The following is a 60948-nucleotide window of genomic DNA, read 5'->3' as shown; positions in this document are numbered from 1 at the left end:
ACATTCCCCGTCAAAAGAAGGGGAGGACTATGTTCTGGGTGGGTAATGGAATTCCACAAAGAACAAAGCATTTTGATTTTGCTTCAACCTCCTTTTTTTTCTGAGTGCAGTATGTTCTATAAAGTCAGTTTCAAAACAAGTCCCTATATCCAATCGCAGAACTGATTGATATAATTTTCACTCAATAATCTGGCAAAAACATATTGAACATTATATGCAAAATGTGAAGGTCAACCCTATTCAACCAGCAAAGAAGAAAGCAAGCAGCAGATAAGCAAACGACATTTACCAAATTGTGTTTTGACTAAACTAGAGAAAATTGATCAAACCAGAGAAAATTACAGTTCTCTTTTCTTTACCAGAGAAATTCTAAACCAGAAAAATTTAGAGAAAATTAAACATCACAGAGAAAATTAAACATGCCAGAGAAAATTATTTTTTGACTCATTCAGAGAAAATTGCAGTTCTCCTCTTCTAAAGAAATTCTAGAATTTCTCCCGAATCAGAGAGGCATGGGGTGGGCAGTGTAACATATTAATCAAAGCCTGGTTATACTGAAACATGCTGATAGATGGTAAACTTAACCCTTTATTGGGAAAAACCTTAATAATTTTGAACACATGTTCACAGACGTTGCCCATTTCTGCCTAATTGTAATCACAGATTGCAAACTCTGTACCTGGGTTAAATACAACATGAGCTCTTTTTCGATCTTCCTGGTCAACAACTTTTGCACATTTACCCTCCATAACAACATCAGAGAAATTTACCAATCTTCACCCCCTAGCTTCATCTTCAACGCTTCCACATTTACCAATCTCATCAGCTTCTTCGCCTCCGCAAACGACATACTATTATTATTATTATTATCCCTTCATCCTCTGACCACATCACTACCACTTTTGCCGCCACTCGACTCCGTTGAAAACGATGCACACACCGCTCTCAGCCCTAACGTCGCCTTCGCCTTCGGTTTGTACCCAACCACCGACGACAAACTCTATTTCAGGAAAATACACGACCATCTCCACATCATCTCTCTTTCTCTCATGCACGATCAAATTTATTTTCTCTCTTTATGTATATCTATCTATCATCTGCTGTTTCCATAACGTCAAGTAACTGATTTGAATGCCTTGGATCTCGAAGACTAGTGGGTGAGAGGAGAAGAGAGAGAGAGAGAGAGAGAGAGAGAGTTGGATCTTGGAGTGTTTGGTGGAGAGACAAAGAGTCAAATTTCTCTGATATATGTTTAGGGACCTTAGCTATCAAAAAATAATTTTGTAGATTTTTTCTATTACGAAAAGTGGGAGAGGGACCCTAGACTAATTTTTCCTAGTTTTTAATAATATTAAAAATATATTTTAATTAATAATTTAGATAATTTTATTATTATATAAGGTAGTAATTAGGAATTTAATTTTTTAGTTAATTCTATTAAATAAAAAATTTAGACAATATAATATTTGTAATTTTTCAAATTAAAAGAGATGATTAATATTTTAATATTTTAAGTAAATTTAAAAAAATATATTTGTATTTTACTAAAAAAAAAAGTAAAAATCACTGAAGTCTCATTTTTCAATATGTAATAATTAAAAAATACTCAAAATTATGACTCTCTCTATTTATACACCCTCTAATTGTTTTGTACTATTTATAACCCTCTAATTGTTCTGTACTATTTTTATAAAAAAAAATTAAAAACTACTAAACGCCTCGTGTATTCCATAAGCAAAGTCATCCGTGGCCCTCCGCTGGGCCTGCCTCTTGGCTGGTCTGTATCAGTAACTCCCCACCCAAATCTCCACCAATAGATTCTTAGATTCTTAATTAATTCTTATATTATATATATTAATTATAGAAAATATTATAGACCTAAATAATTTATCAAATTTTTTATTAAAACTTACCCACACAAATCTACATGTATATGTATATGGGTCTTATATAGTTTTGATAAAAAAATTAATAGATTACTTAGAATCCCAAACATAACTCATTAATTATTTCATTTAAGGCCTTTCCCTCTCTTCTTTGGTAGATTTTCTACAAAAAGAAGAAGAAGATGAAGTTATGTTAGGGAGCCTAAATAATCTCCTACAGCTTTTACATGGGTGTGGGATCCACACATATGTGGATTTATGTGATCGTACTGAAAGTTTTGATAAAAAATTTAGTAAATTATTTGAGATTTATAATATTTTTCTAAAAAAAAATCTTTTTGTATTTATTAATTACCAGACTTTATTTGGCATGTGTTAAAATAGCATATGTTATTTTAATATATTATTTTATTTAGGTCACAATCATTTTATTTAGATCCTATTACTTGTTTTTTAGATCATATCACTTTCCTACCATATTAATTCAATCTCAACTCACCCTTCATATTTTTTTTTATATAAATAGTCAAAAAATATATTAGTTTATCACTCCTCAAACAATCTTACGTATATATATAATCTAAATAATATATACATATAAGTAATTATTCAGTAATCTCAGAATATAGAAACGTAATACTTCATAATATTATAATTGATAAAAAAAAATAGATAGATATGATATTATGTTGAATATTTAAAAAATATAAAAGAATATAATAAATGTGATTGATTAAAAAATACGGACACGTTATAATTCCCTGTATATACATACACAATGCTCTTCTACGCTATCCTAATTTGATTATCCGTATTTACCATCTTCTGCCTCTACAAACTGACACAGGCCAGAGAGAGAGAGAGAGAGAGAGATACATACAGATAGATAGATAGAGAGAGAGAGAGAGAGATACAGATAGATAGGTATTCTGGTATTCTGGGTTTCCGCTTTGCATCATCGATGATATGAGATATATATTCTTCATTAAATTCGAAAATAAATAAATAAATAAAATGTTTCAATCTCGATCTTTTCGGTGTCGGCGGCAATGGCATCGACGACTAAGCGCAAGGAACGAACCCTCATCGACCTATTCACTCTGACTCACACAGTTGCGAAACCACCGGAGGCATGTAATTTTATTTTCCCCCAATTCATTTTCCAAATTTAGGATTTTTTTTTTTTGAATTTCAAATTGATTTACTGTTTGTTCTGATCGCATTTCTGATTTCAAGTAATGAGATTGATGTTATTCGAAATTATTGTTCGATTGATTATTAATTTGTGCAAAAGAGTATTAATTTTGGTTTGATACTTTGCGTTTAATTTGATTAGGGTTTTTGGGTTCGTCACTGGTTATCTCCGTTGAACTTAGATGTCTTTGTTTGTATTACTATGCGTAGATAGATAGATAGATATGTGGATGGATTGTCGGATCGAGAGATAATTAGATTTTTCTCTTTTTGGGGTTCTGTTGCACTTGGCGATGTTTGCATTGCTTTAGGTGACTTGGTGATGCTGCTGTCTTCTTTTTTTTTCCTTATTTTTTTTTTTGTTTTTTTGTTTTTGTTTTTAAAGTTGAATTTGGCTTTGGGGTAATTCTGCTGGACAGCGATGATTGATGTTGTTTGTGTGTGCTTTTTTGATCACCTCAGTGTTGAGAGGGAGGGTGCTGTCCCATGGATGGGCCAGTGGATGAGACAGATTATGACATTCAGACGAATTCGGTGAGATAACAGGGTAATTACGTGCAGTTGTTCTTATCTAGAGGTTTGTGGTGGCATCTTGTTTGCTATGTTTTGTGTACCTGTGTTATAGTACCAATGAAATATTCAGCTTTGTAGATTATGAAATATTAGACTTCTCATCTGCGTAGGTTTGGCTGGAGTAGTGGTTAAAACAATATACAGTCTATTTTTTGAGATGCAAATACTCGTAGATTGTTATTCAGTGGTCTCTGATCTTGGTCTGTGTTTTACCCATTAAGCTTGTCTTGTTCTGTTTTAGGCCAGTTGTGTGTGTGCGTGTGTGATAATTTGTGTCAAATTTGTTTCATCTTAGTTGTTTTTTCCCCCTGGATTTTACAACCCATGGATGGATTATGATATGCTTATTGGGTTTACAACCCATGGATGGATTATATTATGCTACCAGGTTTTGGGACATGTGATGATCTACATGAGATTTTAGAATGAGTGTACATTTTTTTTTCTTAATGGAGAGAATTATTGCATTTTTGAAGTTTCATATATGGAATAATGGAACTATTTGTGTTTCAGGCGTCAAATATTATCACTATCATTTGCTAGTGGGAAATCAATCTACTCTAGTATAGCCATTTGTACAACAGCCTTAGGATTGTTTGAATATGGTGCTTGATGTTCTGTATGAGTCTTGATAATGGATAGTCAGGTGACTCTAAAATTGGAAAACCCACTTAAATGGGTCTGAGTTTCAAGTTAGATATATTGAACAAACTTATGAATGGTGATTTTAAAATTTCAATCTTAATTGTCTAGCTTTTTAAATTTTGTCTGCAATGTTAATATAACAATGAATTTGGGAACATGCTAAATTAGCCAAAAAGTAAAAAAAGCCAATACAAAAAGTCAACCCATTCTCTCTACTTTTTTGTATGTCTTTTTGTAAAAAGCTAAAAAGCCACTAAAAAAGCGAATTCCCAAACACCCTAAATTTTCAGTAATATTGAACAGCCCATAATGTCTGCTTTTAACTTCAATTTGGTCCATTCATTATGTAGCATAATTGGGTCATTTATGGGCTAATGTGTATTTGAAGATTTGGAATTTGGTTGTATGGGTATTAATTTTGATTTTGAGCTAGCTTGCTTTAGATAGCTAAATATTTGTATTTTTCTTGTTTCATTTGTTACATGTTATTAATTTTGAAGGCTGCTCTTTTTTTTTTTTTTGGGGGGGGGGGGGGGGTGTGTAATTAATTAATCTCAAATTTCTAATTATAATTTATGCGGTTAAATATGTTGTTTTAGGTAGGTCTTAGAATTATTGGGTTTTTTTATACTTTGATGCCTAGGCAGGGTTTTTGTTTGTTTGTTTGTTTTGGTGTAATGAATTAATCTCGAATTTATAATTGCAATTTATAGGGTTAAACAAGTTGTTTTAGGTGGGTCTTAGAATTATTGGGTTTTTTTTTAATACTTTGATGCCTAGGCAGGCAGATTTGTAAAATTTTGTTGCATATATACATTCAAAAATAAAAATCTATAAAAGGTTATACATTGAAAAATTATAATTAAAATGATGATGAATTGAATCTATAACTCTAGATTCACACATCAGCTCAAAATCCAATCAATTATTTGTAAACTCAATCAGGATCACTAGATTAAGTATTTTAAATGGAAATAATATACTATTATTGTGAAATTTTTGCAAAGTTAAAGGAAACTATAAATTTGTGTATTTAAAAGCATTATTTTGAATGATTTATAAGATGGAGAAGGTGGATTTGGGGGTGTTTGAATTTTTGTAATTTATCCATTTTACTAGATGTAAATGCTGAAAACTCTTTTAAGGCTTCCAGAGGGTTATGATAAGGAGACCGATTATCTCCTTTCCTCTTTATATTGGTGGCAGATGTGTTAGGGAGGTTGATTGAAAGGGTGCGAGAGATGCTTTTATTATTGGAAGGGACAAGGTTTGTGTGTCCCATCTTTAGTATGCGGATGATGCTATTTTTCTCTTCTGGAGAGGAAAATAGGATTTCTTGTTTATTATTGTTGTTATGAATTTTTTAAATGGTTTCAAGTCTTAAAGTTAATTTGAGCAAGAGTAGTATAGTATTAATCTGCATCACGACAGACTGCATTGGGTGGCGGGAATGTTAGGATGCTCCATTGAGAGTCTTTCTTTTAAGTATTTGGGACTTCCATTAGGAGACAACCCTAGAATCGAGTCTTTCTAGGCTTTAGTGTTAGAAAAGATTGGCAAAAGATTGGAGGGGTGTGAAGGGTTGGTTTGGGATGTTCTAAAAAAGTGCACTTTTTGACTTATTGGCTTATATGGGTTGGGTTTGGGTTGGGTTGGGTTTGATGTGATGTGTTAGAAAGGTGATGTGATTTAAATAAGATGACGTGACTTAAATAGGATAGTGACTTTTTTGGTTATTTTAGGTTATGCCAAACCAAGCCTTTTAGTAGAATGAATAGCTTAAGTATATGATTAGGTGACCTGTTAGTTGTAGCTTAGTTGTAGACTATAAATAGGTGATGTAATACCATTGTACTTAGTTTTTATTAAAGAATATTGATATTGGTTAGAGGAAGAGCTCTCTAACCCTAGGGTTTTACCCCCTAATTGGGGATTTTGTTCTTCCTCTTGAGTTTAGATTGTTGATTGCATTTTATTTGCATCAGGGTGGAAGAGAGCTTTGTTATCCGTGGTGGGGGTGTGGGGTTGTAGGATATACCCTGTAGGGCTCACCACGTGGAGAGCATGGTACACATGCCCACAAGTCTACACAGGCCCTTTAAATTTTTGCATTTTAGAATAATGGAGTCCCACTTTGTCTTCTTATTCTACTATAGTTAGGATTTGTAGGTCCATATTCTGAATGTCAAGGGAGAATATATTATGATTTTTAAATAATTTAATGATTGGTGGGATTCGGACCCACATATGTCATCTCTTGGTATGAAGGTAATGTCTTTCCAGTTAGATTGTGTAATCATGTTCATATATAAGAACCATTGTATAACATGTACCAAAATCAATTTATTTTGTTTTTTCATATAAATATGATTGTTCAACATAATTTTTTTTAGTTTTTTTATGAATGTTACAATTCTCACTTCAATTTGATTCATGATTTTCAACAATAGGATTTCGATTCACAATACGACTCAATTTGACAACTCCGATGTTCAATTGTTTGATACTCATTTGCTTTTAAAAGCCTATAATATATCTGTGTTAGCACAGTATGGTTTCTCTAAGTTAATATAGATCATCTATGTGGTTTCTCTTTTTTGTTTTTTTTTTCTAAATATTTTACTTTTTCCTAATTGAAAAATGCCTTCAATGTCAGTTCTTTGGATGACACCAAAATGTTTTTGATCAAGGGGGGAAGAAAAATGGGAAAGAAGAAGATTACTCTGAGCAGCATGTTAATTGAGTCACCATTTGAGAATTAACACCATTTGAGAATTAAGTCCCTTAAACTTACACCTATGGATGTTATTAATAGCCAGTTGGCAACTCACCAATCAAGATACTTCTGAATCACAGTCACAGCTCCCGTGAGAACTAAGCTAGTTTTATGATTTAGTTAATTTTATTTTGATTAACACTGTTATATGGGTGCATATGCATTAAAGACGATAAAATGAGTTTTCCTTGTATGTTTGAGTCTAAGATTTCAATTATTCTAAGCTTGTAGCTTTTATAACCAAAAAAAAATAAAATACACACAGATTACAGCTGCTTCTAGACTGCGAAGCTTCGAGTACTAGACTGTCTCATGGATTTTTTTGGGAATGCTGTCATTTGTTAGATGAAGGTCGCGCGTCTTTCCTGTTTTGGAGATGATAAGTGGTGAGGAACTTATCTATGTCCAAATCTCACAGATCTGGGTGTCTTAAATTGGGAGGCGGAGCAAGAAAAGGAACTTTTGAAGATGGTAAGTGGTGAGGAACTTATCTATGTCCAAATCTCATCTCACAGATCTGGGTATTCATTAATTGGGGGGCAGAGCAAGAAAAGGAACTTTTGGAGATGATGAACAAAACAGAACTTCTCGCCTTAAATGCTATGCAAAATTTGGATTTGCACTTTCATGCTTGTCTTAGATTGCACTTTAATTATTGTATACTTCTTTACTGAAGAATGCATGAAGTGCCTATGACAATTAATTATTGGTTTTTACTCTTCAACTCTCCTTAATGTTTGCTTATTTTCTGTATTTAAAATTCTTATATATCTTTTTCCTTTTATGTCATTGAATTGTGACAATTCAGGGTTATCATACATGTGATATGGTAATTCCTTGTCCTTTTTATTGTTCATGGCTTCACTTGCTTGATTTCTGCCGTTATTATTAGGTATTGTCTCGAGATGAAAAAGGATTGGACTGGCATTCCAAGAGTCGAAAAGTACTCATGAGAGCAGAGTCTGGGATGTGTAATGTGTGTTCTGCTCCTTGCTCATCTTGCTTACATATAAACCGAGCTCTCATGGGGTTGAAGACTGATGAATTTTCTGATGAAACTTGTCAAGGAAATGCTGACAGTCAGTTTTCTGTTAATGATGTAGCACCTGTTAATAGCACTGCGTTTGACAGTGGACAGCATACTGCCAGTGAAACAAGCAACTTACTTAGTATCAATTCAAATCATGATTCTTTCTTTGAAAATGCTGAAAGTAAATCTAGCTTGAGGAATTGTGAGGTTTCTGGTGCATCTGGAGATGTCAAGATGCATCCAAATTTGTCATCCAGTGTTACTGCTGGGGATGATCAGCTCTCTTTAAAACCACAATACAATTCTGATCAGAGAGCCCTCACAAATAAGCTCGAGGACCAAAAAGTTATAGAATGCCATGAAGATCGCAATTCTTGTGTTAGTGGAAGTAATGATACAAACAAATTGGCCAGTTACAATAATGGAAATGTAGGCAAGAAAAATATACCACATGGTTCTGCTTCAGTTGAGTTATCTTCCCTCAAGGTGGACTTGATAGTGCCTCCTTCCTCAATAGATAGGAGTGAGGGTATTAGCTCACCAAAATTATGCCCTTCCAGTGGAAAATATCATTCATGTAACTCAAATGTGAGGAACTTGGAAGAGGATTTAGGTTCTCATCCCCCCATAGAACTGCCTGAATTCTCAAAGGAACATTTGAATTTATCATTGACCAAAGAGGCAACATCTGATATGGTTTGCAAACAGAGGTCTGCTTCATATACCTGTGGGGGAACAGACAATGGTAATGTTGGTGGAAGCAGTTCTGCGGCCTTAGACAAAGTTTGTCTCAACTTTGAAGCAGAAACAGAAACAGGCAAGGGTAGTTGTGAACTGCCTACTGAAGCTGTGAATTCTTCAGGGAAAATTGAAGAAGTTGAGAAGGTCGTGGAGTCATGTGGATTACCTGATGTGCAGGAAACTTCTTTGCAATCCCAGCCCGTAGATGATAGTGATGGATCTGATATTGTGGAGCATGATGTAAGCATTCATGCTTTTGTTGTTTTTCTGGGTTGAACATGCATTTTGTTTTTTAAGCTGTAGCTTCTTATCTTATTTTCATTTTTTCCTTTTGTCTTGGGAACACCTGTCTTAGTCATTGATGTTTTTGATCTAAATTTACCTGATTATACTAGCTTATTTCATTCTAGGGATGTTTCCTAATGGTTCTATGCACATGTCAGGCACCAAGTTGCTGTTGTGTGTCTGGAGTCGTTATTTTATGATATAACTGCTTGCTGATTTCTTTGTCCTATCTGGAAACAGGTAAAAGTTTGCGATATTTGCGGGGATGCTGGTCGGGAGGATTTACTTGCCATATGTAGTAGATGCAGTGATGGTGCAGAGCATACGTAAGTATAGAGATTTTTTTTTGTTAATTTTTTCTGTGGCAGGTTTTTTAGCTATCTATTTTTATATAAGTTTAATTTTCTATATTCTAGGTATTCTTAACATTTTTATTGCTGTCATGCAGGTATTGCATGCGGGAAATGATGGACAAAGTTCCAGAAAGTGATTGGCTGTGTGAAGAATGCAAGTCTGATGAAGAATTCAAAAACCTGAAGCAAGACAAAATTGTTACATCGAATGAGAATGACAAAAATCAATCTTCTGGACTAGCAAGTGCCCTGAATACCAATCTCTTTGTGAAGTTGGATAAAAAAGATTCATATGTTGAGGGAAATGAAACAAATAAAGATATTTTGAGTGCAAAAGCCTCCAGTAAAAGACATGCAGAGAACATTGAAGTTGCTTCAGCATTGAAAAGGCAGTCTCTTGAGCCAACTGTGGGTTCACCAAAGATATCTAGTCCCAGCAGAACAGCAGCACTTTCTCATGATTTGTCATTCAGGAAACTTGATAAAGGAAAAGTAAAGCCAGCACATCAATTGTCTTCTGGCACTTGCTCCATTGATGATACCTCCGAAGCTGCATTCTCTCGTATGGGTCCACGACTGCAGACACCTCGAGGTAATTGTTTTCATACTTGATGCTTCTGCTTACTAACTTTTTTTCTTTTTCCTATACCTGGGGCAGAGCTTTTGGTTGATTAGTGTCTTCTTGGTTTTTATCTTAAATGTAATCTGTGTTCTTTTGCAGGTGCTTTGTCAAAGTCTAATTCATTCAATTCCACAAATGCAAAGCCAAAAGTTAAACTTGCTGATGAAGTTGTTCCTCAAAAGCAGAAATCACCTAGAGAACCTGCTTCCCTTGATATGAAAGATGGCACTGTCAGATTGATAGGCAAATCAATGTCATCTAAATCTTTCAACCTAGGCCGTTTAAATCCTTTAGAATCAAAAGTTAAGATGTTATCCCCTAAATTCTCTCATGGCCAGGATCTAAAAGGATTAAAACAAGCAAAAGAGTGGAACTTACCTGAAAGGAAGAACTCATTCAAATCAGAACGGTCAATGGTGAGTTCTGCAATGGGCAACACTTCTGTCTCTACGTTGAAAGGTGACAAAAAGATAGCATCTTATGGTGAAAGTTACTCACTTCCTTCTGTAAGCAACCACCGTGAACTGAAGGGTGTGCAATCTGACACTAAATTATCAAAACCAACCAGTCATGTAGCTCATAAAGGTTCAGAAATTTCAGTTCCTTTAGGTATTATATTACATTTTGTGGGACGGCACTTTATATATATTTTTGTTTCTCTAGATCTCTTTCTACCCTTTTATGTTGTTGGCTAGTTAAGTTTCTGCTCCTGCCCGTTTGGATCAGGTGAAATTAAGAGGCAATCTTGCTCGTCCAGTGTAGTTGGAGATTCGACCAATGGAATCAATGGTTTTTCAGAACAAAAGCCAATTCAGACTAGCCTTCCATATGATCGCTCGTCAAGTACTTTTACAGCTGAGAGACCATTTCGTAATGCTAGTGAAGATCTTCCAAATGTGTTATCTCGTCCCAGAGAATCAACAAATCTTGGTGAGAGAATCAAGGAGAGTTCTGTTAATCACTCAAGGCCAAATATTGCAACTGGTGGAAGAAGTTTGCCCTGTCCAAAATGTAACGAAATTGGGCATTCTGTACAGTCCTGCTCTATTGACAATCCCCGGTCACTTCTTGGTGATGCAAGAAGTTCAAGAGAGGTGATGAACAAAGGTAATAAATTGAAAGCTGCAATTGAAGCTGCTATGCTTAAAAAGCCTGGAATATACAGAAAGACTAAGATGCCTTACCAATCTGATGAGTTGTCCTTGTCAAGCACAAACTTAACAAGTGAAATACGTCCTCAAGATCAATTACAAACTTCTGTTAACGCAAGGAACATTAGTGAGGTACATGAAGCTCAAGCAGTACAGCCAAACTCTACTACTGAACCTTGTAAACAGAAAACTATTAACAACATAAAGCAGTTATCTGCTGTTCCTGCTGAAGTTGCTACTCTGAAAACTGGAGATATTATTCCCATTCACCCTTCTGATGGAAAGCCTTGCATAAGAGATTCGCACTGTAATGGTTTGGCATCAGTTTCAGCTCTTTTGAAGATGTCTACCATACCAGAGCATGAATTTATTTGGCAGTATGATCCTTTTCCTTTTTATGACTTGGTTTCCTTTTTTTAGTTTTAGGCATTGCATTTTCCCTTAGTTTTTGCTTTCGTTGGACAATTTTGTGGAGATGGATCTTGAAAATGCCTTTTTGTAAGCATGTGTTATTTGCGTGCAGAGGGGGCTTTGAGGTTCAGAAAAGTGGGAAACTCTCAGAGTTTTGTGATGGGATGCAAGCACATTTATCAACTTGTGCATCACCTAAAGTTCTTGAAGTGGTGAACAAGTTCTCTTCAAAAATTCTTTTGAATGAAGTATCTCGTTTGAGTTCGTGGCCTACACAGTTTCAGGAAATTGGTGTTAAAGAAGATAACGTCGCTCTCTATTTTTTTGCTAAGGATCTCGAGAGGTAACATTGTTTATCTATTTTCATCAATTGAAAATTTTCACCCTAATTTGTATGATTCTCTTTCTCTCTCTCTGAAATATTAATTTCTTTATGTTGCTTATCACACAGCTATGAGAAAAGCTACAAGAGTTTACTAGAGACCATGATGAAAAGTGATCTTGCTCTCAAAGGACACTTTGATAGTGTTGAACTCTTTATATTCCCATCCAACCATCTTCCTGAGAAATCCCAGCGTAAGATATTAATCTCTCTCGTTTATGCACTAATGTAGTCATGTTTTACTGTTTTAGCAACAGATTTAAGGGTTATAGAATAGTGGCTCAGACCTGGAGGCTCATCTCAAGGTGAGTTTCCTGGAAGACACTACCTGTGAAGCTTGTTTTCTGAGCCTTGCAGGTGTTACAGCTAATGTGGACGTCTCCATGCATTGGGGGCTTGCTTTATTTTAGATGTGCATTAAACACAACTATATAGAAATGGGCTGCTATTCAACTCAATTAAACAATAATATTTCAGCAATCAGGGCTGGCTACCTGAATCCAGTTTCTCCAGGATCCTGTCTTAAGAGAGTCTTGTGTTTGCACAGTTTATTGTGTTTTAGATCTTCAATGAATAAAAAATCTTCTATGCATTTGTTACTATTTATTGCTTTTTAGGTTCAAAGTTGAGAAAAGCTGATGCCATAAAATTGTTCCTCTTACTTAAATTGGTATTGGAAGGTTGACTAAACATACATTTGTTGAGAAGTTTTGTCACAATATCTTTTAAAGATTGGGAAAAATCCAGTTTACTTCCATGTGGTTTGGCATTTTTACATTTCACCTCCTTGACATTTGAAAATAGACAATTTGCCTTTCTGTGATTTTGGACTAAATTGCAACATTAATTATGTTAACAGAAAATGCGGAGACTTTTATACCCTCCCATTGTAACAAAGTCTTCCTCACCACTCCGTGTCAACCACCAGTGCCATATTCAACCCGCTACCATCAGCAGATTCAACCACCTCAATAGCATCACCTATTGACTAAATAGTACAAGGAATATATTCAGTATACATACAAATTTTGCATACAGATTTTATTATATATTATATTAGAGGGCTGCTTATCAGTTTTTCTTTTTACTGTTCATCATCATTCTTTTCTTGATTTGTGCTTTACCAAACATCAATGAGCCCTGGGCCTTTTGATTGGTGCACACACGTATATGCTTATAACTATTCAAGTAATAGGTTTAAGAAAATGTAATTATAGGTTTTCCATCTCATTGTTTTCTAATTTGATTAAGTATGTTCACCTTGACCCCATGGTGGGTTTGTTTATGTAAATAAATAATTGGGTAAATTACAACGGTAGTCCCTATACTTTATCCCTTTGTGTTATTTTAATCCCTGAATTTTCAGTTGGCTCGATTTTGACCATGAATTTATGATTTTGTCTCAATTTAGTCCAATTGATTACAATTCGCAGCATATTTTTTTTATGGAAAATACGAACATAAGTGTCACATGCCATATTTTTAAGGGCAAAATCATAAATTTATTCATCTCAGTTAGTTAACCTTAACCAATTTGGTGGTAATTTTCTTTAAAGGATATTATTAATTGAACCAAAATCTAAAATGAAGGGTCAAAATTGGGCTAATTGAAAGTGTAGGGACCAAAATGACACAAGAGATAAAATATAGGGATCACCTTGTGTATCTCATATTTCTTTTTGGGCAAATTTCACTTTACCCCCTGTGGTTTGGATCGTGTGCAGTTTACCCCCTAACGTTTGGAAATGATCACATAACCCCTACGTGGTTTGTGGATTGAAGTGCACTCGTTAAACATTTCATCCAACTTAATAGCAAGGGTGAAACACGTGACAGACATAAGGAGGTTATATGCTCATTTTCAAATTTCAAGAGGGTAAATCGCACATGAAATAAAGCACAGGTGATTAAACTGCATGTTGCCTTCCAAACAAATGACCGTAGTTCACACACTTAAGTTAGTTATATAAGGGGTATTTTAGTCTTTTTCATTAAAACATTAATGGGCCTAATGGTGCACTTCAGTCCACAAACCACAAAGGGGCTATGTGGTCATTTCCAAAGGTCAGGGGATAAACCGCACATGGCTCAAACCACATAGGGGTAAAGTAAAGTTTGCCCCTTTTTTTTTTCTACATTTTCCATTTTGTCTTTGTATGTTAAATTGTGTAAATGATTTTTATATTTGTTTTGGAGGACAGTTGAGCTAAATTTATACCAATCATTCAGTGATGCTTCTGGCTGATCAAAACAGAACATTCGAGCGCAATATTGTCGTTGTTGGAGGTGGGTTGGGATGGTGGTGGTAGTGGCTGGATTAGGGTTAGGGTTTTCAAATGGGTTCGAGGAAGAAGATGCAAGCATTTGCAATATTGTTTATTGCATTGAAAATTTGACTGACTGAATTTTTTTCTTGTCTACTCAAAAATACGCGCGTATGGCACAGTTTCTGTCAATTTGGATGGAATTATTAACAGAGGGAAGTGAAGTGTAAAAATAGCCAAAACCACATGAACTTGGCTATTTTTAAATATTGTGGAGGTGAAGGATGAAGTGCTCTAGAGCCAAACCACAAGGGATAAAGTAGACTTTGTCAAGTCTTTTTGGGTCTTGTACTTTTGATTTTTTGATGGCAATAAATTTGAATCTTCATGTGAATTGTGCCTCGTGTTCTAAGAGTTGCAGGTTTGCAGCTTGCCCTAAGAAAAGAGGGCAAGACTTTGCCCCCACCTTTGTTTGTAGCTATGATTTTAATTGTCTAATTGTGATGATATATGGAGTATGTCACTTAGATTTCAGGAATATTCTAAGTTTTGCTTTCTGCCATTGACAGGTTGGAATATGTTGTATTTCCTTTGGGGTGTGTTCAGAGGAAAGAAGGTGAATTGCTTGCAAGATGTATCTGGTTTTCCAAAGAAGTATTGTATTCCCAGAGATCTACCCGCCCCTATCATGTCTCTGCCTGAGAGCATATTTTCACTTGGGCCTATAACTATGGATTTACCTTTGCGCCTGAAGGCTTCCAGTGTTGGTCTAGAATCTGAATGTCCTGCCTCGATGGAATCACCCTGTTTATCATCTGAAACCATAAAAGGGGATTGTGATACCATTGCATCAAAGGGTCAGTGTACACAAGCAAATGCAGGGGAGCAAGACTGTGAACTTGATACGACTTCCTTGCCTAGCATACAAAGAACCAGTGCACTGTCATTCCAAGAAACGAGATGCACCAGTACTCCCCTGGTAATGTAATTTTCCTCCCATATGACTTGACACACTAAGACATTATCTGTTGCAGCATCATATATTGAGTTTGCAGGCCTTGGTAATCGAATGTCCAAGGACTTGAAGTATTCTGGCTTTCGTTAAAATCTGGTTGATACCGAGTTTTAATCCTTGCAACTTTCTAGTTTTCATTTAACACCTGCCTTGGGTTTTTTTTTTTCCCCCCAATTTCTTTTTCATCATCCTTTATTTGTATTCTACTTCTTCTTCTTTCTCTTCTTCTTCTTCTTCTTCTTTTTTGAGTGGAGAGTTGAGTTTTAGGCATTTTGATGTAGCTTATATTTAATTCACTGATTCACTGATACGGAGCAAATAAATTTAGCTATCCAAAGCATGTTGGACAAAATGGGAAATTTCATATGGAGTGGCATTGGGACCTTGTATGATTATAGGTTGGTTTAATTTGGGTCTGTTTATAGTTGCAATAGATAAGTGCAATATATGTTTTCTTATATTTTAGGATATGAGAGAATCTTATAGGTTCTAATTTTACGGGACATGGGCTGTAGTGGTGGCCTGTTGGTTTTATTTTGTGTCTCGATGTTATCAAGTGTTTTTGTGTGATTCTAGCATCTCTAGATTGTTTGTGTCAGTAGAAGTTTCATAAGTTTCTAGTTTTGGGGTCCTACTTCCTTGTATTAGTAGAAGATGTTCTGCGGATTACAAAGGTCTATGTAATATCCAATCAAGAGTTTTCTTTTGAGATTCTGGGAATAAGTTTCGAAGCTTTGACTATGGCACGCGATACAAGCCTAACATGTGGCCCATAATGGTTTAAGGGATTTTATATGAGGTTTTCAAAATATGGATCGTCTCTTTCTTCTTCTGTTGAGTATGTGTTATGCTAAACTTTCCTTGTCAAATAATATGTTGCCTTAAATGTGGGTACATATGTCTGATATCCTATGTGGTTTGCCTCGTCATTGCTATGCCATCACAATGTCATTTTCTCTAGGAAAAAATTAGGGTTGTATATTCAAGGAAAAAGAGTACTAAACATTTTAGTCAAGAAGCCTCAATTCTAATTACTTGTCTTTTCGTGTAGACTGCTTAACTCTTTATATCCTTGGTGTAGACTGCTTAACTCTTTATATCCTTGGTCTACATTGATACGAAGGCTGTCCAATGATTGAATACAGTGAGCTAGGGCTTAAATTCTAGGAGCTAACTTAGAGTCAAGAGGCAATTTAGGCTTGGTCCAAGGCTTATTGGATGCGGGAATGAAAGATGCTGCTTGCATGAATTTGTGGGCAGATAGGCAAGGTAAAGGTTTATTCTGCCATAGCTATGGAATAATTAGGGTTAAGGTAGTAGGCTAAAAAAGTGGGGTTTTTGAAGGAGCGGGTTGTGCTTATTATTATTATTATTTTTTAAAGGAGCTGGTTGTGATCATTTGTGATGTGCAAAACTGCTGGAAATTGAAATTTAGGAGAGGGGGAGACCTAAGAATTTCACTATGGCCTCATGCGATTTCCACGTAGAAATTAATTAATGAAGTTCCATCATTTAAAGAGAGTAAATTCTGATGAAAATTATTTTTAATTGAACTTTTTTTCTTTTTTTTTTTTTTTTTTTTATTGCTTAGACAAGGTTTGTTTGTAGAGTATGCTTGTGGCATGTTAGAATCGTCATAGATTGAGGATTGTGTTGGGAAAATAAACACGCCTAAAACTCTTTTACACAACCTGTTGGGAAAAAAATAATCCCTTGTGCCAGCATGTGCATGCCCAAAATAAATACACACAATATTTAATGTGGTTTAGTGAAAAATGCCTACATCCACAGACGGCAGAGGAAAATCCAAAATGAATAATGGAGAGTACAATGTTAAGATAAATTACACAAAACCCGACATCAATACCCGAGACCCGTGCTCAAGGGTAATTGAGTCCCCAAGCCCATAGGATTCACCATTTACTGGTAGTTTGTAATGTCACATCACTCACATCTCTATCACACACCCTCGACAGCTCTCTCTTCTGCTCTGTCACTCACTCAACACATCTCAATACACCCATATATATACCAGAGAAGGTTGAATAGATACAAAAGCCACCATCTATTGATTGCGCTTCCCAAGAAGTGTCCATTTGTCAAAGCTGCCACATTCCAATTGGGAAACCATGTGACACCAATTAACGAGGCTGCTGGCCTTAACACTTTTCCATACTAACATTCCTTCTTCCAAAGTTAGCAGCTTCGTCATTACTTCCAGCTGTAACACTAAACCACACAAATCCATTTACAGCATTTCTTTTGTCACAACAAAAGATGTGACAAAGCATTAAACACAAGAACACAACCTTTTGATTTTCACGGTCCACATGGGCAGAAACCCAACAGATTGAGAGGGGACTTCTCATAGAAAGAAGATGAGATATTAACTTTTGCTCATGAATCGTCTAATTCGAGTGGTTTTGGGTGGTGGCAGTGTAATAATGACAAAAGAAATTGACTGTTTTTGAAAAAATCACGAGAATGTTTGAGGTAAAAATGGGTCAATCATTCATTCTGATTGTTTTCCATCTTGAGGGCATAGCTGGTAGTGTGTGCCACCATGAGTGGAATCGAATTCAAAACCGCAACAACTGAGGTGCTTAACCCAGACAATCTGATGCCATCAAACCAAATAAGTATTGGCTTCTCTGGAGTACTTCACTAGACTGAATTTCGATGTTGCTATCCTTTACTTCTTTTTTATTGTTTGACTGTAGCCAACAAAAGGCTGTAATCATCATGATTACTGTTATCAACGTTATGATTTTACAATATTAAGTGAGATGTATGATAACATCAATCTAATTGTCATGTTATTTTTACTTGAAATTAGCCTTAGCTGCAATTGTTTTACTTCTTTAGCTTCAAAAATTGATCCATGCTCGTTTTCATGGAGGAAAAGGATAGGAGCACGCGAGGAACAAAGAGATCTATATTTTTGCCTAATTAGACTTAGAGATATTTCTTTTCAGAGTCAATTCGTGTTCTATGTGATATGTTGTGTAACACATGAAATGCATGTGACTTGTCATCCCTTTTTATTGCATTTTGTTACAAAAAAAGCACAGGCATATAGGCCTTTGCCTCATGGGATTATAGATTCTGAAATGCAATTGTGAATTATACGTTCCCTCTCTAATTTGACAAAGACCCTTTTTGTAGTTAATTTGTTACAGATGTGTTAAAACAGAAGTCTGAAATTGTTGTCTTTCCCACTTTTCGGTGACATTCCTTCCACATTTAAATTTAGTGTAGACTCTTTCTCAACCCTGGTCTTTATGAGTGGGGCAGCGTTACACTTGCTGGCCTTTAAAACAGCATATCATTGTTTTTTTTCTTTTTCTTTTCAATTTAGCATATAAATGTTCACATATTATTCCATGCAGGAAGAAAATGTTTATCCTGAAAGCAAACTGGAGGTAAAACTTCAACCGTCTGTTCAAGCTGCTGGACCCATCAGTGGTTCCAAGAAAGGTGAAAATATGCCAATGTATAATGTCCCAAACAGTCACCAGATTTTATCTCGTTCTTCAGAGATATCGGGTAGAGTGAACAGTTGTAAAAACCAGGTCATATTTGAGAGGACTTTGAAGGAAGAATTGGGGTCTTTGGACACAAATGCTGTACTACAGAGAGATACAATGATGAGAGATCAAACCGTAAAGGAGGTCAACAATTGGCATTTTAATCATGGGAAATGTCTGGCTGAAGATTCTAAATGGACAGTCTCACAAGCTTCTGCTGGTGTAAGTTCAGCATTGACTTGGAAAGATGTAGATAATGTGTTACTTGATGCAGAATGTGCAAGTAAGAAACAGAGAACTGGCTACAGTGGATTGTATGTGTGCAATAGTTCTGGGAATAAAAGTTCTTCGAGAGAGAGTTTCATGTCGGGAATACATGATGCTGGTACCAGTTCTCCAATTAAGAAGGGGAGAGTGGAAGAAGCTCGTGTCAAAAGAGAAGTCTCCAAGGACAATGGAACTGCTGAAAGGTACTTCTTTCCTGTAGATCCTAATCCTGTGAAAGACTTGAGCTCAGGTGATAACCCTGGCCTCTGGAAAGTGTTGTCATCAGAAAATGAAGATCGGCATCTTGATGGAGTGCCAAATCTCGAGCTTGCTTTGGGGGCAGAAATGAAACCATCAAAACAGGGGATCCTGCCTTTTTTAGTGGGGAAAGTGGACCTGAATGACGGCCCCGAGGACCAGCTACGAGAGAAGGCAGCAACCAAGGAAGAGGAAGAGGAAGAGGAAGAGGAGGAGGATGTTTCTGCGTGTCTTTCACTTTCTCTTTCATTTCCATTCCCAGAGAAGGAAGTAACTGTAAAACCTGTGTCGAAAGTGGAGCAGCTGGTGCCTGATAGGAGGCGACATTTTAAGACTACTTCTATGCTCTTCTTTGATGGCTTGTCGGATAAGTAGTAGCCTTGGGTATTTCATAAGGTGATTCCACCCTGTATATTATGTTTACCAGGATCAGGATCTTCATGATACAAGTACCATCTTTCCATGGGTTTTACGGGAGGAGGTACCAACCTCCATGTGTTCATATGCCATACATACAACAACAGGATTCATAAAATTTTCAGTCTTCTCTCTTCATCTTCCCTTTTGGTTTTTCATTGTACTAGTTTACGGCTGTTTGTATATATAGAGAATCAAAGCCAGGAACAATTTCCAATGCCATGGGGGATTTGCAGACTGGTTGTTATGATTCCCTTCTCTCTCTCTCTCTCTCTCTCTCTCTCTCTCTCTCTCTCTGTTTTTATAATTTAATAAGTTATTTTTCTTTTTTCTTTTTAATAAATAGAAAACCCTCTGTTATACGCTTGGTCTCTATTTCTGAAATTACTATGCTTTATGTGGAGGCCACTAAAGATGGATTGGATTGGTGATTTTTTTCCCCCTCTGAGGTGCCACATGATTGGATACAGCATTCACATTGTTTTATTTGTGGAAATCTTTTGGTATTTGAGTTCATATCATTATATGGCTAAATCTTTATTCATTCATACATACGGTATGTTTGTTAATCATCAACTGCCTTTTATGTATATTCCAATATATAAAAAAAAATTATAAATAAAAAAGAATATTATTAAAGATAGCTCTAAAAGTTGTCATTAGTCTTTATATATGAGTATAGATATGTGTAAAAAAATATATTAAAATTTATGGAAGTGTATAACAATGGACTTAGACTGTCTCTAGTTGTAAATCTAATTGGATTGTATATGTATGTTCTGGGTCTTGAACAGTATTGTGTAGTAGGGTAGTATGTTTTTCTTTCAGTGTGTGGTTTACCGTATCAGGTCGTTGAGACTCCCTTTCTATTCTTACTCGACCTTTTTAATTTTTTCAGATTGAAAATTTTGAGTTTTAGGTATTGGAACCAGTCTTTTGCAAAAATCACTTTCTGAGCTTTTGGCTGAACTGCTCGGGCGGATTTGGCAACTGCTTGAGCGGATCCTCATAGAGTCTTTCAAGGTTTTCAGAATTTTCTGGGGAGAAAAATCACTCGATTGGATTTTGGGTTCCACTTGAGCAGATTTTGGTGAAATTTTCTAAGCAGCTCTCTGGAGCAATCCATCCATGAGGCAAAAATTCCGCTTGTGCGGATTAGAAATTTTGCTCAAGCGGAATTCGGTGCGTCTGTCTCGAAATTAATGCTTTTTTCCTCAAAATTAATGCCAAAAATGAGATACACATATTTTCACTTCTCTTCCTCTCTCTATGTATTCATCTTTTCTCTTCAGTCTCTCTAGAAGACACTCAAATTTAACTTCTCTCTAAGATTTAGCTCAAATTTTCAAGAGTCTGAGGGGATTTTTTACACCAAATCGAAGAGGACGACAAGAACTACGTTTATAACCGATTGGATCATGTTTTTGTCAACTTTGAGTTTTAGGGTTTTCTTTTTGTTCATCTCCCAAATTTGAGGTAGGGATAATCTTTGAGTTACATGTATATTTTTGCAAGATTATGCTTGTTTGGAGCATTTATTACATGTTTGAGTTATGATTTTGGGTTGTTGAACCCTAGATAATGTTAGAAGATGATCAAAACTTTTGAGATTATGAGTAATATTCTAGGTGTGGGTGTTGTTTTAGAAAAATATTTTCAAAAAAAATGGAATAAAAATATTATTTTGGTGGAAACCCTAAAATTTGAAGATTTTGGGAAAAAGTTGAGATATTATGAAATTGATGCTTGATAAATTGTTATGTGAAGAAATAATGGAGAAATTCCTATGGTTGTATCAAATGAGAGAATTTCATGAAGGGAATGAGAATAGTCGATTTTAAAACTTATCATTAGTTTGTCTTGGAAAATTGAGTTTAAAAAATGATATTTAACATGTGGAGAATACATGAATGATGATATTGTTATATTGTCTCTTGGAAAAATATATATTATGATGTTATCTTAATAAGAGATGTGGAATTTGATCACAATGGAGGATTGTGTGGATGAATTGAGAAATTTCAAGGTTGTGATATAGAAATATGTTGCATTGGCACTTGATTTCATTATTATTATTTTTCAAATTGGCATTGTTGAGATATTTAAATGGAACTTTATTATTGTATTGAACATTTGCATCGCCATTCCATTTTATCATTGATGCAATTAATTTTGAATATTGCATTAGAAAAAGTATTGTTTTGAGAAAGAAAATTGTTTTGTGAAATAAGATCATATTGATTTGTTTTTAGGGTAACATTTGGAAGTCCAGATAGGAGGTGTAGTTCGTATTGGTTGAGTTGGCCTGAGTGTTCATGATGAAAGACTGAAAACACGTGCGGAGAAGGTACCACGTGCCTTCCGGTTAGCAATCGGTAAAGTGGGGATTGATAGTGCTTGTTATGCCTACTTGTAAATACCAACTTAGGAATTACCTGAGTAGTATTTACTGTCTCTTTGAACTACATTGAAATTATTAAATTGTTAAATTCTCAAGATTTCATGGTGCACAAAAATTTCAAAAGATAGAAATATATGTTTTTGAACATGGCAAGATATATGCATTCATCCCCTGAGATTATGTAAAATGTATATTCTTTGTTAAGATTTTCTTACTAGATTTTGTGTCCACCCTATGTGATTTTGTGCAAGAAATGATGTGGTGATCCCACCAAGTTAGAAGTGTGGAATATATTTTTAGAGTACATGGCTCTTTCCTTTTATTATAATTATTTTGACAAGCCAAAGGCTTTACATGTATGGATTCAAAAAATCATTTTTGTGTAACTGGGTTTAAACCTTGAAATTTGTAACCCTTGGAGGCATTAATTTGTACTGAACTTATTGTGCCACATGATATAGATTCATGTTTTAGGAATGTTGAATTTATATTCACACGTGGAATATCTTTTGTAAATCTTTTAATGATTAATGAATACAAATGTGGGAGATTCGAGGATGATGTCAATATTGAGACTTTATTTCCATTTATATTAAATAATGGAAGTTGATGAATCTATATTGTGTCAATTTTCGGGGTGTGACAGTATAGTTTGGTCTAGCGGGTCCATTTTTGAACTTTATTTTGATAATTCGAACTATTCACATTTTAGGTTTCGTCGAGTATCCCTACTAAAAAAGTTAAGTCAGTTAGATAACGGAGATTATGTGTTCGGATCAATTTTATATGAATTGTTTAGTTTTTCATCGTTTATTTTTTTTATACAAAATTGATTTGACACGTGGTTGTTGTTAGTCGATCAACTTAATTTTTTACGAAAATAATATACTCTACAAATCTTAAAATATAAACAATTCAAATTATCGAAATAAGAATTAAAAGCGATCGTGCTACGTAGCTCGAATGCCGTGGCTCGAGACGCGGCTCGACACCAAAACGACGTCGTTTTGGTGTCGATTTTGTTTTTTTTTTTTTTTCCTGGTTTGCAGAACGAAGCAGAAGAAGAAGAAGAAGAAGAAGAAGAAGAAGAAGAAGGAGGGAGAAGAAGAGAAGGGAGGAGGAGGAGGAGGAGGAGGAGGGAGGGGAGGGGGCCATAAAAACCGGTTTGAGGAGGAGGGGAGGCTGGGCTGCGACGGAGGCGAGGCTGCGACGGAGGAGGAAGCAGCAGCGGCGGCCGGAGCTGCGACGACGGCGACCTTCTTCCTCTCCCTCCCTTCTCTTTCTCTCCCTCTCCCTCTCTTTCTCTCCCTCTCCCTCTCCCTCTCGAGCCATTTCGAGCCTGGTAGCTTCGAGCTACCAGGCATTTCCGAATTAAAAGTGAGCCCAATATGCCCAATAATGAACAAAAGTCAATCCCTTAAAAATTTATAGAAAGTGCATTCGTAATAACTGTTTTGGATTTATTTGTGTTTTTGTCACTAATAGGACTTTTTTTCAAAGAAAAAAATTTCAAACCTTTCACTAAAAACTAAAAATTAGTATAAAAATCAAAACCCAAATAAAAAGTTGACATGTGAACTAATGCAAACATTGATAAGAAAAATATTTTAGGCCTTCTGATTTTCAAAGAGCCAATGATTTTGATGAAACATGTGGATCCTTATGGCGGTGTTTGGCAAAGATTTGGTTTCGAATATTTTTTGATTTTTTTCACTAAAAGATAAAGTTTTTGCAAAACTAAAAAAAATAAATTCAAACAAAAAATCACATCCAATTTCATAATCATTTCATTTTTTCTCTCATAAACATCACATCCAACCACAAAAAAATTCACATATCTTTCCAAACACCAAATTTTTTTTATCTAATAATATCTTATAACTAAAAAAATTTACATAAAAACTCACTTCCAAAACACTAACATAACATCCACAACACTTATTTTGTACCTATTTTAAGAACATCGATTGACCCTCTTTATGATTTAAGACAAATATTGTTGGGTACATCATGTAGGATTTTTTTTTTTTTTTTTTTTTTTTTTTTTTTTTTTTTTTAAGTGTGTATCATGCAAGGATTCACGTGTCTCACAAAAATTATTGACTGTTTGATTTATCAATTCTATAATGAAATTTTGAGAATCAAATGACCTTTTAAACCTTTTATTAAAAATTGATGATACAGTTTGTGATGATAGGACAGGTTAGATTGATCCACGCTTCTTAAGCCTATGTCTGAATGACCAAGCCCACCTAAAGACCTGCACAAGAGTTTAACAGGGAACAGGGAGTCCCCCAGTGAACCCTCCGACGAGTAAGTTAGAAAGAGAAGTGGAGTGTACAGATAGAATAGAGATAGAAAAGCTTACCCTTCTACATGTTTTCGACGTCTGCTTATATCCTTTGGTATTCATTATGTTGTCTCTTCCGACCTGTTACCTTGGCCGAAAGTCTATGCTGTAGCTTACCTTGTTCAGGGTGAGGGTGTGTTGTCTCGACGGAGAGGGGTTGTCGCAATAAATGCTGTAAGGGAGCCTCATTAATGGCGATGTGCAGTGGCAATAACTTTGCAGATCTTTGTCTACTGATGTGGCTTGCCCTTTTCTTGCCATGCATCTTGATGTCATTGGTTCTAATTGTTACATGGGGCTTCGGCAGTGTTGGGCTTCAGTATTTGAGATATGTATTGGGCCCTAAATGGTGGGCTCTAATCTTTATGGGCTTACCCATGTCAGTAGTCTCCCATTCCCGAGTGCAGCTTTAGTCCAACGAAGGGAATATTGAAAAGAATAAGGGCAGTGAAAGACAGGTAGGGTGAAGGCTGACCGAGCGGGGTGACCGATCGTGAGGAGGTGTAGACGTCCCCGAACGCCCGAGGAGGGATGAGTCCCCCGTTCCGTTCAATATTGGGCTCACTACAGTTCGGACTCTCAATTTGTCACGGTTCTAAATCTGAACCAAAGAGTCCAAATCCGGCAAATCATTTTGAGAAAACAGATTTTTGAAAGAAGTGCCAAACATGGACTGCTTTGCTAGATACAGAGTCGCCACCTAAATATTTTATTTTGGAGAAATTTAGGAAACCCTGACTCGTTTGCCTAAAGCCACGTGTCCGTCATCACCAAAGTTGCCTCGGCTCGGGAACTTGGGTACGATTCGGGAAGGTCACTTCGTGAACACCCCCGCTCGCCCGATCAAAGATCGGCCTCTACTAACCATGATATCTATTTTTGAAAATATTATGCGTTCTTATTCTGGTTATTAGCCTAGATTTACTATGTGATGCGCACAACATACAAGTATAGACTGGATCGCCTGAATTGGAACAAAACATTTCATGTTTGTTTATTTGAAAATGGTTTGATGGTGTTACCCGCAAGTAGACTAAGACGTGGATTTGCCACCCTTGGGTGGGCTTAGAAAATATGATTTTGCCACTATCTAGTGGGCTTAAAACACACATTTGATAAATTGTTCCAATCTAAATAACCCAACCTTCACCCACAGGCATTCAGTCAGTTATATCATATAAGCACATAGCCTCATGGTAAGCATGCTATTCATGGCAGTCACTCACACGCATGCAAGGATGCTAAAGCATAAAACTTGCCGAGTACTCCAAGCCAAAACAGAAGCTAGGTTAGAAATCCATGCATGATCCTAACTATACAGAAATGCCTAATGCAACACATGCAAAAATGCAACTATAGCAGGCTCGGCTATTCTAAACATGGCATATGAAATGCTACAGCTAGCATGTATTCAACTTGGAATTGAAAATACGATGCAGTTAGTATGATGCGCCGAGCCCGGTGCATGCAAAACAGATGAATGAATGCAAACATGTTAATTGAAACATGCCCTAACTTAACCATCATAAGGGGTAAATAAAAGAGAGAAAGACGTGGGGTTGGAAGACATACATCACACACACGCACACTTATTACAGTTGTGCCCTCGCTCGGAGGGTCCGAATAAATAATACAGTCCCGAATAAATAATTACAGTCCAAATAATTACAAAACCCTAATTAATTAACAAATTAAATTAGGAAAGCAATAAATTGGCATGCAAGCCAGGGACTGCCTCGACTCTGTTCCGAATGATGGATGATGCATGCTTGAGTCGCCTTGCGCGAAAATCCACTACAATGCCCCGGTTTGCCTCTGTTTGCAATTGTTCTCGGGATGCGCGCTAAGCTCCGGAAGGCTGCTGACTCTTGATTTGCTGTAACAGAGAGCAAGAAAGGGGCATGGCAAAGTATTTTCACATATGTGTGCTTGACTACTCTTCAGGGAGTGTAGTCCTCGATCCTCGTGCCACCAATCACGTATCTCGATGCATGATGGCCGAGGAGTCGAATTGCACGACTTAATATGAAATGAATGCACACATAAACACAACAAGACCGAGACTCCATCATGGATAATCCAGAGTGTTGGTGACTGGGAATTGAGATACGTTCCGTCACTCGGAGTACGAAACGTCTCTCGTTTTCCGTGCTCGGGCTAACGCCTATCCCAAACACAATGCAATATGCATGACATGCATAAATGCAATTCTAACATGCAACCTAGCATACGCAATGCTATGAAATGACATACACAATGCGCGATGTAACATGGCATACACGATGCTCTAACATACAACCTAGCATACGCAATGCTATGAATTGAAATGGCATACACAATGCATGATGGACTTACACCAACATGAGTAGACCTCAGCCGCACTCACATCAATGGCCATTAGATGAAAATGAGACACTCGAGATGCGTGCACACGTGCACGCAAACCGAGGATCGAACCTAAGGCACAAATGCCACTCTAACAAAGCATGGCAAGATATGAAACATGATATGCAAACATGCAAATTTCAGTACCAAAATATGATGCAAAACAGCCCCGAAACATGGAAACATGGCACCCGATGCATGATATGAGACCTGAAACTCGAAACTAGGCGCATGGAATGACTTATAGCTATACAAAGCATGCATTATTTGAATATGAAGCATAAAGACAGAATTAAGGCAGTCCCAAAACATGCATATTTTCAGTTTTAAGCAAGGCCAAAAAGTGAACACAAATAGGGCTAAGTTAACATGCAAAAATGGCCCCAAAAGAGAGATAAAGAAGCAAGTAGCAGCTGCTGGCCCCAAACAATGAAGAGCCCTTCAAAAAAGTTTAAGAGGGGCTCAAAACAAGGTATTTTACAGTTTATGGCCGAGCCCAAAACAGTGCACAAGTAAGCTTAAAATACTATGCAAGAAATAGGCCTAAAAGAAGGTTTAAACACAAAGTGTAAAAAGGGAGCCTCAAACAGCAAAAGACCCTTGATCAAACATGAATAGGGGGTCAAAATATGACTCTTTACAGTTTGGGTTGGAGCCCAAAAATTCTTGAAAGCAAGGCTTAGATATAGAGCAAGATAGGAACAAAAAAGAGGAAAAGAAGCTTACCCTTGAAGACTAATGGACCAGCAGCTCTTGGTCTGAGAAATGGTGCTCCTAAGCTCTGAAAAATAGCTCCAAGTTGTTGGAATGGATGGTGGTGGGGTGTATACCAAAAACCGGAGCAAACGGAGGTGGTTAAGCGGTCCCGAACCGAGGCACACGGCCGACGGTTCCGAAAATCGAGAACCGGGCTCCGAAACGGGAAAAATGGCCTACAACCACGAAACGTAGCCTACGGCCACTGAGAGATGATCTACGAGACTTCTCCCTCCATTCGGGAAGAGGAGACGAAGAAAACGAGACCTGGTTTGCAAACCGAGGCAAAGCACAAAAAAGTCCGGAAGTCCGGAGGCAAGGCTCACGACCGAGACTCCACGACCTCTGAATGAGCACAATATGCAACATCACCGAGCGGTCAATCAGTGACGTCTGAATCTTAAGGTCGGTCAAAAATGGGGTGTCTACAGAAGGGCCGATCGCGAAGGGTGGCCGAGTGGGGGGACCGACCATGCGGAAGGCCGACCACGAAGAGTGGCCGAGTAGAGGGACCGACCGTGCCAAAGGCCGACCGCGAAGGGTGGCCGAGTGGAGGGGCCGACCGTGCGGACGGTCGACCGGGAAGGGTGGCCGAGTGGAGGGGCAAACCATGCAGAAGGCTGACTGTGAAGGGTGGCCGAGTGGTGTGGCGCGGGGCTCGAGAGGCGGTGGGGCACGTGCTGAAGTGAAGTGGAATAGACAAGGAAGGGGAAAGAGGCAGTGGATCGTGGCCATACACGTGGCAGAATCTTGTAGTGGGGGAGGTTAGGCATTGGGCGATAGGCGAAACGATAGGTCATTATAAGGTGTTGAAAAGACAATTGTGGCAGAATTTTGAAAATTTTCAAACTAGTGAGAATTAATTGTGACCCTTGGAATATAGGCAAGCCGTGGGCCTTTGGTATTATCCGCTTTACCTACATTTTTTGTAAAAAATCAAAACATTCCAAGTGTGAACTCGTTCGTTGCTAGCGATACACCCCTGCAACGCTTTTTGAATTTTCTTGCGCTCGTATCCGAAGCCATTCGCAGACACACGACAGAAATGGCCTAGGAAGAAGCTAGAACTGCCAGGGTTGATCCATTAGGGGACGACAATGCGGTGGAGTTGGCGAAGCAGTATAGGACGGAGAGGCAAGTGGAGAGAGTAGGGGAACCGGCGGGACCACCGCGTTCGTTGACAGTGATAGCGGCTCCAGGCTGAGCCAGATCACTGGCATATGAAGGCCGACAAGTCGATCGTTACTGCGGGGGAGTTGGAGGGTATGCGCAAAAAATACCAGGTTCCCGCAGAAATAGAATTGACGCTACCAACACCAACGGAGAGGCCGTCCAACGCCCAGCCGGGGGAGTTTGCCCTCTACGAGGAGGCGTTGAAGGGTGGGTTGAGGTTGCCACTTCCGCAGGTAGTAGTGGATGTCTTAAACCGACTGGAAGTGGCACCAGACCAACTAATGCCCAACGCGTGGAAGATTGTACTGGCCTGTGCAAGTGCGTGGTCGAGGGCGAACGAGGGGGCGGCTATGACGGTGGACGAGTTTTTTGCCTGCTACAAGGCCTCGGGCCAGCAAGAAACTTGGGTCACTTTGCAAGCGGCAGCAGGGAGGGGTTTGGTGGTGGGGTTGCCGTCATCAATTAAGGGATGGGGGCCGTGGTGGTTCTACGTGTCCGTGAACGGGGGAGTGGGAGTGCGCACGGTGTGGAGAGTGCCCACCAAGTCTATGGAGCCAAAGCTGGGGGCTGCAGCGGAGGAGAGGGTGAAAAAGGTGAAGGCATGGAGGGAAAAGGAGGGCTCAAATGGGACGATCTCGTCCAGCCGTCCGCTTTGTTCACCGCAGGACTGGGCCCTCTGCCGACCGATGGAGATCTAGCACCGGCAAAACTAGAGGCGAGAAGGAAGGCGCAAGAGGCGAAGGATCGGACCATTTTTGCCAAAGCCCAAAAGTTCAAAGAAACGCAGTTAGGCCCGCCACCAAAACTGGTCATGAGGGAAAGAATCCGACCGCGCCCCAAGCCGCTGGTGGAAAAAGACTTGGGCAGTTTTGAGCCGCGACCGCCCCCAGTTGATTCGGTGAAGGAGAGGGCAAACGAGGAGGGGGAGGCTCTGAAGAAGAAGAAGAAGAAGAGGAGGGCTACCCCTGAGGGGGCCTCAGATGCGCCTGTGTCGAAGAGGGTGAGGGTTGGCGGGGAGGTTACCCCTATGGCGGAGGAGGCAGGGGAGAAGGGAGTAGGGGTGATCCCAGAAAGGGTGGTTGCCCCAGAAGTGCAAGGGAATGAAGGTCAGGGGGGCTAGGAGGAAGAAGAACACCTGAGTGCCAGGCCTAAGGTGCCAGTGGAGAGTAGGTCAGCTGACCCTGAGGAAATGATGGAGAAGTAGCCCAAGGGGGGCTCTGCGTCCCAAGAAGGGGGGGTCAAGGTGAAGTATGCGATCTACCATGCTCCTGCAGTGTCTCGGCGACTGGAGGGAAAAGAAGGCCTAGCTAGGACAGCTGCAGATCTTCTTTTGGGGGTAGTGGACGAGGCAGCCGTGCGCTCCGTGACCAAGTTTAATGAGGCTGAGCTTCTAAGGGGCCTATGCTCTACCCAAATGGAAGCGACCACCTTAGCAGGGGCTCTGCTAAGGAAGGCGGTGGCGGCAAAGGGTGAAGTGAAACCGCTGAAGGCGAAGTTGGAGGAGGCGAAGGCCCAACTTGAAAATTTCAAGAAGGAGAGCGCAGGCTGGAGGAAAGCTGTGCGAAGTGCGTGTGCCAGGGGGTTGGAAGAGGCAGAGAAGGCGAAGAAGATGGAGGTGTTGGCGATCGTGCAGCACAATGTTGCCGCTCGAGCCCATGCTGAGCTGCTCGCGATCAAGTTAGAGCTGGAGGACAAACGCCGCAAGGTAGTGTCACTAGAGTTCCAGCTGGCTGGCAAGCAGAAGAGGCTGAGGGATGCTCAAAATGCCTGTACGGTCACCACCGAGTGGTTTGAAGAGGCTATGACCAGCAATGAAGAACTGCGTGCCCAGCAAATCAAAGAAAATGATGAAGCAGACCTGAAAATTGCTGGACTGCAGAAGGAGCTGGAAGATGAGCGCGCTAGGACAATGGAGGAGAAAGCAAGGTTGGAGGAAGAAAAAGCTAAGGCAGCCTCTGAAAGGGCAGCATACCCCGACCTGTACACCGCAGCGGTGGAGCAGTTCAAGGGGTCTGTTGACTTCCAGATAGCGATCGATGCCGCGGTCGCCAACAACTTGGCGAGAGAGGGGGCTGGGGGGGTTGGCCCATCGGGAGCGACCGCTGGGGGCAGGAGTGAAGCAGAGGTGATCCAGAGCTTCCAGTGGTCGGACTTCTACAAGCATGAAATGGCTGAGATCTGGGACAGCAGGTGGAAGATGTTCAAGCGTAAAGCGGAAGAGCTGTTCCCAAACTTAGACTTGAGCGGTGTCAAGATTGACAATGATGACGTGGTCCAGACCCCCCTAGACGAGGGCGTTGAAAAAGAAGACCTTGTGTCAAGTGAGGAGGAATGATGGAAGTGGACAAAATTTGTACTTGGAGTTTGTTTTTTGTTTTGTTTTGTTTTTTTTTTTTTTTGAATGACTGTAATAAACTTATGTACAAGTTTGTGAATAAATAAAATTTTGAGTCTTGTTTTCATGCTATTGCTTTTGTTTGTGCATCTGAAATGAATGAGAATGGTGACTTATATAAGGCTTGTGTATAAATCATTGTGCAGTGCAAAATGTAAGGAAAACTCAATGTAAAGTGAAGTTTAAAATGAAAGGCAACCTGAAGAATATTAAAAATGAAGTTCAGCTTGTAAGAATGTTAAAAATTGAAAGTTTCAAATCATGACCCGAAAGTGGAGTCAGTCTAGCTTGTAAGGGTCCCCAAGAGTGAAGTTTTTAAATGACGGTGTAATGGTGTTGATAAATGAAAGATTAGTTTGGAACTTGACTAAGTAAAAAATGTTGTAAAAACATAGACCTGGAATTTTGACTAAGCGTGGCCAGTATGCCATAACCGTGAAGTTTGCATGACTGGCCTTGACCGAGCTCTACATCCGTGCTCAGTTTGGAGAAGCTATGATTAACTGACCCTTCGAGTAATTCAGTAGCTTCAAGTAACTCAGTCTGGCTGAGCTCTTCGGGCTCAGTCTGGCTGAGGCCTTAAGGAACTCAGGCTGACTGAGCTCGTCATGCTTGGTCTGGCTGAGGCTTGTTATGCTCAGTCTGGCCGAGGCTTTGCATGCTCGGTCTGGCCGAGGCTTTTATGCTCAGTCTGGCTGAGGCTTGTTATGCTTAGTCTGGCTGAGGCTTGTTATGCTGAGTCTAGCTGAGGCTTTGTATGCTCGGTCTGGCTGAGGCTTGTCGTGCTCAGTCTAGCTGAGGCTTTGGATGCTCGGTCTGGCCGAGGCTTTTATGCTCGGTCTGGCTGAGGCTTGTCATGCTCAGTCCGGCTGAGGCCTTGTATGCTCGGTTTGGTCGAGCTCTTCGTGCTCAGTCTGGCTGAGGGTTTTTGTTGCTCAATCTGGCTGAGGCTGCAATCAAAGCGTTATTGGAATACCACAAATAACTGAGATACAAGCTTGCTGTCATACAAAATGTAGCCTATTGGATCATAAATTTACACCATATGAGGAGAAAATGAGAACATTCAAGTGTGCAGATTGTCAAAAAGAACATACAGCAATTGGATAATACAAAAGTGCAATTCTTATTGAAAATAGCGCTTCAAATGCTCAGCGTTCCAAGGATGGGAGAGGTCTCGACCTTCCATGTCTTGAAGTCGGTAAATGCTCGGACGTAGTCTGGCTTTCACAACGTAAGGCCCCTCCCACTTGGCTGCCAGTTTGCCCTCAGTCGGATTTTTGGTGGCAAGGATTACTTCTCGCAAAACAAGGTCCCCCACGGTGAATTCCCTCGGTCTGACCTTGCGGTTGTAATGTGTTCTCATTTTCTGTTGGTAGGAGGCCCGTCTGACAGCGGTGGTTTCTCGGAGTTCTTCGATCAGATCTAGGTCTACCCAACGCAGCTCTTCAGTTAGTTCTGGATCTAGATGTAGAACCCTTGGGGTGGGCAGACTGATTTCCCCTGGGATGACTGCCTCAGCGCCATATGTTAAGCGAAATGGGGTCTCCTCAGTGGGAGTTCGGGCAGTAGTGCGGTAGGCCCAAAGTACATTCGGTAATTCCTTAGCCCAGAGTCCCTTAATAGCTTCCGGTTTAGTTTTGATGATCTTCAGAAGAGAACGGTTGGTGACCTTAACTTGGCTATTGGCTTGGGGATGGCCTGGAGAGGAGAAGCATGACTGGATTTGGAGCTCTGCGCAAAATTTCCTGAACTTGGCATTGTCAAATTGTTTACCGTTGTCAGAGACGATGGCTTAAGGAATGCCAAATCTGCAGACGATCGACTGCCAGATGAATCTGGTTGTGTTCTGCTCGGTAATTGTGGCAAGGGGTTCTGTTTCCACCCATTTAGTGAAGTAATCAATGGCGACAATGGCGAATTTGGTTTGGCCTCGGCCAGTGGGCAATGGACTGACCAGGTCGATTCCCCATTTGGCAAATAGGTAGGGACTGTAGAGTGTGATCAATTCTGTAAGAGGAGCATGGGGGATGTTGGCGAAGCGTTGGCACTTATCACATTTAAGAACAAAGTCTGTCGCATCTTGATTGAGAGTGGGCCAGAAATAACCAGTGCGAAGTATTTTGTGGGCTATGGACCTGCCACCCGAATGATTGCCACATACGCCCTTATGGATTTCTCTCACCATGTATGTCGCCTGAGCAGGGTTGAGGCATCTGAGGTATGGGCGTGAAAAGCCCCTCTTATACAAAAGACCATCGACAAGAATGTAATTGGACGACCGAACCCTGACTTTGGTGGCCTGCTGTTTGTCATCTGGTAGTTCTTCCGTTGTTAGAAATATAAAGATGTCGGACACCCAAGGGATAGGTTTATTTTGGAGGAAGTGGACCGCTTGCTGGTCGGGGGATATGGCAGGGTGGGTCAGGTATTCGAGGTGAACACCGTGGTTGAGATCTGACTGGTCTGCAGAGGCTAATTGAGCCATCTCATCTGCCTTACAGTTTTCCGCCTGAGGGATATGTTGGATGTGGAAAGTATTGAAGAGACGAGCAAGGGGGAGTGCAAGATCCCTATAAGCCCGCATTGTGTCATCCCTGGCCTTGAATTCCCCCGTAATTTGTCCGACAATAAGCTGGGAGTCACTGAACACTCGGATATGGCTGACACCAATGTCTCTGGCTAGGCGGAGACCTACTATCAATGCCTCATACTTGGCCTCATTATTGTTTGCATCGAATAGGAAACGGAGAGCACATTTGAAATAATCACCGTCAGGGGCGGTGAGGATGAGACCAGCCTCACTGCCTTTTTTGCAAGATGATCCGTCGATGTTAAGGGTCCAAGAGTGGGGGTCTTCTAGCTCGGTAGGGATCGGTGGGGGTGGAGGAGTTGTGGTTAGGGTGAGGTTAGTGAATTCCAAGATGAAGTCAGCAACAGCCTGTCCCTTAATTGTTGTTCGAGGCCGGTAGGAGATATCAAACTGACTGAGTTCGACGGACCATTGCATAAGCCTGTCGAAAAGCTCTGGTTACTGCATTATCTTCTTCAACGGTTGGTCAGTGAGGACCACTATGGAATGGGCTTGGAAGTAAGGGCGGAGTCGTCTGGAGGCGGTGACCAAGGCCAAGGACATTTTTTCTAACAATGGGTAGTTTTGTTCCGCCCCCTGAAGAGCCCGACTGATGTAGTAGACCGGTCGCTGGACAAATCTGTCTTCCCTGACGAGTGCTGCACTAACTGCAGTGTGTGGCACGGCTAGATAGAGGAAAAAGGGGTTCGCCCGTGATGGTTTGAGAAAGTAAAGGGGATTAGCTATGCACTGTTTCAACTGTTGAAAGGCCTCTTCAGATTCTGCCGTCCACTCAAAAGTTTGTCGAAGGACTTTGAAGAAGGGGAGGCACTTGTCCGTTGCTCGGGAAATAAAGCGGTTGAGGGTGGCCACTCGGCCAGTAAGCCTCTGAACCTCCTTGACTGTTCTGGGTGACTGCATTTCGATTAGGGCCTTGATCTTTTTGGGGTTAGCCTCGATACCCCGCTGACTGACCATGAACCCCCAAAACTTTCCAGATCCTACGCCGAAGGCATATTTTTCCGGATTGAACTTCATCTGGTACTTGCGTAGGGTGGCGAAGGTTTCTCGCAGGTCGGCCAGATGATCGGTGGAGAGCTTGCTCTTGACCAGCATGTCATCGACATATACTTCCATGTTCCGGCCTATCTGATGATGGAAGACGACATTGACCAATCGTTGGTAAGTGGCCCCAACATTCTTTAACCCAAATGGCATCACACGGTAATGGTAGGTGCCTCGGTCAGTGATGAAGGAAGTGTGCTCCTGGTCAGATGGGTGCATCAAGATTTGGTTGTATCCAGAGAAGGCATCCATGAAACTGAGCATTTGATGACCGACCGTGGCGTCAACTAGCAGATCTATGCGAGGAAGAGGGTAGCTATCCTTGGGGCAAACTCGGTTAAGGTCGGAGTAGTCGACACAGAGTCGCCATTTACCATCGTTTTTACGAACCAGAACCACATTCGACAGCCATCTTGGGTAGTCCACATTAGTGATAAACTGTGCCTCAAGGAGTTTGTCTACTTCAGAAGCAATAAGATTATTGCGTTCTGGGTGAAAAATGCGCTACTTCTGGCAGATGGGTCGGAAATGGGGCTCAACACTGAGACGGTGGTTGATGAAGGAGGGATCAATACCCGGCATATCGGAGTGAGTCCAGGCAAACATGTCGTGGTGCTCAGTCAGGAGGGCGGTGAGGTCGGTCTTGGCCTGGGGGGATAGTTGGCTGCCAATCTTGGCAGTTTTTGCAGGGTTGGTGGGGTCGATAGAGACCTCGATAAGCTCTTCCACTGGTTCTTCCCTAACCAGCTCATCCTCGTCTTTGACGTCAAGTCCTTCAATGATCATGGTTTCCTTAAGCTTAACCTCTTTAAGTGAGGCAACATAGCATTCTCTGGCTACAGTCTGCTCTTCCCTGACTGTGCCGACGCCTAGATCGGTGGGGAACTTGACGGCAAGATGGAAGGTGGAGGTGATGGCTTGGAAGGCGTTTAGGGCGGTGCGGCCAAGGATGATGTTGTAAGCAGAGGGGCAGTCGACAACGAGGAATGTGAGCAGCTTTGTGGTCTGTCTAGGGTACTCGCCAATTGTGATAGGAAGATCGATGGAGCCGATGGAGGTCACCCGGTCGCCAGTGAAACCTACCAAAGGGGTTTGGAAGGGAGACAGACTTTCTTCTCCAATCTTGACCTGGCGGAAACAATTGAGGAAGATGATGTCTGAAGAACTGCCATTGTCGACGAGAACCCGTCTGACCTTGTAATTGGAGAGGAGGGCGAAAATAACGAGAGGGTCGTCATGAGGCTAACGGATGCCTGTGCAGTCGGCGTCAGTAAAGGTGATAGGCTCGGTCCACCACCTGGGGTGTTTGGAGGGTCGATCCAATGTGACAACTTCTTTGTCTGAGCCTTGCCTTATTTTCCTGAGTTCTGCCCGTTGAGCCGAGTGGGATGGTCCTTCGCACGCAAGCCAGTCGGAAATAACTTTGATTTCTCCAACAGGTGAGGCGGGATTACCTTGTGCCCGAGGTTGTTGTGGAGGGCGATCATGGCCTTGGTTAGGTTGGGCTGGCTGCCGGGGAGGGGTGTGTCGGCGGTTGTTTTTGGTGGGCTTAGTCTTTTGCCTTTGCTAAGGACGGGTATCCGTGAATCAGCTAAGACGTCCCTGATGTATTAAGGTCTCGACCTAGTCTTTGAGGTTAACATAGTCATCGGTATTATGGCCGTGGTCTTGGTGAAAATGGCAATATTTGGACTGGTCTTTCCGATTGGAGGGGGTTCGTGATGGTTGGGGCCATTTTAGGGGGTAATCCCGTTGGATCTGATTGAGGACTTGTTCCATGGGGGAATTAAGGGGTGTGTACCGCTCGAACCGATTGGGCGGTCGGGTTGGTGCCGACCGGTCGGCTCGGGGGGGTCGGTCGGTATAATGCGGAGTTTGGTAATTATACAGGGTGTTTTTGGCTTCTAAGTCTTTTTGTTTTTCTCGGGAGGTCAGGTTTTTTGTTGTAGGGTCTTGGCGAGCGGCTAGGGAATCTTCTGCGTTCATGTATTTTTGGGCTTTGGAGAGTAGGGCTACCATGGAGGTCGGGGGGTTTTTTGAGAGGGAGAAAAGGAAATCAAATGACCGTAGGTCGGCCATGAAAGCCGTAAGGATGACCTTGTCATCGTTTTCCGCTACCTGCAAGGCTTCGGTGTTGAAGCGGGTAATGAAACTGCACAGCGACTTCCCCTCCGTCTGGCAAATATTGAGGAGTTGGGTTGTTGGACGTCACTGGCGCTGGGCTCCTATGAAATGGTTAAGGAAGGAGTCACTGAGGTGCTGAAAAATGGAGACGGAGTCTGCTGGGAGTTGACTAAACCAAAGTCGAGCTGACCCCTTGAGTGTTACGGGGAAAACCCGACACATGATTTCGTCGGGGAATGCATGGAGGATCATGGGGGTTCTGAAGGTCTCCAAGTGATCGACTGGATCTGTTGTACCGTCGAAAGAGTCGATGGTGGGCTTTTTGAACTTAGGAGGAAGAGGTTTGTCTCTGATGGAGGCAACAAACGGGGAGTTAGCTGTGGAAGATGGTTTATGTTGTATGTTCTGCATGACCCCTTGGAGTTGGAGCTTCATGGCTTGGAGTTCCACGTCTCAGAGAAAGATGTTGTCACCACCAGAGGGCAGCGGGGGCTGGACGCTGCTGGCCTCTCCTTTAGGGATTGGTGCGGGGATCGATAGTTGTGGGCCCCGGGGTTGCAAGTTTATACCTGGGGGAGGGGGTTGCAAGCCTTCCCAGTTGGGTGGATTAGGCTGCGGGATAGTATGGCTCGAGGCTCGTTCTTGGTTGGGAGGAATATCTGGAGGTGGTGGAGGGGGCACAGGAAGGTTTCTTTGGAGTAGAGCATTAATTAGGGCTTGGTTTTGCTCGGCCATGCGGTTAATGCTATTGGTAAGCTTGATGAAGTATTGTGGTGGGTTGTTTGGATTGGGGGGGTCAGTCTGATGGTCGGCAACATTATGGTGAGAAGCCATGGATCTAGTCGTGACCATACACTTTGATGGGTAGTAGGAAAGGGTTATTGGGACAGGGCCTCCGGCGACAATGAGCATAACTGGTGCGTGGAGCAAAGCTTTCCCACAGACGGCGCCAACTAATGATACAGTTTGTGGTGATAAGACGGGTCGGACTAACCCATGTTCCTTAAGCCTATGTCTGAATGATCAAGTCTACCTGAAGACCTGCACAAGAGTTCAACGGGGAACGTGGAATCCTCCAGTGAACCCTTCGACGAGAAAGTTAGAGAGAGAAGTGGAGTATAGAGATGGAATAGAGATAGAAAATCTTAACCTTCTACATGTCTTCGACGTCTGTTTATATCCTTTGGTAATCATTACGTTGTCTCTTTCGACTTGTCACCTTAGCCGAAAGTCTATGCTGTACTTACCTTGTTCAGGGTGAGGTCGTGATGTCCCGACGGAGAGGGGTTATCGCAATAAATGTTGTAAAGGGGGCCTCATTAATGGCGATGTGCAGTGGCAATAACTTTGCAGATCTTTATTTGTTGATGTGGCTTGCCCTTTTCTTGCCATGTGTCTTGATGTCATTGGTTCTAATTGCTACATGGGGCTTCGGCAGTGCTGGGCTTCAGCATTTGAGATATGTGTTGGGCTCTAAATGGTGGGCTCTAATCTTTATGGATTTACCCATGTCAAAAACTAAAACTGAAAGTTAGTATAAAAATCAAAAGCCAAATAAAAAGTTCATATAAAAGTTAATTCAAACATAATTTTTTTCTAGCCATATCGAATTCCTTTCCATTAAATCGATGAGAGATATATTTAAAAGAACAATAATAATTGAGATCTCTTTTTTTTGGCACTCATAATTTTGTTTTTAAATCTTAATCATTAATTGTGGGGATGTATTTTCTGGATACCAACACGTGGCAAGGTGACGCCGACGTGTTAGCCGAAGTGCCACGTGTCCTGGTTGTGACGCCGAGGTTATCTTGGCGAGGCCGAGGTTATCTCCGAAGATATCGAAATCCTAGATAAGCGGATAATGGATAAGGGGCAAGAGTCCTAGAGTAAAGAAAAGACTTTGCTAAGATAAGGATAAAGCTCTTAGGGAGTTTATCTTTATCTTTTGAAGAAATCCAAAGTAAGAGCAGAATTGGAGTCCATAGAAGTCAAGCTTCTAGTAGGACTAGGATTGAGTAAACTATAAAAAAGAGGCACCCCTGTGGGTCTAAGGTACGCAGTTTTATGCTTTGAATAGTAAGTTTAGCACTTGATTATCTTTGAGAGATATATTGACTTGATCGTCGGAGTGCCCCCGACTGGAAGAGCCACCGCCGGAGCCTTTTTTTTCCGTTACAGGTTTGCTGAAGCCATCTATTCTGCCGGTGCTCTCCAGCTGATTACTAGGCGGGCAGTGTGGTCAGAAAATCACTCACACAATTTGGCGCCGTCTGTGGGAACTTAGAAGAATAGATGGCCAGTAACGGACAGAGGGAAAACATTGGGGGCGACACTCCTGCTGGGAGTGGCAGACCAATTGACCTTGACGTTGAGAGAGACAACCACAATACAGAAACTCATGACCAGGGCCACGGAGAGAAAGACGTCGGCCAGGAGGGCGACGCTTTGAAGAGGACAGACCAAAGCAAGTATTATAACGAAGATAACCTTCAAGTATGGAGGGACAGGTGCGGAGGGATGAGGAAGTAAAAGACTTGGCAAACAAGTTGGCAGACCTACAGTCAGTGGTCAACTTCATGATGCAAAACAATGTCATGCAGCCACCATACCCGCTGCAGGATACGCCGATGCCAGCAACTAACACCCAGAAGGGAGGAAGAAGAACAATCCCCGAAGTCCCTCAGCACACCAGGAGCGGAAGGCACTCTCACCGACCTTCCAGGAAAGGTGGACGAGAGGAGCTGAGACGAGAGGAGTCTCGAAGAACGCATCACACGAAGGATCCAGAGCCCAAAGAACATCGGCATGTTCAAGGGCATGCGCTTTGCTTTGACACAACACATAGAGAGAGATCAAAACGAGCCCACCACGAGGCCGAAAGTAGTGTGCCGAAGAGATTGAAGTCCAGAGATAGACGAGCTCCAGAAAGAAGTAAAGAAGACTTGAGAGATTACCTCAAGTGGAAGCAACAGAATGCTAAAACCGAGGTAACTTCCCCGGTTAAGCCGAGGACACCATTCTCGGTGGAACTGGACAAATTTCAAGCACCAAAGCGATTCAGTATGCCGAGGTTCCAAATATATGATGGTAAGTCAGATCCCAATTTCCACGTCGGGCTATACCTGAATTCGATGGCATTATATAGTGGGAACGAGCCGTTGCTCTGCAAAGTATTCCCCTCGTCCTTCGGGCAAATTGCATCAGATTGGTTCCATAAACTATCGAAAGGAAGCGTAAAGACTTGGGAAGGCCTAGCCGAGATGTTTGTGGCCAGGTTTGTGGCGAACAAACTACAACCATTGAGGGTGGACGCATTGATGGCTCTGAAGATCAGCAAAGACGAAGGCCTTAGGGCCTATGCGAAAAGGTACTATGAGGTGTTCAATCGAATACCAAAATGTAATCAAGAAGCAGCGGTCGTGTCATTCAAGAACGGCCTGAAAGACAATTGTCTACTACGGAAGTCTTTGGCAAAAACTTTGCCAAAAAGCATGGAAGAGCTCATGGAGAGAATTGAGAAATATGCCAGAGCCGAGGAAGACACATCGGGGAATAAGGAGGTAAAGCAGGAAAAAGGAAACGGCGAGCCGAAGCGAAGCCGAGGTTACAACGGATTTAACAAATCGGAGATAGAATTGAGGGATAAACAGGCAATGAGCACTGTGTTCCGAATCCCAGTACACAAAGTCCTGGATCAAATCCGAAATCAACCTTATTTCAGAGCACCAGCAAAGGCCCCAGGGGAATTCATGGGAAGGAACGTTGGTAGGCGTTGTGCTTACCACAATGAAGAAGGGCACCCAACTCAGGGCTGCAGAGCCCTAAAAGCATACTTAGAGGACTTAGTAAGGCAAGGCCATCTGAGGGACCTCGTCGACGAAGCCAGGACAAGAGAAGAGCAGGCAAGATTGCCTCAAGCACCAACGGCCCCGCCTCCCCTAGCACAGCAACCACAGGGAGGGGGACCTAGGGTGGTTAATGTAATTCACTCAAAAGTGAACGAAAGCGATATTCGGGGGGAAACCCAAAGATTAAAACACCTACAGCACGTGAACCAGGTCAGACATAAAAGACCTCGGCCTGAAGAGTGCCGAGGACTGATGATAGCCTTCACTGAAGTTGACCTAGAGATGGTCCAGCATCCGCATAATGATGCCTTGGTAGTATCCCTCCAGATTGGGGAGTGCCAAGTGAAACGCATCCTAATAGATCAAGGCAGCTCTTGTGACATCATGTATGTTAGATGTTACAAAGAGCTATGCCTTCACCCAGACGACATGGAGCAATCGAATGGCCCGATGGTCGGCTTCAATGAAACACCGACGTGGCCACTGGGCGCAACAAGCTTGGAAGTACAAGCTGGCACTAAGAAGATCAGGACAGAATTCATGGTGATTGACACACCTTCACCATATAACATCATCTTGGGAAGACCATGGTTGCATGTAATGGGGCAGTTCCCTCAACATTGCATCAACTACTGCAGTTCCCAACAGAGCATGGGATTAAAGAAGTCAGAGGAGATCAACTACAGGCAAAAAGTTGCTCCATGGTAGCAATGAAGTCTACTTGCAGCGTTCGAGAGTCAAAAGAGGCAGAAATTGAAGATGAGGACGTGGAAGTACTAGAAGACGTCGGCAAAGAACCAGCCGAGAAGAGTGAAGAGGCGCTAAAGAAAATCCTCGTCCAGGATGGAGACGAAGAACACTTCTTTCTTCTCGGATCGAGCTTAGCTGAAGAAGAGGAAAAAGAGTTGGAGACTTTTTTAAGAGCCAACATTGAGGTGTTCGCCTGGACACCTTACGAAATGCCTGGCATTGACCCCGAGGTCACTTGCCATAGACTGAATGTCGACAGGTCAGCAAAACCTGTGATTCAACGAGCCAGAAGATCGACATTGATGCATGTCGAAGCAGTAGAAGAAAAAGTGGACAGACTTCTGGAGGCCAGGGCCATCCGAGAAGTTCATTACCCGACATGGCTATCCAACACAGTAGTGGTAAAGAAGAAGAACGGTAAATGGCGGGTCTGCGTAGATTTTACAAGCCTGAACAAAGCTTGTCCCAAAGACTGTTTTCCTCTACCCAAGATTGACCAGTTGGTAGACGCCACATCTGGACATAGAAGGATGAGCTTCCTGGACGCTTACAGAGGATACCACCAGATAGCCATGCACCCTCCAGACAAAGAGAAGACAACGTTTATCACCCCGAAAGGACTGTATTGTTACAAGGTAATGCCTTTTGGGTTGAAAAATGCAGGAGCAACTTACCAAAGGCTAGTAACCAAAATGTTCAAACACCTGATTGGCCAAACAGTAGAAGTCTATATCGATGACATGGTCGTGAAGACCAAGGAGACTAAGAGTCATCTTGCCGACCTAAAAGAGGTATTCAAGATCCTCAAAACATATCGGCTTCGACTCAACGCATCAAAGTGCTCATTTGGAGTTGGATCTGGTAAATTTCCGGGGTACCTGGTAACAAGGAAGGGCATAGAGGCTAGCCCAGATCAGATCAAGGCCATCCTAGACCTACAGAGCATAACATCGGCAAAACAGGTACAAATGCTTACTGGAAGGGCCGCAGCCCTAAACAAGTACATAAGCCGAAGCTCAGACAAATGTAAACCCTTCTTCAACCTGGTAAAGAAGACCACGGACTTCCTATGGACTGAGGAATGTGAGGCCGCTTTGGCCGACCTAAAGAAATATCTGACCACGGCTCCGGTCCTCTCGACACCTGAACTAAGGGAAGAGCTGTTTTTGTACTTAGCTGTGTCAGAACACGTAGTAAGTGCAGTGCTAATCCGAGAAGAACAAGGAGAACAAAAGGCTGTTTATTATGTAAGTAAAACCTTTGCCGACGCAGAAACAAGGTATCTACCACTAGAGAAATTAATACTGGCCTCAAAAAAATTGAACCATTACTTTCAAGCGCACAAGATTGTGGTACTCACAGAGCACCCACTGAAGTCCCTGTTGCAACAAGGAGACTTAACAGGAAGAATTGCAAGATGGGCAGTTGCCTTGGGCCAGTATGACCTAGAGTTTAGGCCCAGAACAGCAATAAAGGGCCAAGTTTTGGCCGACTTTGTGGCAGAATTCACGCCTGAAACCATCGAACATCGGGCTCCGTTAAGCTAGGATGAACATTGTCCCAGCAAGCAAGGAGAATCCCAGCCTAAGGCAAAAGAGCAAAGGAAGGAAAAACTCAGACCCGGCAGCATCTACATCGGTGACTCATTCAGATTGTTTGTCGATGGAAGTTCGAACCGACAAGGAGCGGGGGCAGGAGTATTGCTGATATCTCCAGATGGAGAAATAATTAAATAGTCCATCTGTTTGGGGTTTAAGGCCTCAAACAATGAAGCAGAATACGAAACATTAATTACAGGGCTAAAACTGGCAGCAGCAGCAGAAGCAGATGAGGTAATCATTTTTTGTGATTCACAGCTTATTGTTAACCAGTCAACAGGAGAATTTGCAGCCAGAGATGAAAGGATGTCGGCATATGCAAAAGAGGTCATCAGATTGGCAGCCCTATTTCAGAACTGCCGACTACTCCAAGTTAGCAGAGATGACAACACCCACGCCGATGCGTTGGCTAACCTGGCAAGTTCAATGCAGACTGGAAAAACAAGGGCAATTATGATTGACTATATGTCGGGCCTGAGCATAGAACCATAGAGCACAGAGCAGGAAGCAATGTGTGTGGACATGAGGCCAAGCTGGATGGATGCAGTTGTTGCATTCCTGAAAGAAGAAAAGCTGCCAGAAGATCGTAAGGAGGCACACAAAGTCAGATTGAAATCGGCTAGATTCAGTCTAACAGCAGATGGACACCTCTACAGAAGGTCCTTTACTGGACCCCTTTTAAGGTGCGTACACCCTTTGCAGGTTGAAGATTTCCTATATGAAATCCATGAAGGAATTTGTGGAAGCCATGCTGGGGGCAGATCATTAGCCCACATGGTCATTAACCAAGGGTATTGGTGGCCCTACATGCAAAAGGATACTGAAGCCTACGTGAAGAAGTGTGAACAATGCCAAAGGTTTGCACCTTTGTTACATCAGCCAGCTGCTGACCTAAACCCAGTATCCAGCCCTTGGTCGTTTGCCCAATGGGGCATGGATCTTGTTGGGCAACTTCCCCAGGCAACTGGGCAGAGAAAATACTTGCTGGTAGCAACAGATTACTTTACGAAGTGGATAGAGGTAGAACCTCTTGCCAAAATCCGAGATGTGGATGTCAAGAACTTTATATGGAGAAACATTGTCACCAGATTTGGCATTCCAAGAGCAATAATTACCGACAACGGAACGCAGTTTGACAGCAAACTCATCAAGAACTTCTGCGCGAAATTCAAGATAAAGAATTACTTTTCAACACCAAGTTTTCCCCAAAGCAATGGGCAAGCAGAAGCATCCAACAAAGTAATTTTGGATGGGATAAAGAAGAGGCTGCAGGCAGCAAAAGGAAAGTGGATAGACGAGTTACCCAATGTACTCTGGGCATATCGGACTACGCCGAGAAGATCAACAGCGGAAACCCCCTTTGCCATGGCCTATGGCACAGAAGCAGTCATTCCATTGGAAGTCGGCATCCTAGGGATCCGAACCCAGGGAGTTGAGAACGGGACAAATGACATACTTTTAGCCCGAGATCTGGATCTTTTGGAAGAACGAAGAGAGAAAGCTGCAATTCAGCTCGCAGTATACCGGCAACAGCTTGCCAGAGCTTACAACAAGAAGGTCAATCCAAGAGATTTTCAAGTTGGCGACCTAGTCTTGAGAAAAGTCGTCGGCAACAAGAAGGATCCCAGAGAGGGCAAGCTTGGCCCAAACTGGGAAGGACCCTACAGAATTACTTCGGTATTAGGCAATGGAGCTTATCGGCTTGAAGATAACGAGGGCAAAGCACTGCCAAGACCTTGGAACACTTGTAATTTGAAATTCTTCTATCATTAGATGTACATTATTTTTGGCCAAGGTCATCAATAAAATCTTTTCCCTTTTCTTTAAACACATATGATTGATAAAGTTACATATTGGTGTTTTTGGAGACATGAATAATGAGAACCCAAGTAGAACTCAAGTTCACATTGGGGGCAGAGAGAAAACAGAAACATTTAATTCACTTGTTGAAATTTGTAGCAATTTACAAGTTGAAGTTAAGCTGAGATGGTTCCTTATCTTCACTTGTTGAAATTTGTAGCAATTTACAAGTTGAAGTTAAGCTGAGATGGTTCCTTATCTTCACTTGTTGAAACTTGTAGCAATTTACAAGTTGAAGTTAAGCCGAGATAGTTCCTTATCTTCACTTGTTGAAATTTATAGCAATTTACAAGTTGAAGTTAAACTGAGATTTTTCCTTATCTTCACTTGTTGAAATTTGTAGCAATTTACAAGTTGAAGATAAGCCAAGATTACTGTTTCTCTTCGCCTGTTTAAATTCGTAGCAATTTACGAGTTGAAGCAAAGCCGAGGTTATTGCTTAAACACTTGTAGCAATCTACAAGTTGGTTAAACCAAAGAAGATGCTTAACACTTGTTGAAATTTGTAGCAATTTACAAGATAACGTTAAGCTGACATATGATCATCTGTTGAAATTTGTAGCAATTTATAGGTTGAGAAAAAAGCTAAGTATGTTGTTTAAAAACTTGTTGCAATTCGTAGCAATTTACAAATAGATTATTGATTAACACTTGTTATGCTAATCCTTGTTGATCCCTGTTACAGTATATGTTAATCCTTGTTGAAATTTGTAGCAATTTACAAGTAGGCTAGACCGAGATCACCGTTTAAACACTTGTTAGAATTTATGGAAAGTTTGCAAGTCAGTATCTTGCCGAAGTAAAAGTTTTGTAGCTATTATACCCGAGGTATGTAACCCCGAGAAGATTGCACAAAGGAGGCAAAGTATGAAAGGCATACAAAAAATTCTAAGTATAGAATAAAAAAGAATGCAGTCATTCAAAGAAAGATAGTTATGTTAAAATATCCAACACAAACAGAAGGCACGTCGGCCGTACAGAAAAGCTTCTACTGTCCAGGAAACAAAAAAGTACAAAAGACAAGAAAAGAGGGACATCAAAGTTATGATTCTTCTACTTCAGGCGCAATTTGAGACTGGACCTCGGCCGATTTTTGGAGAACTACCTCGGCTGATTCCTGGAGAGCTACTTCGGTAGTCTTTTCCGCCTCGATTTCGGCGTCAATCTGCGCAAGGGTTTCATCAAGACTTTTTTTGGCTGGAGGAACGTCAGATGAGGCCTGTTCAGGAGTAGTTTCCTTGGCAACTGCATCACCATCATCATCTTGAGTCAGGTCCAAGACCTGCTCATTCAGAGAAGGAGACTTAGGCCCAACATCCTCCTTGGATTTCCTTACTAAAGCCTCATCCTCACCTTCCTCCTCGTCTTCAGACTCAGATTCTTCTTCAACTTGACTTGGAGGTGGAGGAGTAGGAGGGAATGGGAGAGGAATAGCTTCGGCCTTGCGCAGAGGTAAATCTTCAGGAATATTGAGCTTTTTGGCCAGGGACATCCAACCAAGGAAAAAGCCCCTGTTGCATGCCTGCCTAACTTGTAGTTTGTATTCCTCTGTAACATCGGCCATTCCTTGGGCATAAGCTTTTTCGTCGACCGCTTTGATTTCAGCGTCTTTAGTGGCCAAGGTCTCCTGAAGTTCCTTTTCGGCTTGGGCCTTTTTGTCCTCGGCTTCTCTTTTCTCGGCCTCGGCAACCTTCTTGATGGCCTCAGCAGATTCGGCCTTTTTTTCGGCTAGGGTTTGGGCTTTGGTGGCAACCTCAGCCTAGTCTTCCAGTTTTTTCATTTTTGATTGAAGAGTTTTATTCTCCTTTTTAAGGACAGAAACCTCCCTCTTCATGTCGGCCAACTTTGTCCTGTTTTCAAAAGCTTGCATAGAGAGAGAGTGGGCATGTTGAATGGCCTGAAAGAGCACAAGGCAAAAATTATTACAAAATTTTACAAAGTAAAAGAGAAGACAAGTTTCCATGTAAAGACACTTACTTGGACAGAACGTTGGAGCATAAAAGCATAGTTCTCGTACTCACTCATCTTGGCATTCCGCTCAAGATCACCTGGGAGAAGTAGGGCGGTACTGAGTGCTACGCCGACATTAATGTCGTCGGCACTATCACTGGCAAGAACAGGCTTATCTTCTAAAGTAATTTCAGGCGTCCAGGGGACTTTTGGTATTCTGGAGCCCGAGGTCGTCGCAGACGATGTCCTCGGCTTCTTTGATTGTGTGGACTCTAATGGCTGTGTCTCAGCAGACCGTTTTTTGGGAACGGAAGCCGTCTTCTCACTCCCTGCCAACTGAGAAATTGTCAGGGTATCCTCAGCCTCAACTTCAGTGGCTTTAGCCCTTGGCTAGGCTTTCTTGGTTCGTTTCGGCTTTGGTGGGGGCATGGTTTGTGTCGGCTGAGCATCGACGTCAACTGGGAGATCGGCAATAAAGTCTTGAGCAACGGGCTTTGGGTGACCCATCTCAGCAGTTTTGACAAGTCTTCGCCGACGTTTTCATTCTTGTATTGGAACCAAGTATGGGGCCGAAGTAGATGGTTGATTGGTTGGGTCAGATGTTGACTCTTGGTCTGTTCGTGATGTAGAGGCGGTTTGAGTTGTGGCAGTAGGAGGAGAAAGGCTTTTCTTCTTTCTTTTGGGGACGTCGGACAAAATCGATTTGTATGTAGGAATAAAGTTGAGAAGAAGAGGTGCTTTTCTTTTGTGAACTGGCAAGTCCAGGAGTTTTTTCAGGTCCTTATTGGGAACGTAAGATTGGCGAAAGTTTTTCGCTGGCTTGCGAACGTCTGCAAGAAGAAACAGTCATTAGAGACAGATAAATATTGAAGATTTGAACAGAAACAACTAAGTATTGACACTGGGCTCTTACCCTTGCCCTCTTTAACTGATCGGGGAAGAGGGTAGAGATGGGCGTCTTCGTTTGCGCCAAACTCCCAATTTCCCGAAGCAATAACATAATCATCTCCAGCCCCCTTGTACGATTTTGAATTCTGTAGACCTCGGCTTAAGATAATAAATGAAGCCTTTTTCTTTCAAGTTAAGGGCACACATGGTGTAACAATACTGTATGTCGGCTAAGGTGATCCTAACGTTTTCCTGTTTAGCTAAGGCGATAATACCAAAAATTATTCGATAAGAGTTGATTGCCAGTTGCATGGGATTCAACTTATAATAATGAAGAATTTCACGAAAAAGGATGTTGAGTGGGAGCCGGAGTCCGCATTCAGTAAAAGCTACAATGGAAAGGGGCATGGCATTTTCTGTAGGCATGATAGAGTCGCCATCCCCAGCCAGTCTCAGGTGGACATTGGCAGGGATGGAGAACTCTTGCCTAAAGTACTCAAATTTGGTCGGGGTATCTACCCTGTGCCTCCACATACCCATAACGTCGGCCTAAGATCAGAGGGCTAGGTTTCAGAAAGAAAATGCTTTTAAGGGGTTATCGGGACCTCGGCGAAACCCTAGGTATATGCTGGTAAGGATTGTTTCAGTTTTTTCCTAAGAATTGATAGGTTCTATAGACAAATCCCAAACCTAAATCTATAAAGGCAAAGATTGAAAGCAAAAATTGAAGGCAGAGATCTGGAAAACAACACGGGAAACAAGAAACCAGAATGCAGTTTCAGAATGAAGAACAGAAGTGGGGTTCTCAAAAGCATAAAGAAAACAAGAACTACAGGGCCAAGAACAGTGGCAAAAATGCAAGAAGTAGTGAACAATAAATATGATTCATGGAATTAACAGTTTAAACAGAACAGTAATGGCAGCAAGAAGATAGAAGAACATCAGTAAACTGAATACATAAAGAATAGTGGCTTACCAGAGAAATTGAAGCCGGAATAAAGTTTGTCGAAGACAGATGACGGTTACAGAAGTGACAGAGTAGCGAGAGCCTCACCAGAGAGACGAATGAAGTTGCAGAGCTTGGAGCTTGAACAATGGCGGATTTGAAAGAAAGAGTTTTAGAGAGAGAAAAAAGCAAGAGAACTCAGATGCAAAAGTGAAGAGACGAAAGAAAGGGGGAAAGATTTTGTCAAAAAATGAAAACGGCGGAAAAAGCAATCAATACGCCTAAAAAAGCACATACGTCAGACGGCGCATGTGAAGAAGAGATGACTTATGGGCACGTCACAGGCACGAGCCAGTAAGAAGGAAACGCGTGTCTAAAGCAGTTGAATTGAAGTGCATGACAGCTCATGCGCGTAAAAAGTTCCTTAAAAATCTTTGATTTTTTAGGAAAAACATGTCGGCCAAAAATGAATGATCTCGGCTGTCAAATCTTAAGCCGATTTACTGGAAGAAAATACAGATATAGGTTCCATCACCTCAGAATGCCGAGGTAATAGAACCTAGGGGCAGTTGTGGGGATGTGTTTTCTGGATACCAACACGTGGCAAGGTGACGCCGGCGTGTCAGCCGAAGTGCCACGTGTCCTGGTTGTGACGCCGAGGTTATTTCGGCGAGGCCGAGGTTATCTCCGAAGATATCGGAATCCGAGATAAGCGGATAATGGATAAGGGGCAAGAGTTTTAGAGTAAAGAGAAGACTTTGCTAAGATAAGGATAAAGCTCTTAGGGAGTTTATCTTTATCTCTGGAAGAAATCCAAAGTAAGTACAAAATTGGAGTCCATAGAAGTCAAGCTTCTAGTAGGACTAGGATTGAGTAAACTATAAAAAAGAGGCACCCCGTGGGTCTAAGGTACGCAGTTTTATGCTTTGAATAGTAAGTTTAGCACTTGATTATCTTTGAGAGATATACTGACTTGATCGTCGGAGTGCCCCCGGGTGGAAGAGCCACCGTCAGAGCCTTTGCTTTCTGTTATAGGTTTGCTGAAGCCATCTATTCTGCCGGTGCTCTCCAGCTGATTACTAGGCGGGCAGTGTGGTCAGAAAATCACTCACACAATTAATCATATAGACCTTACACTTTTCTTTTAAATCTTAATCAGTAATGATATGGACCTTACATGTATATAAGTGAGTCTCATACATGATTGAAATTAAGGTGGCTATGCGGTTCCAAAAAAACATCCCCAAAGTGTTTGGCAAGTAACTTTTTTAGTTTTTTTTTTTTTTTTGGCTAAAATAATACTAAAAGACAAAATAAATTAAAATAATTAATAAAACAAAATATCATATCAAATCTATAATTATTTCACTTTTAATCTTACAAACATCCCATTTAATTATACAAAAATCTAATTATATTTCCAAATACAAAAATTTCAACCTCCAAAAATAACTAAAAATTAAAATAACGTGGTAAAATAGCAGCTTCACACACCCACTTAAATGAAGCATCCCGAACCATACCTAAACCCAAAAATCTCACTTGACAGTTCTTTCTCTCTCTCTCTCCCTCTCTCTGCTTTTCTGTCAATGGCGACGAGCATAGCTTCTGTTTCGATCTCAGGTAGGCGTTTTTCTTCAAATTTCGATTCTGAAATCTTATAACGGGCTTGTGTTGTGCCCTTTGTTGATTTCTAGGGCTTTTCTCAAACTACTTTCTTCTTCTTCTTCTTCTTCTTCTTCTCAAAAGTGCTATGTATTTGATTGCTTGAGTTTTCTGTCTTGGTTACATATTTCTATTGAATTGCGTTTAGAGTTGTATTGTATTGTGTTGCTGTTCAACATGGCGGCATGATGGGCTGTGGTAAAATGAGGAAATAGAGAATATAGTAAGGATAAGCATGTTAACATGTGATTCTGGTTTAATAAACGGTGGTCCTTCTCAGTAAAGTGGAATGTTGAAACAAGGATTGATGTAGTCAACTCAAGTAGTTGAGACATGATTTTGTTAATTTGTTCAACTTCCCATGATTAGGATGATGCTCACCAAATAAACCCTTCTCATAAGCTAAGCCCCCATAATTTATAGGGAAAATTAGTTAAACTTTATTAGCTAAGGTAGAAAATTCAACTGAGAAATTTTCCTGACTCAGGGAAATTTCGCCCGACTTAGAGAAATTTCAATGATTTTGGGGCAAAATTTCTCTGAGTCTGCGCTAAATTTTTCAGAGTCAAATTTTCTCTGTGAAAATATTGAAGGACCTTAATTATTATGAAAATATTGTATATCATTTATCTTATAAAATCTTAATATTAAGGACCTTAAAAAAAAATCTCTAATTTATATATGTAAATTATTCTTTTTTAAAACATTTATTGTCTCTTAGAAAAATTCCATGTCAACATAGCAACACCATCAGTTCACCACATCCTTTCACTCCCCCTCTAAACGGGCCAAATCCGCAGCACCACTGTCAGATACTCAAAAATTGTCATGGTTGAAGCTTGAAGGCTTCATTTTTGTTCAGATCCAATAAGAAAAATAGAGCAGAAAGCACATCTATCACTATGTGTGTGTGAGAGAGAGAGAGAGAGAGAGAGTGGTAGGTAAGAGACAATGCGGGAGAGAGTGTGAGGCATGATATGATAGTATATATATGTGATTGTATATAATATATAAAATATTATAGGAACTAAATTATAACAATTGGAAAGTAGCATAGTTGTCGGCCTCGTTCAATGCTGTCTAAAATGTCTACATTGTGATTCGAGGTTCGAGTCTTGCTCCCAACATTATATTTTACACACCTACTATTTAAAAATACATAAATGGGCCGAGTATTGGGATTGGCATCCTTATCTCCACCCCGTCCTTGATTGGATTTAAAAATTTATCCCCATTCCCACCCTGAACCTCGGAAAAAAATGGCATAAAGCTGTCCCTTTCAGGGTGGGGGCTGATCAAAGTCGGGTTGGATTGCCAAAGGACATAAAATATGTAGGTAGGTTTGAAACCCAATCAAGGACGGGGTGAAGAAAGATGGGTGTGAAATTTCCTCCCTAGACAATTTTTTTTTTCTCCATCCTACTAGTCTCTTCTTAAATCTTTCAATCAGGTTATCCTATAATGATGCAGCTTTACAAGGAGAACCAAGAGGATGACCAAGATACCTAGTTGGCGGTGAACTCACTTTAAATCCAAGATTGTTGCCAAATTCTCCATATCTTGTGCTCCTACCAGGATCAATTCACTCTTTCCAACATTCACTTTTAACCTAAGATCACCTGAAAGCATATCAAATACATTAAAGATAATACAACTACTATTACGTATCAAAAAATAAATAAATAAATAAATTTGTCATCTCCAAACATTAAGGCTAAGTTTGGGAACCACCTAAAGGCCCCGTTTGTTTTCCTCTATCACAGTCCACTTTGGACTGTGAATGATGAATAGCGAAGATGCCTCATGTTTGTTTTAGTTTTGGAGCTCCGGATTTGTAGTCCCTTTCGGACTACGATAGGCCTTGGTGAGGGTATTGTTAGTTTGGGTGAGGAGGTGGTATTAGAAAATAGTCCGTTCGGCTAGGGTGTTACCGGTCGTCTGCCTGGACGTCTGGCCGGTCAACCAACTGGTCAACTACAATTTTTTTATTTTTTTTTACATGTTGGGCATTTTTTTTGAACATTAATGTTTAATGTTTTTGTTTTGTTTTGGTTTTTTTTTTGTTAAGTAAAAAACATAATTTAATTTGTTTTATTATTTTATATTTATTAATTTAACAATCCTTACACTAACAATTATCATTAAAACAAATACAATTTTATTAATCCTCTCACTATCAATCCCCTCACTACTAATCATTTCTATTCTACCTCTGAAAACAAACGGACTCAAAATAGCCAAAAAGTAAAAAAGTTACTATAAAAAAGTTAACTATTCTCTTTACTTTTGTACATGTCTTTTCGTAAGAAGTCAAAAAAATTCACTAAAATAACTAGTTTCCAAAAGAACCCTAAATGTGAGACTAGCAGCAACTCTCTTCCTACCCTTCTAGTCTCAATACATGGCAACATACTCCTAAATTGCATGACTAATTATCCTGCTCAGAGGCTTCATGACAATAATGAAGAGGGAGAAAGTGGGTCACCTTGCCTTAATCGTCTCAAGCTAGGGAAACAACCCAAAGGAGAGCCAGTAACCAACTCTGAGAATCTAACAGAAGAGATGCAAAGCGAACCTATGACCTCCACTTCTCTCTAAAGCTCATCCTCTCCAAAACATACAATAAAAACTCACCATTAATATGATCATAAGCATCCAATTAACATACAACCTCTTTGGCCACCAAAAGAAGATCCATCAATTCATTTTGCTCAATGAAGTCTAAAATCTGTCATTGCAAAATTAATATGATATGAGTATACCCTCTCCTCTCACAGGGGTACTACACAATTTGCATCACATTAAAATCCCCTCCACCCCACATCAGCTTACCCCACCTATCAACTCCTCTAATTCAGTTCACAAACCCTTCTACTAACCTCTGCCATTAGTCCATACATTTAATATTAGATCCAATAAAGCCCATCCTCCGCTTCAGTAAATTGTCCTCCCTCATCATCACTCTCCTATCCCACAGGAGAAGAATGCCCCTTGTAGTCCCACAAGTTGCTAAACACTCCAATTCTTCAAAATTATTACTCCACAAGCTGTGAACAATTTTTACAATCATCCGCACAATTTTAGTTTGTTGGAGGCTAAGAAGCACAGACACCTCTCCGGAGGCGACGTATGGGTGTTTGACACGTGTCAGACATGAACACGCGATGGACACGCAGTGGACACGAGGCGGGCACTCTACTTGGCGTGTCCCCCTTTTTTTTTTTTTTGAATTTCTCCAATCGGACACGCTTGGGACACTCTTGGACACGTTGGAGACCAAGAGAGAAGCCCTAACCCATAGATAGAGAGACAGAGGGAAAGAAAAAGGGTGAAGAAGTACCTATTGAAGCCTTAGATCTGAGGTATGTTATTCTTTTCTTCATTTTTCTTCTTTGTTCTTCTTTTCTTCTGTGTTTTTCTTCTTTTTTCGTGGATCTTCTGTCCGCCTCACTCTCTTTCTCTGTATGTCTATGTGTTCTCTCTCTCTCTCTCTATGTTTGTTCGACACTTTCGCTTTCTGTGTTCGACTCACTCTCTCTCTCTTTCTTTGTGTTCGATTCTCTCCCTCTTTGTTCAACTAATCTTCTTTGTTCGTCTCTCTGTCTCTCTTGGTTTCTTTTTTTGTCCCCTTGTTTTTCTTTTTTCTATTTTTTTTGGATATTTTGGATTAATCTGAAATAAATTATTATTATTTATAAAAAAAACTAATTTGTGAATGAAACTTGATGTTAAAGTAAATAAATAAAATAAATAAATGATATATATTTTTTAAATTTTACATATAATAAATAAATTATATATATTGAGCATGTCCCTAACGTGTTATGTCCCCCATTTTTTGAGAATTTGTGTGTCCACGTGGCCGTGTCGTGTCCCGTGCCTATGCATAATAGGTTGGAGGCATACCAAATGCCTTCTAAGATCAAATCATGGATTCAACAACATTCTTATTATGGAGATTATTTAACCCCTCACCAAAACTGCCAAATGGTCTGGAGACAGTACATCTAGATCCACGTCTTCTCTCACAATAAGAGTGCCCAAGTCTCCCCTCGCTCCTCTTTACCTTTTCTATCCTTTTTTCAGGCAATTTCAAACTCATGCCTTGTTTCACCCCTTTCCCTGCCCTCCCCATTGCTACCTAACATAATCCACCACTTGTTATTACACACTGTCCCCAACATCTCTTGACCTGGTGGAATCCAATTCATCCATTACTCGTTGTCTCATACTATTAGGGCCATCAAATTATCTTGTGTTCCTCCTTCTTCCCTTTGAAACCCTTCCTCCCCTTTAACAACACCCACGACTTCTTTTGGATTGAGATTTGCTTCTTCTTCATAGAAAATTCCCTAACAGATCTAGCAAGGCCTTTCTTACCCATAACATCCCTATTTTGGAAAATAGATCCTCTACCTTCCACCACAGCTTCTCACTTCCGCCTCAAAAAACGTCGCCCCCTATTTCTTAGTCTCTATCAAACTACCACTTGATTCCTCCTAAACAAACGATTGGAAAACCCTTCTCTCGGACACCTGAACTGGCTGTGCACACAAAAAAGATAACTCGTCAATCTGCAGACAAATGGCTTTGCTAACCCTTGCCTATTTCAATCAAAGCGAATTCCTTCTTAGTTGTGCAATTTTTTGGTGACCACACCCATCATCGATGAACATCTAGCCCTAAAAGAGTAAAAAAATTAATAACAAGAAAGAAAGAAAGAAAACATTAATTCAGTTTAGCACACATGATAATGCATTGCCAAAACTGTATATCATATCCTTATTTCATTCAACCACAAGCTCACAATCCATCTCACAAGAATTTATATGATGTAACATGTAATATTTTACACAAATCAAATTTAACCAAGCCATATGAGGATTGCCGTAAGGCTTTTATTACCTTGTGCTTTGAAGCTTCAAGTGACTTCCAGAAGGCACGTAGTAAACAATGGTTGTACATAGATTCTAAATTTATTAGATATACTCTATGAATAGATAATTTGTTGGTAGATGTTATGATTAGGAGGAGAGTTAGTATAGCATGCGTACAAGAAACTAAGTGGACGGGTGAGAAAGTTAGGGAAATTGAGGATACCGGTTTTAAATTGTATTATAGTGGTAAGGATAGACGTAGGAATGGAGTAGAAATCATAGTTGCCAAGGGTCTTGTGGAAAATGTAGTGGTCATTAGAAAAGAGAATATGATTTTGTTAGTTAAATTAGTTATTGGAGGGAATATAGTGAACGCTATTAGTGCATACGCCCCTCAAGTAGGATTAGATGATCAGACTAAGAGAGATTTTTGGGAGCGAATGGATGAGATCTTACAGGAGATACCTGCAGGAGAGAACCTAGTTATAGGTGGAGATTTTAATGGTCATGTAGGCATAGATAAACTAGGCTATGAAAGGGTGCATGGTGGATACGATTTTGGTGATAGAAATGAGGCTAGAGAGTATCTTAGATTTTGCATTGCTTTTGACTTGGTGGTGGCCAATACTATGTATAAGAAGAGGGAGGAGTATTTAATAACCTTTAAGAGTGGGTCAGTTAAGAGTCAAATAGATTATTTCTAAATGAGAAAGGTGGACCGCCTAAAATCTGGAGAGAGCTTGGCCTCTCAATATAGGATTTTGGTACTAGATTTATGTTTTAAAAGGTCATACCAAGCTAGGAAGGATAGTGGGTGTCGTAGGACGAGATGGTGGGATCTAAAAGGGGATAAACTAGAAATATTTAAGAATGAAGAGATGAAGGAACTTTGAAGTGAGGAAACAAAGGTATTGGTGAAGGATGAAGAGATTAAGGAGAGATGGAAGAACTATTTTGAGAAACTATTAAATGACGAATATGAAGGTACGTCAATAGGGGAAGAACTAGCTAGTAATACGATAAACCAAGACTATAGATTTTATTGCAGGATTAGGAACTTTGAAGTGGAGATTGTACTTAAGAAGATGAAATCAAATAAGACTTTAGGACCCGATGATATCCCTATTGAAGTTTGGAAGTGTTTGGGTAAAAAAGGGGTTGCTTGATTGACTAGGTTGTTTAGCAAAATTTTGTTAATTAGGAACATGCCAGATGAGTGGATGAAGAGTATTTTGATGCCAATCTACAAGAATAAAGAAGATGTTTAGAATTGCAACAACTACAGAGGAATCAAGCTAATGTGTCATATAATGAAAGTGTGGGAGAGGGTGATGGAACGCCGATTGCGAGATATAATAGAGGTGTCAAAGAATCAATTTGGGTTTATGCCTAGCAGGTTAACAATGAAAGTGATCTATCTTTTGAGGGGAGTAATAGAAAAGTATAGAGAAAAGAAGAGAGACATTCACATGGTGATTATCGATCTTGAGAAAACATATGATAGAGTGCCTCAGGATATAATATGATGGGTGTTAGAGAAGAAAATGGGTGACAAAAGGTTACATTGATGTGGTTAGGGACATGTATGGAGGGGTGGTGACCACTATTGGATCGCCTGCTGGAGACAAATGAATTTCCTATCACTGTAGGGTTGTACTAAGGATCTAACTTAAGTCCTTATCTTTTTGTTTTAGCTATAGATGAGTTGACGAGAAATATTCAGGATGACGTGCCATGATGTATTGTTTTGCAGACGATATCGTGCTAGTGGATGAGATTAGAGAATGAGTCAACACAAAGTTGGAGATTTGGAGAAAAACACTTGAATTTAAAGGATTTTGGATAAGCAGAGCTAAGACAGAGTACACGGAGTGTAAATTTAGTAACAGTAACAATGAAAGCAGATGAGAAGTGAAGACTGAGAACCAAGAACTGCCTAAGAGTGAATATTTTCGTTATTTAGGGTCGATTATCACAATAGCGGGGGAGATTGATGCGGATGTGATCCATAGGATTAAGACGGGATAGAGTAAGTGGAGAAGTGTGTCTGGGGTACTGTGCGATAAACGAATACCCACTAGACTAAAAGGTAAGTTCTATAGAACGACTATTAGACCAGCGATGTTGTATGGGACGGAGTGTTGGGCAATTAAGAAACAACATGTAGATAAGATGAGGATGCTAAGGTAGATGTGTGGCAAGACAAGACAAGATAGAATTAGGAATGAGTGTATTTGGGAATGGATAGCAGTAACACTGATAGAAGATAAGTTGAGAGAGAATTGATTGAGATGGTTTGGTCATATTCAATGGAGACCAGCAGAGGCAGTAGTGAAGAGATGTGAGGCAATGACGGTAGATGGAAGGTGTTAGGGGACCGGGTAAGCCTAGATGAACGTTGGCTAGCGTTGTAAATATAGATATGGATCTACTTAATTTGACTAATGATATGGCTTTTAATAGAGTCGCGTGGAAAAGAAGGATTCATGAAACCGACCCCATTTGATGAGACTTAAGGCTTGGCTTGATTTAGTTTGGTTTTGTTTTGTTTTGTTTGTTTTATGATGTTTCAAATGATATTTGACTTGCTAGTTAGATTTTTTTATTGATTTTTTGAGAAATTTTCTTATGATAATTTCCTTGTGTTTTCATTCAGTTGAAGTGTAAATGAGAGTTTAATAATGGTTAATTGTTTCAATACCGGTTTTAGGTGGAGTCCATCTCAAATCACGTGAGCTTTGGTCTACGAAGTGCCACACGCTTGGTAATACATCGAGATTGGCAATTCAAAGGAAATCAAACCAACCAGGATTCAGCCGCAAGCTTTTTGTTTGTGCAGAGCACAAGTATGAAATTTGCTCTCTCCAATTTTTGAGAAAGAACTTGAAAGTTTAGTAAGAGAAATATGTTCTTTATGAGTCGGAAGATAATATTTTGATGATGTTGTTTACTTCGTTTAAGGAGACCTAGAAATGGTATGCACATTTATTTCATCATGCTGTGGTAGTGAGTGCCACAAGATTGTTGGACCCTCACTTCACTATAGACCTTTCATGGAAATATGCTTATAAGAATTGTGTGCTTCACATTACTTATCACGATAAAAGAAAAAAAGATGGAAATAAAAAGTTTTTCTTATTAATTGTCAGTTACTTTTTCTCACACAATAATGCCACACAGGTAAGCTATGTTTATAATTTATAGTAAAACTGTAATTCTAGTAATACATGTCATGTGCTGAACTTAATATAAAAAATGGACAGATAAATGGTAAACCAAAATTGACCAAATAATAACTTGACAAGAATGGGATTAAATTACATCTCTCTCTGTGCACATGCTCATTTACATTGAATGTTATATTGTGTTGGGTGGCATGGTGTATTTGTGATTTTGACAAATTAATTTCAGTTTTCATTCTTTACAGCTTGTGGAGTAATTTCTAAAATGCTTTGCTTGTTTGCACCCATTGTTTTCTTTCAAATCCTTGATTGAGTATCATGGACGAAGTTTTCTTCTAAAAGCTAACAACTTATACTCTAGGGATAGGTGATATGTTTCAATCCCTGTGGTTTGTTATATTTCAAATACTCTAATCAGGTCTCTTGACTGGTATCAAAATCTAGTTAGGTATAGAGCCTGTTTGGACGCCCAATTGTGAACTTAAATGGTTTGATTCACCTTTTACATAGCATTTTGATTTAAAATTCATTATATTGAATGGATCCACTAGGGAAAATGGCACCGATTTCAGAGATAATACCTGCCATCTTGAATTTTGTTATTTCAAGAAAACCTAAAAATGACAACTTAAGAAAATATATTGTAAAATTTCCTATTCTCTACATGATTCCATTGAAGATATCAGATTGACCATTCAAATTTGAAAAACGCACATGCAGACCTTGTCTTAGCTTTTATTTATTTGTTTTAATTTTTAAGGAACCATGTCTTAGTTTTGGAACCAAGTACGATTGGTATTAGGTGAGATCAAAATGAAGGTTAATTTATCTCTCTATCTCTAAGGACAACTATGTCGTTTAGATGAACTTTAATGTTAGAAGGGGTTCATGAAAGGGAGGTGATAATGTTAGATAATGGTAAAACACCATGGGATTCTCGAGAAATGATTTCCGAACTGGGCCAGTATGTGATTTATTGCTTGTTTCTTGTTGAGGTTGGTGAGATGTAATGCTCATTGGCCTTGTCTTCAAGTTTACATTTGGTGTTTTTCATTTGTGCATTTTTATTGTTGATTCCTTCTTCTCTTGATTACGGCATTTGTTAGGAATTTTTTGAAGTGATAATTATTAGTATTGCCTGATTGAATTCTGCTCAAAATACATTTTGGTTTTCCATCATTTCCTTTGTTATATGCAGTGATAGTAGAGGTGGAGGAGGTGATTTTGTTGCAGGTTTCCTTCTGGGCGGTGCATTGTTTGGAACGTTAACATATATTTTTGCTCCCCAGGTGATTAAATATATTCCAATAAGCTTTTAGTTGTCAGCTCCATAAATTAACATTACAGCTTTTCCAATGTCATATTCTATGGGAGTGAGAATTGAATATTGTATTAGCCAAACATTGCTTTCTTCCTTGTCAATTTTGTGCTTTGGTGGTCCATGGTGATGTGTGCAGACCATGGTCCATTTGCAAATAATGGTAGGCACTAAGACGGTGGAGAGCCACCAGAGGTAGAGAAGGAGAGAGCTCATGAAGCCTTGAAGTACAGAGAGAGTGGCAGTGAGGGAGAACCTGAGTTTGCCGGAGGTGGTGAGTATGACTGTTATGTAGATATATACACCCTTGTGTGGAGGTGGAAGCCTCCTTTTATAGGAGGGTTGAGCCATGGAAGCTAACTCACCCTTGCACGGTGCTCTATGTTTGAGGATATGTGGCTTATCCCTCTGACCCAATTGCTTCAATGCTCAGACCTCAGGGGTCTTAGAGTTGCCGTAGGTAGGTATTATACACCTTTCGAGATATCACTCATCTTTGCCAAAGTCTAATCCCCTTGTACAGAGAGGCCCCTCTCTCGTCTAAGAGGAGACAAAGTGGAGCCATCCTGAGGGGGTGAGCCAGCAAATTTTTATCTCTCTCGGTTCTAACTGCCAATTCATAAGTCCCTAGTGATCCCACACATGGGTCATTGGGACGCTAGGGTGTCCTGAGTGGTCCCTAAGCCTTGCTCCTATCCTAGTCAGGCAAGATAGCGTCAAGGTGCCATTTTGGACATGCGGAGACATTAACACTGTGGACTAATGGCTGAATGCAAAGTGATGGTGTGGTAAAGCCATAGCAAGGGGGCATATGGCTCGACCTCGAGGGGAGCATAAATTATTTCTACCCTAGAGAGGAGCATAAGTTATTTCTTCCCCAGAGAAGAGCATAAGTTAGCTCAACCTCGAAGGGGAAAGCTCGTTGGCTCCACCCCCTATACAGGTGGGACCATGTGAAGGCTCAACCTGAGAGTGAAGTGTGCTATATTATAGAAGAGAGCGGATGGGAGTGTGCTATATTATAGAAGAAAGTGGATGTTGTTGA

The 60948-nt window shown here is 40.6% G+C and overlaps 3 protein-coding genes across 17 annotated transcripts in view; 2 read left to right on the top strand and 1 right to left on the bottom strand.

Annotated features, from left to right (window-relative positions):
- Nucleotides 1-2666: 2666 nt before the first annotated feature.
- LOC114279374 (RING/FYVE/PHD zinc finger superfamily protein) lies at nt 2667-20283 on the top strand. Of its 15 annotated transcripts, none has more exons than XM_082885976.1 (12): nt 2684-3016; nt 3543-3657; nt 7420-7545; nt 7967-9085; nt 9371-9456; nt 9579-10075; nt 10205-10714; nt 10832-11633; nt 11780-12010; nt 12119-12243; nt 14883-15292; nt 18718-20283. In XM_082885976.1, exons 3-12 carry the CDS (start codon nt 7543-7545, stop codon nt 19753-19755), a joined length of 4821 nt encoding a protein of 1606 aa, XP_082742102.1. In that variant the 5' UTR covers nt 2684-3016; nt 3543-3657; nt 7420-7542; the 3' UTR covers nt 19756-20283. The 15 variants fall into 15 exon arrangements, with proteins under 15 accessions (XP_082742128.1, XP_082742096.1, XP_082742152.1 ...); XM_082885991.1 differs by having other exon boundaries at nt 2685-3020; nt 3543-3614; XM_082886007.1 differs by having other exon boundaries at nt 2737-3016; nt 7420-7552.
- Nucleotides 20284-32166: 11883 nt separating this feature from the next.
- LOC145820194 (uncharacterized) lies at nt 32167-35680 on the bottom strand. Its single transcript, XM_082915102.1, has 5 exons — nt 35470-35680; nt 34961-35355; nt 33396-33892; nt 32600-33005; nt 32167-32277 (listed from the first exon to the last, which is right to left on the bottom strand). The coding sequence occupies exons 1-5, from the start codon at nt 35678-35680 to the stop codon at nt 32167-32169; spliced, it is 1620 nt and encodes a 539-aa protein (XP_082771228.1).
- A 14646-nt stretch (nt 35681-50326) lies between these two features.
- Nucleotides 50327-60948, top strand: part of LOC114275656 (uncharacterized) — an 18436-nt gene continuing 7814 nt past the window's right edge. The window contains exons 1-3 of the mRNA XM_028217645.2: nt 50327-50484; nt 58114-58249; nt 59784-59874. Of these exons, the coding sequence (XP_028073446.2) occupies nt 50364-50484; nt 58114-58249; nt 59784-59874 (348 nt within the window). The 5' untranslated portion in view covers nt 50327-50363. The remainder of the gene's footprint in view (nt 50485-58113; nt 58250-59783; nt 59875-60948) is intronic.

The sequence above is a fragment of the Camellia sinensis genome, chromosome 1 (genome assembly GCF_055761805.1).
Source record: "Camellia sinensis isolate YWXY chromosome 1, ASM5576180v1, whole genome shotgun sequence".
Lineage (NCBI taxonomy): Eukaryota > Viridiplantae > Streptophyta > Magnoliopsida > Ericales > Theaceae > Camellia > Camellia sinensis.
Note: the sequence above shows the minus strand (reverse complement) of the source record. Positions and strands in the feature narration are given on the sequence as shown.

Excerpts from the sequence above, each read along its gene's own strand:
- LOC114279374 (XM_082885970.1), top strand. The coding sequence starts at position 2,936 with ATGGCATCGACGACTAAGCGCAAGGAACGAACCCTCATCGACCTATTC. Across the intron at positions 9,086-9,370 it reads CTGATATTGTGGAGCATGAT|GTAAAAGTTTGCGATATTTG; the intron begins GTAAGCATTCAT and ends ATCTGGAAACAG. Across the intron at positions 12,011-12,118 it reads TTTGCTAAGGATCTCGAGAG|CTATGAGAAAAGCTACAAGA; the intron begins GTAACATTGTTT and ends CTTATCACACAG.
- LOC145820194 (XM_082915102.1), bottom strand. The coding sequence starts at position 35,680 with ATGATCATTGAAGGACTTGACGTCAAAGACGAGGATGAGCTGGTTAGG. Across the intron at positions 35,356-35,469 it reads GACTCACTCCGATATGCCGG|TAGACAAACTCCTTGAGGCA; the intron begins GTATTGATCCCT and ends TTGCTTCTGAAG. Across the intron at positions 33,893-34,960 it reads AGATAGGCCGGAACATGGAA|CTTATTGTCGGACAAATTAC; the intron begins GTATATGTCGAT and ends AGTGACTCCCAG.